At 45.2% G+C, this 71,593-nt stretch overlaps 2 protein-coding genes and 1 long non-coding RNA gene across 3 annotated transcripts; 2 read left to right on the top strand and 1 right to left on the bottom strand.

The window, feature by feature from the left end:
* Positions 1-22,767: 22,767 nt before the first annotated feature.
* On the bottom strand, positions 22,768-47,864 carry CCDC51 (coiled-coil domain containing 51). The gene is made up of 4 exons (XM_063291375.1): positions 47,814-47,864; positions 41,710-42,041; positions 40,407-40,571; positions 22,768-23,608 (listed from the first exon to the last, which is right to left on the bottom strand). The coding sequence occupies exons 2-4, from the start codon at positions 41,950-41,952 to the stop codon at positions 22,829-22,831; spliced, it is 1,188 nt and encodes a 395-aa protein (XP_063147445.1). The 5' UTR covers positions 41,953-42,041; positions 47,814-47,864; the 3' UTR covers positions 22,768-22,828.
* Positions 47,865-48,716: 852 nt separating this feature from the next.
* On the top strand, positions 48,717-51,639 carry LOC134492221 (uncharacterized). The gene is made up of 4 exons (XR_010067403.1): positions 48,717-48,889; positions 49,437-49,492; positions 49,799-49,886; positions 51,437-51,639. It is a non-coding gene; the product is annotated as an uncharacterized LOC134492221 (long non-coding RNA).
* A 9,186-nt stretch (positions 51,640-60,825) lies between these two features.
* On the top strand, positions 60,826-68,536 carry LOC134492385 (zinc finger protein OZF-like). Its single transcript, XM_063296554.1, has 3 exons — positions 60,826-60,899; positions 61,258-61,549; positions 63,746-68,536. Exons 1-3 carry the CDS (start codon positions 60,826-60,828, stop codon positions 64,775-64,777), a joined length of 1,398 nt encoding a protein of 465 aa, XP_063152624.1. The 3' UTR covers positions 64,778-68,536.
* The last annotated feature ends 3,057 nt before the right edge of the window (positions 68,537-71,593 follow it).

Raw genomic sequence — 71,593 nt, 5'->3', positions numbered from 1 at the left:
GGATGGCGGGTGGGTCTCGAAGGAGCCGATGGTCTTCATCCTTTATATGCTTGACTTGGCCAATGTCCTGAGTGGCTTGATGATGTGCATTGGCCAAGCGATAGACTTTATTTTCTCCTTCGGGTGTGTCCAATTCATCATATACGTGGTTATAGTAAGCAGTCTTGGCTGCCGCTACTGCTCTCTTGGCAGCCAATTTTTGCAACTTGCAGTGCCGGAGATCTTCATTGGTGCATGACTGAAACCACACTTTTAACACCTTCTTCTTCTCCTTTACAGCTATTTGCACTTCTTCATTCCACCACCAGTGTCCTGATTACCAGGAAACACACTGAGGCGAGGACTTGGTCTCTAATATTTATTAGTAGTACTTAACAAGAATCCTAACAAACTGAGAAAGCGTGGGAAAACCCAGCCATATAAACCCCAACGGTTAAGGCGGTCCCGATCTGTGTCTCTTTGAATGGCTGAACAGTTCCTCAGTGCTACGCATGCGCTTGACAGTCTGGGTGAGAGCCCCCTGCTCGCCATCCTTACTCATGACACCAGACTTGCTTATCGATGGCCCGTTTCCCTGGCTTCATCTTCCCAAGGACGGCTCTCACCACAGTATGGACTTGTCTGACCAATTTGTCCCACATGGCCGATGCTGGCTGGTCCATGTCCACACTGATGGGACCAAGGGCAGCCGCAAACTGAGCTTTGCACTCCAGTAAGCGCCACCATTTTGTCCACTCCACTCCAGTGATTCGGGGTCGCTTTCGGCCTAAGATGTTCAACTGGAGGTCCAAGATGAGAGGCCGGTGCTGGGGGGCGATTGATTCCGAAGGGATCACTTTTACATTGATCACCAATTTCAGGTCACGTAGTCTCATGAGCAGATAATCAATTTGAGTCCTGCACCCACCACTAGTGTAAGTGATGAGATGTGTAGGCCTTTTCTTGAAGAATGTGTTGGCCACCACCAGCTCGTGTGCTTCAGCACAGTCCAAGATCCGGATCCCATCATTGCTGCGAGTGCCAAACCCATTTCCACCATGGCACTGGCTATAACCATCTCTTGCCAATCCAACATGACCACTGAGGTCGCCTCCTAATACCAGATGTTCTTCAGGGCCAACAGTTCGCAGATGGGCATCCAGTCCTTCCCAAAATTCATTCTTCTCATTGTCGGGGCATCCAGTTTGAGGGGCATAGAACATGACGATTTGGAGGGTAGTTGCGCCGGACTTGATTTTGATGGTCATGAGTCGGTCGGATATTTGGTGGACATCAATGACATTGTCCCAATAGCTCTCACTGATCACTAGACCAACGCCATTCTGAGTGCTGGTTTCTCCATTATAATATAGTTTGTATTCTTCGCCGATCTCCCAAGCTTTCGCTCCTTTCCATTTCATCTCTTGGATACACGCGATGTCAATGCGGTGGGACTTCAGAGCTTCGGCCAATTCTCGGCTTCTCCTGGTCATCATTCCAATATTGATGGTCGCAATACGTAGATGGACTAGCTTCTTTAGCCCACCCCGCCCAGAGGCGGGTAGCCCTCGCAAATTTCCCACGTCGCTCAGGCGGGGGCAGCATGCGTCGCTTCTGGGGAACGCCCTAGCCTTCAGGTCCAAAATCTGACAGGACATAACCACTGATACGACTGAGGTACACTTCAACCGATGCGTCGCTCCATCTGTCATTGAAGGCATTTTATACCTGCTGCCCGGTGTTAATAAGAGGCCGCTCCTCTGGAGAACAGATGCCTTTTGCAGCCACTTCACTGAATGGCCACCAGTGTATGCTGTGTGCATTTGTCTGGCTGTTACCTAAAAATCTGAGCTCTTGATATAAGGAGAATTTTGCCTGGCCTCCAATATGTCCTTCTTCCTGATCCCCAGTGAAAGCACTGAGGGCGGCATGGCAGTTTTGCAGCCAAACACTCTTTCCAGGAACTGAACCCATGGTAATAGATTGCAGCGTAGAGAGATGTAAGAGTTTGGTGCAGGCAGACTATGTCAGCAAAAAAAATCAAGGTGGATATTCACAAATAAACATTCTATTCAAATTGCCAGCAAACAAGCTGATAGTACATGCACACACATCTGGATACCCTCTGGAAAAGCCTTTGACACAGCTTCATCGGATTTTGGGGGGGAGGCGACTGCCTCAACACACAGAGGTGGGATTTGCACCAACACACTTTAATTGCCCCATCTACTGTTTGGCACAGCCCTAGTAGATGTATGTATGCGTGTGTGCCTTGGTACAGTGTTTACTAAAGAAGAGACAATATGATGAAATTTTAGGCACACAAATGCTGGTAGAAAAGTACAAGGAAGTGTTCTGTTGCGAGGAAGGATGGTATGTGAAAAGAAACAAAAATGACTCTGTGTAAGAGCATATTTTGGCCCACTTTGTGAAACAGAAGTGATAGTTAAGTATGTCAGGAAAAAGATTAAAGGTAGTGGAGTTGGTTACTTAAGAAGAATATATGGTAAATGAAGAAGAGACAGGGTCAAGAATGACTAGGTGATGAACAAATGTGCATGGGATACAGAAGTGAGTGACCAGGATGAAAGAGTCCATTGGAGTCGGGCAGCTAACAAATTCAGTTAAATAAATAAGTACATTGGGATGGTTTGGCCATCAAGGGAAAATGAATGGATTCTGAAATGAATGAAGGGATTTTGAATGAAGGGATGGATGAATGGATTTTGAAATTGAATGAATGCAGAACAAATCTAGGAAGGAAGAGTGAATGGGTTGAGAAGAAGGAGAAGACTGAGAAAGTTATAGTTGGATTAAATTGAGGATATCCTCAAAAACAGAGAAAAAACAAAAGGCAACGTATGGTGTTGAGTATGGACATGATGAAAGCAAGGGCAATTTGCAAGGATCAAAAGGTATGGAAAGGTATATTGAATGCTGTTGGGGCAAACAAGAGATTTCCTTTCCTTTTCTCTTATTTCTTTCTTTAATTTCTTTTGATTATGTCTTTTTTTCTGGATTTGCATGAAGTTACTTACCCCAGAAGGGAATGAACTGATAGATATGTATGTATGTAAGTACATGAGCAGTAGAGTATATTGACTTGTTAGCAAACAGGTGGATTTTTTTCTACTTTAGCTGTCCCAATTAAAAAAACAGATCAGGCATGGCTGTCTTCCTTATATTCACTGCAGCAAAGAAGGTCCCAGTGGATTAACTTGTCTTTTCTGCAATATCCATATCTTGATTTAGTTCTCCTTTAACTCTCTTTGTTCCCAAGTTTATCTGTGCAAAAGTATACATGCAGATTTGCATATGTGCATGAATGGAGATAATATCCCACAATGTCCCTGCATGTTCTTTCAACGTAGTCTTGATTCACAAGAAAAGTCTTGTGAATCACCATTATGTGATTTTGTAAAGTTGCTCTCTCAGGCATGGAAATGGTAGCCATCAGCTGATGGCCAATAAGAAGGGCCCTGTTTTGGCTGCTGCAAAACAAGTTTGTGCAGGAAACTGAAAGGGACAAGTAGATTTCTCTCCACTCAAGAAGTACAAAAATAAACTGTAAGTTCAAGTTTACTTCTCATTATGAATTTTGGCTGCCTGGCATGGTTTGACCACTATGGGGGAAAGAAACTCTTTCTGCCTTCACTCAGCACTGGACTAATGCTTCCTGAGTTCTCCATCCTCACTGTTGCCATCCTCATTCTGCATCCTGGCAAAATAGAGTTGCATCCATTGATTGGCCTTGTCTATTAAGATGCATTTGCTCCCCCAAATCCTGGCAAAGAAGAGAATACCAGCTTATTCACTTTGATCATTGCATCCATCTTCTGTCCTCCAAATCATCTTTACATCAAAGCTTTTGAAAGAATCCACAACATTTCCAAAAGAGGGAACATATATTTGTTCTTCCTTTTTCAGCTCATCCCACCTTGAAATGTCAGACTTCTAGCCATCTTGAACTGGAGACCTCCAGGTACACTGGGGCTTCTACAAGTCCCAGAATTCCTAGCCAGCATGGCTGCAGAGAACTCCACACCCAAGAAAGCATTTGCAACATGTATTTAACCCTATATAAAAAGGCAGAGTGGTTCCAGATGCCTTAACCTCCATTGTAAGGTAAGCATCGTGAATATCCAAGCAGATCTGCAGTGACATAAATAAGAGAGCAACACTGGGCTGGAGGCTTTTGCCTTCTCCTGAATGAAAATGGCTAAATCACATTTTTAGAATGGTAGAATAAACCTCAGAAAGCTAGCTTTGCACAAACCATTTGGCCTTCGGAAGTTACTGCGTTTTTGTATCTACCATAGGATGGACTATTGAAAACCATAATGGAAACAGAGTAAATTTAACCTGTGGAATGGATTAATCGTTCTGTTGCAATTGAAGCATCCCAGCATTTTAATTATTGACTTTGAAAAAGTACATTCTGTAAAGTGACCCTTGAGTAGAAAATGACACACGCATTCCTACAGATGTCAGATGAAGAGACCAACTGTTTTTGAGGTGTACAGCTTCAGAGGAAAAACAAAGGGTTTTAGAATGAATGATGCTCTATGCCATTGTTTCTCAATCTCAGCAGCTTTAAGTTGTGTGGACTTCAACTCCCAGAATTCCCCCAGCCAGAAGGTCTTTCATTCTGTCTTTCACCATTTTAATCCAGATGCTCTCAACAGTGCTCTGGATAGGTGTGAATATTTTTAAACAGTGCAACTTCTCTTCTTTCCTATGGCTTCTGTTCCTTTTGAATAAACAACATTTTTCCTATGTTTTCTTCCTGTCACAAGAATAATTCTCCCAGATCTTTATATTTACAAAATTATATATTTCTTATATTCTGGGCATTAGTATATAGCAGTGTTTCTTGTTTCATGGCTGGCTGGGGAATTCTGGGAGTGGGAGTCCGCATATCATAAAGCCACCAAGGTGGAGAAACACTGGTGTAAAGGGAGAACAGTGAGGGGGACAGCAGCAGAGCTGGCTCATGCAGCATGATGACTTCGCTTCCATGCTCCTCAAATGTTCATCCACAACCCCATTTTTCAAGCAGCTTCTGAAGTTCCTGTGTAAGACCAAGTAATTATGAACATGTGGTTTAATTTTGTTCTAAATTCTATTCTAGAGAATAGATATATTTGTATCGATAGAGGGAATTGTCATAAGGGTTTGTTTTGTTTTTTTTAATTGTGTGTGTGTGTGTGTGTGTGTATCACTCCCAGACTGGGTGATGGTTAAGGCAAGCTTTGGAGGTGGGTGACCTGCAAGCTTGTCCTCCATGCTGAATTATCTTGACAGCTCCATGTTTCTTGTATGTTGAGTTAGGATGCACTGAAAATGAAAACAAGCAGTACCTTTAATCTTTTTTTTTTAGTTCTATAGGTTGAGTACTAAATATAAATACAAAAAAAGCTTCTTCCACCAATTATTCCTCAAGCCTTCTTCAGTTCCCGGTTTTAAGTCATTTGTATGTGATTAAAAAGAACAACAGTGGAATATGGCTCGATGTTCAGGCAGCATTACTAAGCAGAGTGAGCCCTTGCAAGTATTGTAAACAGTCGTTTTTAAGAAAAGTATTTTAAGGAAAGAGTTGCCTAGGGAAGGGACTGCCAGTGGCCCTTCTCACCCAGGGCACTCTTCATCCTTGGGCAGCCTTGGTGACCATGAATGGTTTTACATTTTTATTTATTTCTTTGAAATGACTATTAAAATAAGGCTGGCGCCGCAATTTAAATATCTCTCCCTGCAAAGAGCACTCTTGATGGTTTCAGTGATACGAATGTGCTATCTCCAGAGCAGGCCTGCCAGTTCCCAAGACAGAAAACAGGCTGTGGCTGATTGCTAAGAATAGATTCTCAAAAGTTTTCAATTATGCTTATCTTTATTTTTCTTCAGTAATGCCGTCCAAACGCAAACGAACTAACTCTGCTCAGCTCCAGATTTTTGCACTGCTCATAGATCTAACAAGCAGGGCCAATATTGGGGCAAAGCTCAGCAGCCTTTGTTTTTGTTATAAATACTAGGTTTCTGCACATGCACTGCACACACACCGAATGAGTGCATCTACTCTCTGCAAAAGGCAGACAGATCCTGAGTTGCACGTTGATGTACATTTTCACATTAAAACTTCCAAAGTATTTCTAACACAAGATTATTTTTAGTTTCCAGGATCATTACTATAATTTTTCTGTGGCTATTTTTTCAGACTGAGTCTTGCTGCTCGGTATTTTTAATCTTATTGGATGGCAACTTGCTTGGAATTCTTTTAGTAAAAATTGCAAACCAGAAATGTACAAATATATCAGTTCTGTACACAAAAGTGCAAAATAGCCCACAAAAATACCCAGAGCCCACCTGCCTAAAAGAAACAAAGCACCAACCCTGAACACTTGAAGAAACTTCCTTGCTTACAATAAAATCCTGTTTAGAAGAGGAGCATCTAACCTCAGTTAGATCAACTCTTTACTGTTGTTGCCCTTTCAATATCTTGGACTACAACTCCCATCATTCTCACACACCATGGCTAAACCTGGGACAGACTATGTCCAGTCATGTGTGATAAGGCATCTACAAGTGGTGGTTAGGCAAGTACTGTATTTAACAGTCTGATATCTACAGATGTACAGGTAGTCCTCGCTTAACAACCATTCGTTTAGTGATGGTTCGGACTTACAACAATGCTGAAAAAAAGGACTTACGACCGGTCCTCACACTTATGATCATTGCAGCGTCCCTGCAGCCACATGATCACAGCTTGGGCGCTTGGCAACTGATTCTCATTTATGATCATTGCAGTGTCATGTGGTCACGTGATTGCCATTTTCAAGCTTCCTGGCCAACTTCTGGCAAGTAAAATCAATGGGGAACCACGTGATTCACTTAACACTCACAGTGATTTGCTTAACGACCGCTGCAAAAAAGGTCATAAAATCAGGTTGGATTTGCTTAATGACCACTTCGCTTAGCAACCAAAATTCCGGTCCCAACTGTGGTCGTTAAGCGAGGACTACCTGTAGAAATCTTGTACTGGGTACAGAAATGGGAATGTGTTGAAGACTGCATGGTAGGCGGAGGTGAAGCAAGATGAACCTAGATCCAAAAATGGGTAATGGCACCTTTTGTATCTCTGACTCACCATTTTTTTTAACGATACCTTTCTTTCTCTTTCAAGCAACTTCCCTCTGTCTCTAAGAGAAACAATGGAGATGAGAAGATCCTAACAGAAGCCCAAGCCAATCTCTGTAAGCTCACAGCTGAAGGCCCCATCGCTTGCTCCAGCTCAAAACTACTGATCTGACATTCCTAAACGACTGGGAAATATAATTTCACGTCAGAGCTTCTAAAACTGGGACACCGGTGTATCACTACTTGACAAAACTCCCGTCTCATGTAAATCAAGGTGTGTCTGTGTGTTTCCCACAAATCATAGAAGCAACAAGCTGGAAGGACCTCACCATGCAGAAATGTCTTATCTAGTTCAGGATTTGTGACTCAGGATGCAGCTTCGGCAGTAAAACCCTGACCTCTGCCTGGGGCAGTCTGTTCCATTGCCAGATGGCTCTTAGGGTTAGGAAATTTCTTTGAATATTCGGCTAACAGCTTCTTCCCCAGCAATGTTTCTCTGTTGGTTTTGATCCTGCAATAAGAACATGTCTTCTGCCTACCATTTCAACATGACAGCCTTTTAGATACTTTAGACCAGTGTTTCTCAACCTTAGCAACTTGAAGATGTGTGGACTTCGACTCTCAGAATTTCCCAGCCAGCATGGCTGGCTGGGGAATTCTGGGAGTCCAAGTCCACATATCTTAAAGTTGTTCAGGTTAAAAAACACTGCTTTAGGCTGTTATCATATCCTCTCTTAATCCTCTTTTCTAACCTAAACTTAGTTCTTTCAAACATTTCTTATAGGCTTTAATTTCTACACACCCATCACCACATGGTCCTCCTGCTCTAAACACATCCTGAGTTGCCAATGTTTTTCTGATAATACAGAAAAAATTCTAAAATTGCATTAGCTTTGCTTTAGTAGCAGTATTACACTGCTGGTTCATATTCAGTTTGCAATCCTTTCGGAAACCTAAGTCTTCTTCATAGATACTACCACCAAGTAAATACTCTTGCAACTTTATTTGCTTGTTTCTGTTTTCCAGCAAGTGTTGGGAGAAGCCTTCCATCACTCCTGTGCTTCATGATAGTCCATTGTGCATACTGGTAAATTATTCAACAAGATTATAACCTAATGCAGACATGGCCTAAATATTATCTCGCCCCTACCCCCGCCACCCCACTTTTTCATTTTTTTCCTTTAAATTTTAATCATCCATCTTGGAAATTCAAAAGATTGCAACTATTTTGTTAACCAGCAAGGTTTTAGATTATCTTTTCTGACCCAGATAAATGGTGGTGGGCCCAAGAGTACCACCATCCCCTTGGGGCCTGCCAGATTCCCTGTCTCCTTTGAATTTATATTTTCTATTTTGTTTTTTTAATAAACAGAAAGAAGTGGGCTAGCTGTAAAGCAGTAGACTATCAGATGCTTGAATCTTGACATGAAAGAATGTCTCTCTCAGGCCCCAGGTGGGCTCCACAGAAATTCAGGAAATAAAAATGAATAGCAGCAGACTAGTGTTTTGCTGGGAAGTGTGTCCATCAATACAGGAAAAAAAAAGATTAAGGTAACTGGACAGCAGTAGACATAAAACAACCTCACCAGCTTGACTTCTGGTCAATTGATGTTTTGTGGGGAGGTTTTATGGGGAGGTTTTTTTGCCCCCCAATAGCAGCCATTATGCGAAAACACCAACAACAAGCTCTCAAAATTCCAGATCTGCATACTGCTCCAAAAAGATGCCCACCCTTGTTTTAGACAGTTAGATATTCCTTCTAACTTTGCATCATCCACAATTTTGATGAGCATCCTCACTCTACCGTCACCCAAGAGATTTATTAAAACGTGGAATGCCACAGGGCCTGCCCAGGGCTTTGGGATACTCCCCTCCCAGTTGAAGATGTGCCATTTTCCAAAACGTTCAGCAATCTTTCACCCTGGAGCAGGACAAAAAGCCAGAGAAAAAGACCATATTTCCCCAGGAGCCACGCCCTGCACACCCGGACACCAGCAGGAGCGAAAGTGCCAAGAATATTGCCCCATATCTCTTCTTGCTTCCCCCAGTCAGCAAACATTTCCGCCGAGGGCCGCAGACAGAAGGCACGATATCCGAAGAGGCATGAATTATCACCATCTACACACCAGAAAAAGCTCAGGGGCTTCCTGGTGGGAAGAGGCCAGCTGATTGCAGTATTGTGTGTACATTTCAACACTTCTTCGGCGCAGCCATTCCAATTCACTAAGCACAAATCCACACTCCCCACCCACCCCTTTGCACTCAACACCCCTCCAGGCCCCTCCGTCCCCTGAGGCTGCATTTAAGGAGCAGCTGTTACCATGAGACCAGGAGACAGCCACTAATGCGCAGCCCCCTCCACTCCTCTGCTCATTCACCTCCTGTCCTCAGAGGAACAAAGGCAGAAGTCTTAACGTCCCTTCCCTCCCCTCCCCTCCCAGGGCTCCTCTCAAAATGCAAAGATCAAAGGCAGTCCCTCCCCTCAGCCTTGGCAAGCTCATGCCTACAATTCAAGGTAAAAGCATCATGCATCATGTTTACAGGGTTACCAACCAAAAACCCTTCAGAGTTCCAAGGGGTCCAGGAGAAAAACAATTCTGATCAGGTGACCAACACCACAGCCTCTCCAGCCTGGTGCCTTCCAAATGCTGGAAATCGGAAGGCGGCATGAGAGTTTCAGAGACCCCTCCGGCTCCCAAGGTTAGCAAAGGGTCATCACCCCAATAGTGCTCTTGCCAATCATGCAGACTCAGATGTTGTCTGCAATGGAGTCTTGTCACCCACGGCATGGAGATACCACCCCGTGTGCTTTGGGCTTAGCCCTGAGCCCTTATGCCTCATTAATCATGGTTTACAGTTCAGCATGATATGGGGAACATCCTCAATGTAGCATAGTTTGGGAGAGCATGACGAAAAAGGATGATGTGTAAATGCAGCGGAGGGCTCATCTTCACATCAACCACAGCATAAAGACGTCTCGCTAGCTGCTTTTATCATTACTGCAATGTCGCCTCTGTCTTGACCCTAACTGTAATGGCAGCCTAAAGTTTTCTTCAGTAGTTTGGCTGCCAAAAGTGGAGTTTTCCCTTTTCACCCACCACAGACCTTGCCGTACGAACAATCTACGATGCCTCAGTATGGTGCTGGCGATGACATAGTCAGAGGCTGGGATCATCCCAGCTCCCTATTGGCCAACTGAGGCTGCTGCAGGCACGGCCCCTCCCTCTCATCACAGGGCACTGCACCCTGTGGCCATCTTGACTTGGGCTGCAAGTAAGACAGGACACCTGGTTTGCGCAGAGCAGTGATTCCCAACCTGGGCAACATTGAGAATGTGGGACTTCAACTCCCAGAATTCTTAGCAATGGCCATGCTGGCTGAGGAATTCTGGGAGCTGAAGTCCACCCATCTCACCATAGTCAGGATTGGGAAACATTGGGGCTGGCTGGGGAATTTTGGGAGTTGAAGTCCACACATCTTAAAGTTGACAAGGTTGAGAAACACTGAGTGAGATATTACACTTTTGTTGTTGTTGTTTTGGTACTTTCAAGTCAATTTTAACTTCTGACAACTAGAAATAGACAAATCCATGCAGCTTTATTTTCAGAATGGTTTTTCATTACCTTCTTCCTAAGGCTGAGAGAAAGTGATTGGCCCAAAGTCATACAGGTGATTTCATGCCTAAGGCAAGACTAGAACTCAGGTTTCCTTGGTCTTCGTCTAGCACCCTAACCACTAGACCAGTGTTTCTCAACCTTGGCAACTTTAAGATGTGTGGACTTCAACTTCCAGAATTCCCCAGCCAGCCAGAATTCCATGCTGGCTGGGGAATTCTGGGAGTTGAAGTCCACACATCCTAAAGTTACCACGGTCGAGAAACACTGCACTAGGCCAAACTAGTCTTTCACCAGCATTACACACAGGCTTAGCATTACATACATCACAGCATTACACACCAGCATTACACACAGGCTTCTTATTTCCACAGAAGTACTGGGCTTCTGAAAGAGCAGTATATCTTTTTTTAAAAACATGTGTTTAGCGGTGTTGTGAATACCCAGTAGACTTGTCTTTAACAGAAATGTACTGGCCTTCTGCCAGAAAAATAGCCACATTCTGCCAGGGGTTTCTTGCTGCTTCTGCCCAAATGAATGAGTTATAAATGTTCAGCTTGCTTCTGTGGACAAGGGTTTCACATGGCTATATTTTTTACTGTTTTTATATCCCTGGGAGAGTTAGTAGCACTTTGCTACTCCAGTGATTTTAAGAATGAAGAGAAAAAAAACCTAAAGAAAATCCCCCAAAAGAAACAAAACAAAAATATGCAGGGCATATATTTGCAGATCTGTATACTTACATAAATGTTCTGTTTCTGAGTAATTGCTGGTCGTTGCCGTTGGTTACCCACACCACAAACCCCCTTGAACACTTCTTGATTTGGGATATGTGGGAATGAGGTGAATACTTCTGCCTGTTTCCCATTTCCCCTTGGGATTTCCCTAAACTCAGACCTATCATTCTTCTGGAAGACCAATATTCCATGTAAAAATAATAAAAATCCTGGCAGACATGTCAGTGAGGATAGAAGGAGCATGAGATGAAGCAGAGGAGAACTCTGCCTGTGAACTCACTCATACTCTACATCCCATCTTCCTCTGCCCCAGTGGCCTGGCATATGGGATATTTTAAACATAGGAATATCACTCTTCAGGAAAACCAACATGCCCATGTAAAAATCCACAGCATCCAATAAGGCATTCATTGCTGATTTAGCTTCCTCTGCCTTTACATGTTCAGAGTCCCCAAATCCCACCCTACCAAATGTTATGGAGAGCAATTGGAAGTTCTTTTCCAGCTGCCAGGAAAGACTAGGGGAGAAAATCTGGGCATCTAGCAATTGTGGCCCTGAAACTGTCCTCCATCAAATCTGTAAGGACACCACCATTTGCCTCTGTGTTGCTAAGGCACATTACATCTGGACTGCGGGAACAAGACAATTTATGCAAATATACTTTTCTGCTGCTTCAAGGATGAAAGAAAAGGGCATCAACTTGGTCATGCGGAAGTTTCCCAAGGCAGACAACATGAGAAAATGTTTGACTGCGTGCCCGCACATTGTCCAGGTTAAGGGGACAAACCAGAGTCTCCTGGAATTCTGAAATGCCAGTAAAATCCAGATTTAGGATACAACATATTCCCCTATTTTGCCTCAATTTATCTATCTCTGCTGTGGCAACCCAGTACAGACCAGGGACAGAGCATAGTGACTGCAATTGGGACTGACAACTTGGTCATTAAGCGAAGCAGTCACTAAGTGGGAAATCATGTGACTGCAACTGTGCTTACAATTTTACTTCAGTTTTCCTTTGCTTCTTCCTACTTCCTTCCGCTGAAATGAGGTTCTTTGTCTTTCTCTTTGAGGACATCTTGGTATGAGGTAAATACACAAGTGAAAATAAGAGCAGAGAGATGCTGTGAAGGTCATAAATGCAAGGACTGGTCATTAAGTTGTTTTTAACACCATCATAATTTTGAATGGTCACTAAATGAGGCAGTTGCTAAGCAAGGACTACCTGTAGTTTGCATATACAGTAGATAGTTCTAGACTCAGTTCCTGTCTTCTCCATCTTGGAATGGGAAATTCTCTCATCCCTAACCCTTTTGATCCACTTCTGGATCAAAACACGGGGTTATAGCAGACCAAGGATTTGATTCAATATATAATTCTCACAGGCAGCCAACTGAAAGTCTTGACTATATAGTTTCAGATGGTTGATGGGAAAAAAGTAACTGAATATTCCTCTAAGCAAAGAAAATTCCCTACACTAAGGGAGGCAACAGATCAGGGAATGAATGTTAGTTGGATTTTCCCTGATCTTTTGCGTTCCAGAGTCTTTTTCCTTCTGAATAGAAGACAATTACTTTGTCCTATCTTCAGTACTGGGGAGATTTAATCACTAGCCCTACGTCTTAAACAAGTATTTAACTCTATTGCTTATTTTTATTTTGATTATTAGTTTGGATTCATTGCATCTTTGCTGCTATTTTAGCATTTTGCTTGTAAGTATAAATATTTTGCCGTGATTTATTATTGTTTTTATGGTTTTTTGTAGTCTTTGTAAGCTGTTGGGGGGGTACATAAATACCTTAATAAGTACACGTACAGTATAAGTACGCTCTTTCAATGATTTGGATGATGGTAGTTTGCTTGGCCTACTGCAATCTCAGTCCAATAAAAGATATTTTATTTACCTCTCTCTGAAAAACTCTTTAAGATCTTCTAATCTGGCTTTCTGTATTACATGAGACATGCATTATTTTTCACTGGTAGTTATAATAAGCCCATTACACTGTGTTTGGCTAAAACATCCAGCCTTGATTCCAAGGCCACAAGGCCTGGAAAATCCATCTTGGCAGCCTGCTGTTATTTCATTCTCACTGATGAAGAATGGGCCCTTATTTCTAGTTTGAGTCAGGCTTGTTTTAACTAGCCCTTTGCTCTTCCGGAATCTGTTAGGAATCACAAATGCCATAATTATGCTACCTCTTACAGTTCTGTTCAATCAACTGCAAAGGAACTGAAGCATTGGCTCATATACCCAGAAGATATCAACCTGCCCATACCCAGGATGAGAATGAGAGACCCTTCTCTAGGACCCACAGCTGAGGTTGACGAAAGGTAGAGCCTTCTTGGTCAGCAGAGTATCCAATACAAAAGTGTTATTTCCATTTAGGGTCAATGGACAAAGTTTTACGTCTTGCCCCAGGGGAACATAAGAATAACTCCTCTGGATTAGACTGTAGATCCAACATTTTATTTCTCACAGCAGCCAACCAATTGTCACTGGGGTCCTCCCAAACAGGAGATGGAAACAGATTCCTCTCCTGCCACTGTATGTATGCTACTGGCATTCAAAGGCATGCTGCCTCCACAGAGCCCAAGACTAATAGCCTTGATAGACTGTCCTCCCTGAATTTATCCAACCTCTTTTTAAAAACCATCCAAGTTAGTGGCCATCAACACATCTTGCGCTACTGAATTCCACTGATTAATTAGGTGCTGTGAAGTAGTGATTTCATTTGGCTGTTTTAAATCTTCTTTCGGTCAGCTTATTTGGATCACCCTTGTTCCTAGTGCCTTCAGCAAGGGAGAAAAACTTCTCCATGACATTCACAACTTTATACATCTTGATCATGTCCCTCTTCTGTCACCATCTTTCTAAACCAAAGAGTCCCAAATGTTCTAGCTTTTTCTGCTAGGGATGGTGTTGGGCCCATTTATTTTGGTTGTTCACATTTGCTCTTTTTCTAATTCTATCATTCTGTTTTCAAATGCAGCAACCAAGACTATCCTGCAGATAAAAATGTGTCATAGATTTGTATATGCATTACAATATTGGCAGTTTCATTTTTAATCCTTTTCTTAATGATCTGTGGCATGAAATTTGCCTTTCCCATCTATTGCATGCCAGCTTGACACCTTCATTCAGATCTCTACTATAACCCCAAAATCTTTTTCATGGTTAGTTAGACAGTTCAGACACCATTTCTATAAATGTGAAGTTAGGCATTTTTGCCTCAATGTACATCAGGTTACACTTACTTAAATTGAACCAGACTTGCCATATAGTTAATTGTTCACCCAAGGCCAGAAACCGGGTGATTGTGAGTTCTAGTCCCGCCTCAGGCACAAAGTCAGCTGGGTGACCTTCAGCCAGTCACTTTCTCTCAGCCCTAGGAAGGAGGTAATGGCAAACCACTTCTGAAAAACCTTGCCAAGAAAATGGCAGGGATTTGTCCAGGCAGTCTCCGAGAATTGGACATGAGGGAGGAGGGAGGAGGGAGGAAGAGAAAGAGAAAGAGAAAGAGAAAGAGAAAGAGAAGGAGAAGGAGAAGGATGAGTTGTTTATACAATGCTGTTCAGACTGAGCACATGGCTTGATTCTGATGAAGGCTTCAGTGAAACATTTGGAGGTTTGCAGCAGGACCCATGTCTGTTCCCATTAGGTACGCTTCTGAACCTAGACAAGGGAAAGGCATTCAGGCTTTTTTCTTGCTTTCCATCCTTTCAGACAGAAAGGGATCCAAGTTATACATGCTGATGTCACAGCAAAGGACTTCTCCCTGCCACGGTCACGGAAACATTTTCTCTGCTTCAGACCCTGAAACTCAAGCAGAATTTCTCCCACCCAGATCCCAAACTGGTAACCAGGAGACAAGCCAAAAACACACTTTCTGCCTCGCTCTGATCCATTCAGGACTTCTAAACACTAATCCTCTGTGTACTTCTCCTCTGGAGCCAATCCTCGCCTGCAGCCCATTCAGCCTGGTACAGAGTTTTCTTGCAAGCTTCATTTAAAGAAGAGGGAGGGGAAGGGAGGGGAAAAAACATTAAAAAGAAAGGTTGGAAAAAAGTAGTCTTTTCTTCCTGTCCCAATCTTGGTCTGGAGTGGAGAACTGTGTTTGTATGTTTGGTATCTTTGGAGCAGCGTAAAGACAGGGCTTTCACTGAGCGCGGATGCCTGTCTGTCACAGCTTGGAGCATTCATTTACAAACAGTATAAGCCATTCACAAGTTGCCAGGCCTGGAGGCCGAGGGCAGCTTCACCCCAGAGAAAGCTGCAAGAGGCTGGGAAAAGGAGCAGAGCGGGGAGAGCAGACAGGAAGGAGGAGGAGGAGTGACAGCTGAGGAGGGCAGGGCAATATAGTGGTTAGAGCTCTGGACTAAGTAGTCAGGCATGAAACATTCCTGCCTGGCAGGGTTGTTGTGAAGATCAAATGGGAGGAAAGAAACTTGTCAGCCTTCCTGTTGAATTTGATATGAGGTGGGTCAGAGTAAAAACGTAACAGTTAAGAGAAAGGTAGCGGTGGGGGGCACACTTCACTTCACTTCATTTGTATGCCAACCAGTCCTGAAGGCTCGGGATAAATAATCTCATCGCAAAATAATCTCATCGCAAAATAAAATAACCTCCAAAGGAAGAGGTGAAAGAAAGAACAACCCCCAATACGCGTTAAAAATATCAAAATGTAAAAACCAGGAATTACAAAAGAAATGCACCCACAATCCCGCCTTCAGTTATAGCACACCCACCTCCTGTGCAAGATGGAACAGGTGGGTCTTCGCAGCTTTACAAAAGCCAAGAAGGGATGAAGCTGGCTGAATCTCCCAGAGAAAGAGTTCCAAAGAGTGGGGTGGTTATTGAAAAAGCCCCTGTCAGGTCGCAATCTTGTAAAGACAAAACCTGGAGGGAGTTGACTCTATTTAATCAGATGGGACAGGCAGGTCCTCAGATGACCAGGTCCAGAGTCATCTAGGGCAGCGTTTCTCAACCTTGGCCACTTTAAGACGTGTGGACTTCAATTCCCAGAATTCAGAATTCTGGGAGTTGAAGTCCACACGTCTTAAATTCTGGGGGGAGTTGAAGTCCACACGTCCTTCTGGGGGGCAGATGGGTGGTGGCAAAATTTGAAAAATAAAATAAATAAATAAATAAATAAATAAGTAAATTAGATTGGCTGAGATTGAGAAACCCTGATATAATGGATTAGAGTTGCAGGAAAGCAGTTTCTGATTGACTGCTGGGAGAAAAAAAAATTTCGTAACAGTTTAAGTAATTTGATAGTGGAACCAAGTGCCCAGAATGATGGCGGGTTCCCCTTCACCGTATGTAGTCAAATGGAGGCTAGACAACTATTTGTCAGGGATGTTTTAATCTGGATTCCTGCACTGAGAAGGGCATTGTAGTTCATGGTCTAAATGGACCTTTCCGGTTCTACGATTCTATGATTTTAGTATTCTAAGCAAATAAATACAGTAGCAATGCAGTACAGGCTGCCCTGCTGGTGGACCTTTAAAAGCAGAAACTTTCTACAGCGTGGCCACAACCACAATCATAAAGTCTGCAACCTTCCCCAGTTCCATGCTCCCAGATGTGCTGGACTATGGTTCCTGTCACACCCAGACTGTGTGGCTACTGGAGAGAGCTTATGGGAACTGTAGTTCAATACATTTGAAGGGTTTCAGGCACATATATAGACAGAGCTGCAGTTAAAGGCCTTATTTAAAAGTTGAGAAACTTGATTAGAAGGAAAAATTAGAAGAAAAGAGTATGTAAGAGAAGAAAGCCATCTGCTCAAAAATCAGAGTTAGGCTTCATTTGACCAAGCTCTAGGGCAGGAACCTGTTTTAAGTATTAGAGATTAACTCTTAAACAAGTAAGGCTCTTGTGATCCCAACATTTTAGGGATAATAAAGATAATTTATTCTGGCATTGGGGTTGGTTAGAGTACAGTCCACTTCATTGAGTTTGTGTGCATACAGGTAGTCCTCACTTAACAATAATTTGTTCAGTGACGGTTTGGACTTATAACAGTGTTGAAAAAAACGACTTATGACAGGTTCTCACATATATGACCACTGCAGTGTCCCCGTGGTCATATGATCATGATTTGGACACTTGGCAACCGGCTCACATTTATGACTGTCGCAGTGCAGGTGATCGCCATTTTCAACCTTCCCGTCTGGCTTCTGGCAAGCAACATCAATGGGGAAACGTGTGATTTGCTTAATGACCATGTGGCTCGCTTAACGACTGCCGCAAAAATGTCATAAAATCAGGTTGTATTGCTTAATGACCGCTTCACTTAGCAACAGAAATTCCCGGCCCAATTGTGGTCGTTAAGCGAGGACTACCTGTATGTGTGGCTGTGTCTGCACACGCATATCTGCAGCCCAGTTGTTTGGGGAACCATCAGAAATGAATTTGGAGGAAAAAGAAGTGTGAAAGGTACAGTGGGTGATAATTACATTTTAAAAAGAAATTGCCCTGGGTGTACGGTTCTACTCTATACATTACCCAGGGAACTTAAATAGAGGGCAAGACCGAGTCATGATGGTGACTCCAATCTGGTTTGCTTCCAAGTGGTTCGATGTTCATCCACCAGAGTTAACGAGGCTCAACCTAGTGAAAAAAGGACACTTGCCTCCAGTTGTAAGGCAGGACTTGATAATATTTGGGGGGTGCCTAAAACTGCTCTGCACAACTCCTGTGGCCCAACTCCTGAGAGAGCAGGACTTAACTTCAACAAGTTCAGCAAGAGCTGCAGGTCTCTTCAATGGCCTCTGCTTGCCCAGAAGAACCTTGAAACGGCAGCACCACCATTCAGATCGCTGTTGCCTGTTCTGGGCTGGATGGAAAAAGTGTGATCTCCTCTCAGCAATGCGCAGGTTCCGTGCCATTGATTCCCCCTGCTGGTTCACAAGATGAATCTGGGACGGTGGTGGAGCTTCTCGGATTGGCCTCTGCGAGGAGGCAAAGTGAGGATTGCGGAACGCCTTCCAGGGCCAGGCAGCTTTCCAAAAGACGCAAAAGCTCCCCCAGCTTGTTCTCCAAAATTAAACACAGAAATTAGTCAGTTCCCTCATTATAAGCACCTGGGAACCAGAGAACCCTTTAATCGCCTCTTTAGGGTTTTTTTGTTGTGTTGTTGTTGTTGCAAAGCTGCTGGGCAAAAGAAAAGTCACATCCATCCAAGACCCACTAGGAATTCTTTGCAGGGTCTTGTTTTAGCTGGCAGATCAGAACGAGGTCTCTGTTTAAAAAAAACAAAACAGAGCAGGGGCCTTTGGAGAGCGTTCTTTGAAATTGGCCGATATTGATCCATCACCAGGCAACCATGACTTAGAGGCCTGAAAAAACAGCCCAGTAACCCTCTCCTCAACGACACACACACGCACAAACGATGCCAGTCAGTTTTATGGGCAATTGTTCCCAGTCTCTTCAAAGGCTGGAGCGTTGCAAAGACTGAAAAGAACAGCCTCTTAAATTAATCATGAGAACCCTTGAGGGGGTAACACGTTTCTTTCTAGGAAGTGTCCTTTTGCAGGCCCATCTACTTTGCAGCAGCAACTCTGAAGTTTTAAAAAGGGTTCTTTGTAACTTGCATTTGCTGGTGGTTTTGACCCAAGGGTTTTCCTGAAACCACCCGGTTTTTTTTCCAGTGCGAGACGTGAAAAGCATTTGTTGAGGAGGAAGAGGGATAATTAAAGGAGCTGGATTGCTAATTTTTGTTTTTAAAAGTATTTCCAGTTGAAGGGAGAAGAGCTGCTAAATAACTCACTGAAAACTCATCCAGCCTCCCTGGTGTGGAAAACTGGAAGAAGCCTCCCCTTTTGAATGTCTACCTCTCGTACTGCCGTTAAATGTGGAGAAGCCCGTATAAAAGGAAATAAAATGCTGACCTTAGAAGGACTTCAGGAATTAAGTGTTCCACAAGGATGTAGCCATCGTCTTCATGGGTGCTCAGGACGATGCACATCTACATTGCCGAGACCAAGCCCATCCCATCGGTTACAGCTCATGCACTGTTCCTCCCCAAGCCTTTTCAGCCAGCCTTCCCTGTAGGCCAGTGTTTCTCAACCGTGGCGACTTTAAGACGGGTGGACTGCAACTCCCAGGATTCCCCAGCCAGCCATGCTGGCTGGGGAATCCTGGGAGTTGCAGTCCACCCGTCTTAAAGTTGCCAAAGTTGAGAAACACTGCTGTAGTCTAATGTGGTTCGAAGTGATAATCCAACTGCTTTTGGCATTTAGAAGAGAGAAGGAGCTATGACTGTGTCCTCTTCAGCTGCTATGGACTTCTTCAAAATACTTCTAAGCAGAAAGCTTGTTGCCGCAATAGAGAGAATGGCCTCCCAGAACATGCAAGTAGTGCCTTTCTTCTTTCACTGAAAACTCTTGTGACAACCCTTATTTTTCACGATGTCTTTACATCGGCTCCCCAGTTCCTGTGCGTGATGGCAGAGATGCCCACGTTTGGATCTGGAGAGCTAGCAAGGGAAACTTTCACCAAGTGGCTGCCTATTGACAAAACGACCGCCACAGTAGGCTTAGCCACACAACAAAATTCCCATTTACCGGAACAGCAACTCCCAATCTCTCCTGTAGACACCTCAGTCTGCTTCCAATTATCCCAGTTTGTCTTTGCTTTTTTTCTGAGCCAGTGAGAAGATTTCCAAGCAAAGAATTGGAAGAGAGCATCCACCATTTTTCCCCCCTAACAATGCCTGTGGCAGGGATGGGCAATCTGCAAGCTTTGACAACATGAGATCCTTGAGTCTTCTTTTTGTAGCTCTGGAGCCCAGGTCCCCATAATACCAACAGCATAGTTGCCTTCCATTTTGAAGTACAGGTAATCCTCACTTAACAACCATTTGTTTAGTGATGGTTTGGACTTAAAACACTGCTGGAAAAACCGACTTGTGACCAGTCCTAACACTTATGACTGTCACAGCACCCCGACAGTCATGGGATCACAATTTGGGCACTTGGCAACCAGTTCGCATTTATGACAGTCGCAGCGTCCCATGGTCACATGATCACTATTTCCAACCTTCTTGGCTGGCTTCTGGCAAGCAAAATCAATGGGGAACTGCGTGATTCACTTAATGACCATATGGTTCACTTAATGGTCACAGTAATTCACTTAGCAACTGCCACAAAAAAGGTCATAAAATTGGGTCAGATTTGCTTAACAACCAAAATTCTGGTCCCAATTGTGGTCATTAAGTGAGGACTACCTATAAGGAATTCAGGAAGAGGGTGGTATAAACCCTAAAACAACATGTCTTGGTTAAAAACCAAAGAAAACCCTCCAAACTTCTCTGAACCCCTCCTTTCCACATATGTGATGAGGCTCTACCCACTCTGCTTCCCAAAAGGTGTATGTAGCTTTTGGCCAAGAAAAGATTAGTTATCTCTGCTCTGGGGTCCATGAGTTGCTCAGAGGCAATCCAATCAAGACAGACAATGCAAGAGGCAGCATTTTTGTTTGCAGCACACACATTTCCTGCATCTCTTAAAAATTAAAACACATTTTAAAAATTGTAACAAGGAGCTGTCCTTCCACATTCAGGAATGGATTGGCAATGGAATTCACCTTCCTGGGAATCCAGATTAAATGTTTATTCTCCTGGATATGCATTAAAGCAGGTGAGAAAAGCCTTGCAAATTCTCACCAGGCCTAGAAAAGCCTCATCAAAATTTGCAGCAGGTGGGGTAGGATCACAATTCCGTGCCCCCTTTCCTAGTTTCAGCTTAGAATTCCCCAAAGCAGAATAAACGTGAAAAAGCCAAGGCAATGAGCGCATCATGATCAAAATACTGGATTTGAGCCAGGGGCATCCAAGGGCAAGTCCGAAAAGTTAAAAGGGCAGCCACAAGGCATATAAAAAAAAGGGGTGGGACAGTTGTGCTGCCGTCTTGCCTTTTTTGACCTACTGCCTGTGACTGAGTATTTTGTAGCAAAGCTAGCTACGGAAACTGGCTTGGACTACATACACTGCCTTACCCTCAGCTGGACTTACACTGTTGTGTGAAAATAAAGAGGACCTCAACTCTACCCTGCACAAAGCAGGCACAAAAAGGGGCTGAGATGCAAAATCAGACCTGTTGGAATGGGGAAAGGTGAAAGAGAGGAACCATTTTTCCAATGATGTAACTAATTACAATACAGGTAGTCCTTGACTTACAACCACAATTGGGACTGGAACTTCTGTGGTAAGTGAAGCAGTTGTTAAGTGAGTCACACCTGATTTTACAACCTTTTTTGCCACAGTTGTTAAGCAAATCCAGCTTCCCCCATTGACTGCTTGTCTGAAGCTGGCTGGGAAGGCATGGCGATCACGTGACCCTGGAACATTGCAACCGTCGTGTGAGCCTGTTGCCAAGTACCTGAATTATGATCATGTGACCACAGGGATGCTGCGACAGTCTTAAGTGTGAGGACCAGTCACAAGCCACTTTTAAGCACTGCTGTAATTTCGAATGGTCACTAAACAAATGGTCATAAGTCGAGGACTACCTGCAAAAGAAAGATGTTGGCACAAACTTGAGATTAACTCTTCACCTTCCTGCCCTTATGCACCTCAGTGTCTTCTACCGTTCCTTCATGCAGCTGGTCACTGAATTTACAGTAATTAAAGCACAAGCTTCTATCACCACTTCTACTGGAAACCCTTCACTCCCGATGAGGCTGCAAGAGAATAACTGAGATCTTCAAGGAAGCTTGCCAAGGCTGGGCTGAAAATTGCCTAGTGCTAGGCTAAGGCCTGAAGGCAGGGATATGGCACTGCATGAGTGTTCCTGTTGACACCCTCTTCCATTTGTTCCTGCGTGATTTCATGCTAAAAGTATGTCTCTCCAACCGCGGGTGCAGCCAAGAAGCATGTGAAGGCAAGGAGATTCTGTGGCCTTCCAACTAGAAGGACCATATGCATGCCAAGACGCCCTTGAAAAGAAAGAGAACATGCAGCACAATCCCAAATTAAATCTCCAACTGACGATAAGGGTTAACTTCAGAAAGGGTCCGCATAAAATTTCAGATGGAGCCTGAAACATCGGAAGCCCTGCCTGTCGGTCCTCTCAAACCACAGGAAAGACAACTTGATCAGCAGAATGGCCTCTCCCACCCATCACGAGCTGGAGGGCACCACGGCTTTCCATCAGATTCCAAAGGCAGTGAGCCCCAAGAACAGATCATTTCTGCCTCCATAAAAGAGGAACCTGCAAAAGACCCACGTCGCAGAGCGCCTTTGTGCTGACACCTGCCTCCAGCCAGCAGGTGATTCTGCACAATGACTGTGAGGAAGCATTCGTGTTTAAGAAACACCATTTTATTATTCTTTAAGACTTTGGGGAGGGGGGCTGAACCGCCAGCTAGTTTCCCTTGAATAGTATATAGAGCATGGGAAATGCGACAGCCAGTATGGTACACGTGAAGGCTGTGCTGTAGATGGAGTTCTTCCTCATTTGGGCTTCCAACCTCCTCTCGGTGTTGCACAGCTCAAGGACCAGCTCTTCTGCCTCTAAAGCCTGGCTCTTCGCCTCTGGAGGAGGGCCAAGCAAGTCCCTTTCCCCAGGTAGGGGCCGGGGCACAAATTTAATGTTCTGCACTTCGCTGGCCATCTGCCCTAAGTTTTTTTCCAAATTACTAAGCTGCTCTTGCAAGCTTCCCAGGAATGACCTAATCTGTTTAGAGTAGACCAGCTGCTCCTTAACAGAAACTAACAGAGGGTCTATTTTTAGTGATGTGCTCAGGCCGTCTTTGGTCAAGGAAGCCCCTTCGCCTTCCTGCGATGTCACCGTTGCAAGTTGCAGGATGTTCCTCAGACGGGCCACGAGGTCACTGAGGTCCTGCTGTTGGGTGTTATAGGCAGTGGCTTGCTCTCGGATGGCTTCCTGGAGGCTCACAGGTCCCTTCTGGGCTTCGAAAACTAAGGCTTTTAATTCCTGCAGCCTCACTCGGTTGATATAAGTGGAACCCAAGACCCCAATCACAGCCCCCACCACGGAGCCAATGATGGACCAGTTCTTCGTCTTCTCAGCTCTCGTTCTCTCTTTTTCATGGCTTTCCCGCACAGCCGCAGAGAAGAGAGAGAAGGCTTCCCGCTCAGATTCCTCGGCTGTTAGGTAGGTGATCCGGTATCTTTTCTCTTCCTGTAAGAAAGCCAACGGGTCTTATTAAAAACCATCCGCACCACCACGAGCCAGCAGCATGTTAAAAGCTTGAAGAAACATAATCGCTTCCACAAAGAAACCCAGAGCATCAGACAAGATGGAACGAGGTCAGCCCCGTTTTACCACTCCCTGCTCACAAGTGCCTTTTTCAGGTATTTGCTGTGCAGATATTTGGAGGTGGGAATGAAATGCTTCACCTGCTGATTTCTGCAGCTCAAGCTGCTAAAAAACCCAGGAGTGGGACTGTTTGTTTGTCTGCCAATAAGGCACACTGATGTGCCTGCAGCTTTGCTGTCAGCATCATCAGCATGGGATCCTCGCTTAGTACTTTAAAGGAAATGCATACTGTGGTTTTACAGGTAGTCCTCGACTTACAACGGCAGCTGGGCCTGGATTTTCCATCGCTAAGCGATGCAGTTGTTGGGGAGGGTGCAGAGGGTGCGGCACGGGTCAGGGACGGTGCGCAGGGAAGCATGAATGGCCAGCACAGTGCAAGCGCAGATGGCTAGGAGTGGGTGGGCAGGTGGGGAAGACACTGAGGGGATGCTGGAACGGCCAGAACTCCAAGGACTGGTCATAACCACCATTTGTTCAGTGCCGTTATAACTTTGAATGGGCTCTGAATGAATGGTTGTAGGTCAAGAACTACCTGTCTGATAATTTGGAATTTAGCACTACAAATATAGGCCTGTTGAATGTAAGGGTGGGGGGGGAAAGGAGGCCACTGACTATTGGACAGACAATACTGTTTATGGCTTTGAAGAAAATGTCCAGAAATGATTGGGAGGCAGGGCAAAACACAGGATCAAATGAATGAACAGGAATCAGATTAGGAACTCTTGCCAGAAATGTTCTACAAGCAGACCAGGTTCACATGTTTTGTTAACTGCAGGATATTGAGGTTTTTTGAATAAATCAGAAGTGACTACATTCACACCCTCTCCTAAACTGCAACAGATCATATGGCATGAATTCAGACATAAACCTGATCTGATTGTAGGGTTCATCAAACGTTCTTCTTCAAGAAACATTCATTTGATGTGCATGCTGTAAAGCTTGGGGGTCCGACTGCAACCTGAGAACACCCCAGTCAAGATCTCTCTCTGCAGTTTCACCAAGGATTGCCTACCTTATTAACACAGAAGAGCCCAATTTGCTCCTCAGCACGATTTGCTCAAGAGTAAATTTCACAAACTCCAGTGGGATTTAGTCCTAGTAATTAATAGAATGCAGATTAGAGCCCTACATGGAACGGGAGATGCCAGATGTTCAAGCTGGCTTTAGAAAAGGCAGAGGAACACAAGACATTATTGCTGATGCACACTGGATAATTGGGAAAGACAAAGAATACCCCCCCAAAGTCACTTCATTGATTATAGAAAGGCCTTTGATTCTGTTGATCATGTCAAGTTGTGGAATGTGTTTTTAAAAATGGGAATCCCTGAACATCTCATTATCCTCAAGAAAAACCTATACACAGGTCAGGGAGTCACAGTACAGACAGAAATTGCAAAACAGACCAGCTCCAGATTGGCCAAGCTGTATTTTATTTCCTTTTATTTATTCAACCTATGTGGAGAATATATACTGAGGAAAGTTGGATTGAAGAAGATGATCACGGTTTTAAAACTGAAGGAAAAAACATCAATAACCTGGTAATTCTACTCTGATAGCTGAAAATGCAATTAATCTGCAAGTTCAAGTAATGGAAGTCAAGGCGCATGGTGAAAAAAAGGGATGAGATTAAATAAAGACCAAACTAATGACAGTTGAAAAGAGGAAGACCTTCAGTGCCATGGATTGATACAGTTACAGCAACAATGGATGCAAACATTGGAACAGTCAGGCGTATGGCGCAAGACCAAACAGCATTTCGTTCTGTTATACGTAGGGTGTCGTAAACGACTTGATGCCAACTAAAAACAACAACGACGACAGTTGGTACAGCAACCAGCCTTAGAACTGACAATTAAGACACTGAAATGATGGGTAGCATCTGCCTTTTAGGATCAACCGTCAACAGTAAAAGAACCAACAGTCAAAAGTATGCCACAGTTGGTAGAGCAGCCATGAAGGCCCTGAAAAAGATATTCAAATACTGGGATGTGCCAAAGATCAGAACAGTGCAGGCCATGGTTTTTCCTGTGAAACTCTTAGACATGAAAGTTGGAAAGATAAAAAGAGTATCAGTGTTTCTGAACTTCGGTGTTGGAGAAGACTCAAGAGAATACCATGGTTAGTTAAGAAAACACTCAAATGGACCATTGAAGAAATGAAGCCGGAGTTGTCACTCAAGGCACATATAACCAGGCTCAAATGATCATACCTGGTACACATGAGGCAAAGACCTCACTCTCTGGAGAAGTCTATAATGCTGGGAAAGATGGAAGGAAAAAGAAGGGGATGACCATCAGCAAATGGATGGGCTCTATTACAGCCGTGATGGGTACACCATTGGAAGACCTCAGGGACAAGACTGGGGACAGATCAACCTGGAGAAACTCTATGTGGTCACCAAGGGTCGACACTGACTTGATGACACATAATCAGTCAATCAATCAATAGAAGATCAGCTAGCAAAGGCTCCTAATCACAGTAGCCAAGCTGAGTATCGGTGAGAATGCTCTCCATTGCAGTTGCTGTGAAGAGGAGAGGGCAAGGACTATGTCCTCATGTTTGTGGGCTTCCCAGGCTACATCTGATTGGTGCTTATGGGAAGAAAACACTGAACAAGAAGCACCTTTGCGTGGATCTAGACGGGGCTTCTTACATTCTGATTAAGCCCACCACTGCCACCTTGTTCAGATAACGACCAGATAGACATACTCCCTTTTCTCCAGATACCGCTCTGGAGGAAAATGGACTTCACTGTATGACAATCAGCATGAGCCTATTTTATCTCTCAAAGGCTTTTATTACAAATAACCTCCATCTCATTCCCACCACTGAAACAGGTTGAAATCTCATTTCCTTTCAGCCTGCAATATTTTAAGCTTCTCCGGACAAGGATCTGCCTCCTAAACTTGACTCAGCATGCATGCTCTAAAGCAAGTTTTGTAGATACTTGACTATTTGTGGCAAATGCTTCATTTGAATACCAATGAAGTTTTCATTTGCGGCACTGAAGTTCTGAAGGAGGTTTTAAGGGGGCAGATTAATTGGCTCTTGTTTGATGTCTTTTAAAGAAGTACTTTATAACAATTCTAACATTACTAGCAAGTAATGGGAAACATAAAAACCCACAAAGCCATCAGATTAAATCTGCTATGTAATATAAGCACAAGGGCAGAGGACAGCTTGGGACTCCTTACAAAGGTGCCTGGGGAAGGAATAAGGCTGTGCCTGGCCTTGTCCCTGTGATGGCTAATTTATCTCATCTTGCAGATTTCAATAGTTGCCACTAAAAACAAAGCCTTAACTGCGTAATTCTGCTCTGAGTTCCCCTTTCTTGGTCACAGAAGTGTGTAACAAAGAAAGAAAAACCAGGTTTTAGATTCCACGCAATTGGTTTTTCAGTGTTGGGTTTAGTCCATGATGGCAGCGTTTGCTTTGGGAAACAGCAAGGATCCTTCTGCTTTATAAGATGGTTGTTCCTGCTATACTTTCCCTTTGGAACAGACTGCTTGTGCAAACACAGCTGGGATGCTGGGAAGAAACTCCATCTGCTTGGCTAGAGAGCAGTGTCGGCCAGGCTATAGGAGCACAGCTCCCTTCCTTGTTTCTCATGACCAGTCTCTCCCATGGGACTAAGGCACAGCCCTGTGCTTTTTTTAACTCATCATGAAGCACACTTTGGAGGGAAGCAAAGGGAAGATGGAAACAGCTTCAGCAATGGATGCAAAGAGCAGAAAAAACAGGCTGCAATTCTAAGGGTGCAAAGGCTCCAGTTTACAATGGGATTGGTGGGACACTGCTTTCCCAGGCTGTTTGTGAGGTCACATGACTGGATCACGTGGTCAGGTGCCACTGGGGAAGTGGGCAGATCAGAGGGTTGACGATGCCATAGCTAAGCCCCGTTCATGATGTGTAGCACCATCTCAGCCATGTGGTGCCCAACAGTGGAGCTCATTTCAAGGAAGTGCGTGGGGAAAAAGCATCTGAAAACAAGAAAGTGGATCTGATACCCAAAGGGGTGGGGGATTGCAGCCAGAGTGAATAGGCACATTAATTTAGAAAACAATCTGCACCCTCCAAGCCTTAGGTTCAGCTCCTCCAAGCCCAACAATTCATTGCCAAATTATATTTTTGCAATGGGACAAAAGGGGAAGAATATTAAACACGTGGGAAATAATCATACAAATTGCATGCAACACATTTTAAGTGATGTCAAAGTAAGTTTGTATCCTTGCACTATTCAATTTTCAGAACACGGCTCACGGCATGCCCCCCCAAATCTGTGCATTCCCGATTCAGATGCGGAGGTGAATGTGCAGCCTAATTCTACCCATATTTCTCAGAACTACATCCTTTTTACTCAATAGGATTTGCTTTTAAATAACAATGTATAGGATTGCTCCCCTAATATGGAAAAAAACCTGTAGCAAAGTTGTTCTTGGGAAAGGATTTTTTCTTTTACATTGTGGAAAGACCTCTTCAGAGAATGTAACATTCTCCTTTGGAATTTATTAATACAAGATATGACGATGGCCCTGGGCTTAGACAGCTGGAACAGAGCATGCTGTATTTTGAACGAATCAAGTCTCAGTGGCACCACGTATGCTTTGGACGCAAAAAGCCTGAAGTTCAATTTTCATGATGTCGAGGTAGAGCAGGAAAGACGTATTTTAAACCTTGAAGAACTGCTATTAGACACTGCAGAACAGTGTTTCTCTCAACCTTGGCGGCTTGAAGATGTGTGGACTTCAACTCCCAGAATTCCCCAGCCAGCCATGCTGGCTGGGGAATTCTGGGAGTTGAAGTCCACACATCTTCAAGCCGCCAAGGTTGAGAAACACTGCTGTAGAACGTCTTTCTCTAATTCCCTCCAGATGGCCATGTTGGCTGAGGACTGTGGGAATTACAGTCCCAATATGTCAGAGGAGCACCAAGTTGGGGAAGACTAACATTGTGAGCTCAAGAGACTGATTTAGCATAAAGCAGGCACAGTCAGTTTTTTTAGCCATGGTGCCTGAAATCACTCTATACAGGGCTGGCCTTAGGCTAAAGCTGGGCAAGCACTAGTGTAGGTAATGCTAATGCTGCCCCTCCCTCCAAATAATCCTAAAAATGCAGATCTTCACATCAGCTGGCATGGCGCCATCAGTCAATGAGGCCTAGACAGCATTGACCCTACAGATTGGCTAGTGGGCTACAAGAGGTATTTTGGTAATGCAACTGAAAAATCTGGGCCTCGTTTTCATGGCCTGGATGGGAGTTAAGGATGGAAATGGCTGTGCTTTGTCTTAGAGAAGCTTGGCACACCTGATTTCCATCCTTATTTTAACATTTTTGCCATGATGCCATTGAATTCTGAAGACATGATTCTGGGGTGCTTTGAGGACTCCAGATGGGGAGCTAGGAGGGCCTCATGCCAGCTGCAGGTTATTCACCCTTGGCATATTTATGTTTAAGTAGAACGTACGTCCCATCGTGCCCAACAAGACTCACTTCGTTCCAACGAGCATGCTTAGAATTCCAGCTGGAGAAGTGAGTACACTTAGGAATACAACTGGAGAAAAAGAGGAGCCCTCGTGGTTTGATCATGGGCTTCCCTGGAACATCTGGCTAGCTGCTACACGGGAGAGGATTCTGGACTAGATAAGAATCCTGCTTGACTGAGTGGAGCTCCAAGTAAGAACACTATTACAGCCTGTGAAACTAGTCAATATTCTTCTCAGGAAAGTATTACATTTCTTGATCATCAATACAGCATATTTATACTGAAACCTGTGGCGTAATCCGATATATATAGCAAGTCCTAGCCATCCATCAAGTATGATGTAAAAAGCAGGTAACCCTGGAATTATGTGCACATAATACAAGTAGTCCTCGCTTAACGGATGTTCATTTAATGATGGTCCAAAGTTATGACAGCCTCAGAAAAAGTGCTTTACGACCTGTACTCACATTTATGACCATCGCAAGACGTAGCACCACCCCTGCAGTTGTCATGATCACCGTTGCAATGCTTGTGACATCGCAACGGCTCGCATGACAATACAAGGAAATGGGTCCCTGGCTGATTAAGGCAAAGGCAACTATGAAACACAAAAGAAAGCAACAGGTGCAGGAAACTAAGTAACAACCGAGACCGGCGGCGTGGAAGACAGCGATACAAAGTTGCCAACCAGCAATTGACTAAACAACAAGAGAGGCGCGCCCGAGCTGTCAAAGGATTAAGAGCCTGATCGCCCAGCAATGAATCATTACCATTCAGGAAGGCGATCAAGGCGACGCCCGGGGCGCAGGGGGGCTGAACGACCTCTCACCTGACAGGGACGAAACCGGTGGGACTCGTAGGACGCACCTGGAATAAGGTGGGGTGGAGCACTGACCGGCGCGGGCTACTTAAATCCCGTTCCGGCACGCTCCCCTCACTCTCAGCTTTTTAAAGGCATGCACTCTGTTCCTCAATAAAGCCAGAACCTAAGCCTATGCTAGCGTCTGTGTCTTTACTGGATCACAGGCAGAGCCTGACATAAAGCTGAGAGTCTCAAAAACGAACCTCGCCAGTCTCCACCAGGAAATTTTTTTTTACTGCGGGAGAAAACACCGGTGATGACAGAACCGGGGACGGCCATGGAGTCGGCGCTTCACACCAGAGGCGCGAAGGACGCAATGCAAGAGGGGGAGACGACCCGACAGCTGCTAGAGTCGGCGAACCCGAGATGGGACACGGGCTCCCTCCCTGCCCACATCGCACCCCCGTTCCAGACCTGGAGCTCCAGCCCGGACTGGAGAGCCCCGACGGAAGACGAAGTCGGGGGCCAGCAACTCTTCACGTGGGACGGTGGAGCAGGACCCTGGACAGGGACATCCTACACCACCTGGAGACTCCACTACCCCAAACGCCTGAGCAAGGAGTCACAGGACTGCCGATCAGGCAGCAACCAGCAGCACTGAGGACGGACGACCCTGTCACACCAGACAGGGTGAGAGCCCTGGAAGCCAAGGTACGAGCCCTGGAACACATGCTCCAGTCCATGGCATCGGTGGTGAGCGAGCTCACAAAGACTGCTGCTGCACAGGGGGCAAGAGGGGATCGGGGCACCCTACCCAGCCCATCGACAACCACGAGAGGAAGGGGCCAAGCACGGGACTCTTTCGCAGGGCTTCGTGGTCCCAGCCCGGTGGGAGTCATCCCTAACCACCCACAGGTGGGGGTCTCGCAAATTGGGGGATTCGCCAAGGACTTCCCCGTGAAATTTGACGGAGACCCCACGAACCTGTCATTCTTCCTGACGAACGCCAGGAACTACATGGCCCAGTATGGACATTGCTTCGAGACGGAAGCGTCCAAAATCTCGGCAGTGGCCACGAAACTCAAAGGCAGGGCTGTAGACTGGTACGTCCAGATGTCAGAGTCCAGAGCCCCTTCCCTGGCCACTTTTCACAACTTCCTAGCCATGCTCAAACAATACTTCGAAGACCCCCTGGCAAAGGAAAGGGCCAAGAGTACCCTTAAAGGACTTCGCCAAGGGACAAAAGCGGTGGCAGACTACGCTCTCAAGTTCAAAGTCCTAGCGGGTAAAATCCCGGAATGGTCTGAGGCCACCTTGATCGACATGTTCAAGGATGGCCTCAACTGTGAGGTGCTACAATGGGCACTCTATAGGGACGACCCAGACTCCCTACACGGGTGGATTTGTCTGGCCGGAAAGGCTGAGCACGCCCAGCGCACCTTCATGCTAGCAACCACGAATGACAGAACCCCTCCCAGCGGGAGAGGACCAGTCCCACAGTCGGGCCCGACCTGGGACGCAGAGCGACAACGGCGGTTTGCCCGCGGGCAATGTGCCAGGTGTGGGAAGACAGGCCACCGGGCAGCTGAATGCTTCAAGGACCGGACGACGGATCGCCCGCCCAGACCAACACCGAAGGTGCCGCGCAAGCCACCCAACCCTCCCAGACGGCTGACAGGAGCGCTAGCGACCCCGGACGAGGAAGTGGACACCTACCTCGCAGGGGACGTGGTCGATGCCCAGGAGCAGCCGGCGGGAAACACCTCCCACCTGCCCTAAGCAGCGCCGCCGGGCAGGTGGTAAAGAAGGGGTGCGACAACCCCAGGATGAGTGAAGATTGCTCCATCCTGGCAGGGAAAATCGAACTGACTTACGGCTCTAGAGCCATCGCGGTCGAAGCTCTGGTGGACTCTGGGTGCTCCAGAAACCTAATCCACCCAGACATTGTCACCGCACTAAAACTGCCCTGCTCCCCCCTCCCTAAACCGCTGGTGTTCCAACAACTCGACAGCTCTACAGCGGGGGAGGGGGGGGACCGGCCACCCAGGGTACAAGAAAGGTCACCCTGAAAATGGGCACCCACAGGGAGTCCATAGACTTTGTGGTAACCCCGGTGGGGAAGCCCATAGTGGTGCTGGGGATCCCCTGGCTTGCACGCCACAACCCCTGCATAAATTGGAGGACCCACTCTATAACGTTCGAGGACGGGGCCTACCAAGCACCAACAAAGGAGAAATCCTCCGCTCTGACTGTGGGGAGGGCAGAGATCGTTGACCAACCCCCCCCCCCCCGAAAGACTGCCGGAGCAATACTCAGACTTCACAGACGTCTTCGGGGAAGAGGAGGCGGACCAATTACCCCCCCATCGCAAGACGGACTGTGCAATCGAACTGCTCCCGGACGTCCCATTACCCAAGCCCAAAATCTACCCCATGACCCAGAGGGAATTGGCGGCACTGCAAGAATTTTTGGACAAGAACCTCTCCAGGGGCTTCATCGAACTGGCAAACTCGCCGGTTGGAGCGCCCATCCTATTCCGAGAAAAGAAGGACGGCACCCTGAGACTATGCACAGATTACCGCGGATTAAATTCCGCCTCCCTATCCAACAAATACCCCCTTCCCCTCGTAAAAGACATGCTGGCACACTTGTCAAAGGGAAGGGTGTTTTCCAAACTCGACCTCCGCGAAGCGTACTACCGAATTCGCATCAGGGAGGGGGACGAGTGGAAAACGGCGTTCAACTGTCCCTTGGGCTCCTTCCAGTACAAGGTACTGCCTTTCGGTCTTGCAGGGGCCCCAGGGGTCTTCATGCAACTCATCAACGAGGTGCTGCACGAACATCTGTTCAAGGGCGTACTAGTTTACCTAGACGATGTCCTAATCTACACAAGGACTCAGAGGGAACACGAGAGATTAGTGAGACAAGTTCTCACTAAGCTCCGGAAAGCCAAACTCTACGCTAAGCTGTCCAAGTGCGAATTCCACAAGTCGTGCTTGGACTACTTAGGGTACAGAAACTCTGACAAAGGCATAGAGATGGACCCCGCGAAGGTTCAGGCAGTTTTGAGCTGGGAACGCCCACGCACCAGGCGCCAGCTTCAAAGCTTCCTTGGGTTCGCGAACTTCTATAGGTCCTTCGCGAGGGGGTTCGCGGAAGTTGCCCTGCCCTTAACCGATTTACTAAAGACCAAAGGCGTCGGGGAGATGCGCAAGGTCAAAAACCCAAGGGCCGTGCTTAATTGGACTCCCGACTGTCAAACCGCTTTTGACAGGCTAAAAGCGCTGTTCACAGCGGAGCCAATCCTGTCCCACCCGGACCCCGAACGGCCTTTTGTGGTGCAGGCGGACGCCTCTGACTTCTCAATTGGGGCCATCCTACTGCAAAAGGATTCCGCTGGAATCCTGAAGTCATGTGCCTATCTCTCTAGGAAATTTTCAGAGACAGAGAGGCGCTGGCACGTGTGGGAAAAGGAAGCCTTTGCAGTTAAAGCAGCACTGGAGGCTTGGCGTCACCTTTTGGAAGGGGCGACTTGCCCGTTTGAGGTCTGGACAGACCACCACAATCTCGAGGCGCTCCGTACGCCCCGGCGCCTCAGTCCCAAACAGATATGCTGGGCTCAGTTCTTCAGCCGGTTCAAATTCCAGCTGAAGTTCATCCCAGGAAAAAAGAATTTCCTGGCAGACGCACTCTCCCGACTACCCCAGGATGTGGAGCCTATCTCCGACATCGTCGGGACTGTGCTCTCTGACTCCCAGCTGGGTCTGGCAGCTGTCACCCGGGGACGCGCTCAGGGACAGCCTGCCCCCCCCTTGCAAGCGACTCTGGCGCAACCCTCCCCAAGGCGCAGGCAACCTCAGATGTCAGGTGGGCTACGGGCAGATTTTATAACAGCAATAAAATCTGACCCCTGGCTCCTCGCCAACCCTAACAAAGTAACTATGGAACAGGACCTCGCATGGGCGGAGGGAAGGTTATATGTCCCTGACTCACAAAGACTGATGATCCTTAGCAGATCGCATGACAGCAAACAGGCTGGTCACTTCGGGTTCCTGAAAACCTACACCTAACTCGGCGACAGTTTTGGTGGCCCTCGATGAGGAAGGACGTCAAAATGTATGTGGCGTCCTGCCCAGTGTGTGTGATGGCCAAGCGACCAGCTGGTAAACCCCAGGGGCTGCTGCAACCCATGGCTACACCCTCCCGCCCTTGGGATGAAATCTCAATGGATTTCATTGTGGACTTACCGCCTAGCCAAAAGAAAACAGTCATTTGGGTAGTCAAAGACTACTTCTCAAAACAAGCCCATTTCATCCCCTGCACCTCGATCCCGTCAGCACAACAGCTGGCGAAACTTTTCCTGGTACACGTGTACCGCCTCCACGGGTGCCCCTCCCACTTGGTGACCGATAGGGGCACACAATTTACTTCGAGGTTTTGGCGGGCTTTTTTGAAACTGATAGGTACCCAGCAAGCCCTGTCAACCTCCTGGCATCCCCAGACAGACGGATCTACAGAGATCCTTAATGCCACACTGGAGCAATTCCTCCGCTCCTGTATAAACTACCACCAGGACGACTGGGTGGACCTACTCCCATTTGCAGAGGTCGCATACAACAACGCGATACATCAAAGCACAGGACAAACCCCCTTTGGGGTGGTGTCGGGTCGGGAGTTCGTCCCCATCCCTGAGCTACCCCAGCCCCCATCCCCAGCAGTGGCCGCCTGTGATTGGGGTGCGAAACTCGCAGATTCCTGGCCGGTCATCAAGGACGCGCTTAAAGAGGCGCAAACCGCATACAAACTGCAAGCGGACAAACACTGGCACCAACAACCAACGTTTTGGGTAGGGGACCTGATCTACCTATCCACCAGATTCATCAAATCACCGCAACCGTCTAAGAAACTGGCCCCCAAATTTATTGGGCCATTCCAGGTGACACAAATCGTGAACCCAGTCATGGTGCGCTTGGACCTGCCCCATAATTTAAAGTGGCTGCACCCGGTGTTCCACTGCAGCTTACTTAAGCCAGCAAGTGACCCCTCCCGGTGGCACCCACGCACGCCCCCCCCCCCGCCAGTGATGATAGATGGACAGCAACACTTCGAGGTCAAGGAGGTACTAGACTCCCGCAAGCTGCGGGGCTCCCTCCAATACCTAGTCAAATGGAAACACTTCCCACACCCTGAGTGGGTTGCTGCCCACAACATCCAGGCTCCCGACCTGATCCGCAACTTCCATACCGCCTATCCCTCCAAACCCTCAGTGATTTCCTAAAGGGGGGCAGTATGTCATGATCACCGTTGTGATGCTTGTGACATCGCAACGGCTCACATGACAATACAGGGAAATGGGTCCCTGGCGGATTAAGGCAAAGGCAACTATGAAACACAAAAGAAAGCAACAGGTGCAGGAAACTAAGTAACAACCGAGACCGGCAGCGCGGAAGACAGCGATACGAAGTTGCCAACAAGCAATTGACTAAACAACAAGAGAGGCGCGCCCGAGCTGTCAAAGGATTAAGAGCCTGATCACCCGGCAATGAATCATTACTGTTCAGGAAGGCGATCGAGGCGACGCCTGGGGCGCAGGGGGGCTGAACGACCTCTCACCTGACAGGGACGAAACCGGTGGGACTCGTAGGATGCACCTGGAATAAGGTGGGGTGGAGCGCTGACCGGCGCGGGCTACTTAAATCCCGTTCCGGCACGCTCCCCTCACTCTCAGCTTTTTAAAGGCATACACTCTGTTCCTCAATAAAGCCAGAACCTAAGCCTACGCTAGCGTCTGTGTCTTTACTGGATCGCAGGCAGAGCCTGACAGCAGTCATGTGATTGCAATTTAGGCACTTGGCAGCTGGCTGACATTTACTACCAGTTGCAGCGTCCTGCGGTCACATGATCTCAATTTGCAACCTTTTTTGCCAGTTTCCAGCAAAAAACGTCCATTGGGAAAGCTGGATTCGTTTAACGACCCAATTCACTTAATGACCATGGTGATTCGCTAAACAACCATGTAAATAATGGTCATAAAATAGGGTCTGGTCATGTGGTAACTCACTTAACAACTGCATCGCTTAAGAACCAGTTTACCAGTCCCTATTGTGGTTGTTAAGTGAGGATTACTTGTAGAAGGAAAAGAAGCTAATAGGGTTGCATTCTTTTACCCTGCTGTAGAGCAAAAATGGATGAAATGTTTTGTTCCAACTCTTTCCCCTCCCACTCCACCCCTCATTTACTTCCACATCAACAAAATTAAACATGCATATTTTGGGAACTGAGGGAATGTTAGACCTCCTCAAAAGTACTTCCAAAAGGAAAGCTGTGTTCTAGATGGATGGCAAGTTGGCAAACAGCAAGGCATGGGAACTACACCAAAAACAAGAAAAGGAACGTATTGCTAAAAATATTAGGAATACATCAGGAGGAGGAGAGCAGCCAGGGAAATGGTCAGATTGCTAGTTGACAAAGGGTTTGCTAAAAAGAGAAAGATTGCAGAGAAGTTTCATGGCATTTTTGTTTTGGAAAGATATCCATGCCTGAATGGCTTTTCTCAGGAAGGAATCTGAAAGATTAAGTCAAGCAGAAGTGACTAGCCATGGAATGCAAAAGCAAATTTACCAACTGGATTTTGATGGAACCCATTAAAGAGTTCTTGAAGTATTTAAACATGTGAAATCACTGATCATCTAGAAAAAAATCAGCAATTGTCATTAAAATTAGGTTTCTCTAAAAATGCATTGAAAAGTTGTGGATGTAATGCTCAGTTTTAAGAAGACAGCCAGATCACTGTTGGCTCGTTACCCTAACATCTGACAAATAAATTAGTAATTATTACTTCTTCAAAGAGCATATAATCAAATTATGGAGGTTAAAGCAATAATGGCAATTTGTCATGATGGCTACTGTGTTAATTCCAGAAACAGAGGTGCGTTATTCTTTTGAATACCAGACGTTGGAGAACAGCAACACAAAAAGGTCTGTTGTTCCTATGTCCTGCTTATTATTATGGTCTTACCATACCAGCCAGCCAGATGCCTGTCCAGATGTCTCTGACTGGTTGGTCTGAGAAACAGGATACTGGACTAGATGGATCTTTCATTTCATCCAGTCTATTTATGATCTTAAGCTAAGCCTCAGCAGCCTTTTATCACTGTTTGAGAGTAATAAATGGCCTGTAGAGAGGGATATCTTGAGAAATGAAGGACAACAAAAAATAGTTGTCTATGATTTTATCTACTCTTTATTATTCATTTGATTTTTATCAATATAACACTGCTTTATTGTAGTATATTTTATTATTTTATATCACATTTTTAACAGATCTGTACACTGTCTTGGTAACAGAGGTTGGGCAATTCAGAAAGATAATATAATAACTAAACAATACAAGGTTAACTAACTGAATTCACTTATTGAAAGATGTGGCTTGCTGGCTACTGGCATTAAAAAGAATTAGACCAGATTATCTAGCCTAGATAAGGCTATGATGGTGAAGGGAGCCTTCAGATGTAGAAGCAACAGAACATTAAAATCCATCTTTCATAAAAGGGATTCTCTTTGAGATTGCCCTCAACTGGCTGAACGCATCTTACAGAATACTGGTTACAGGGAAAACTCAGCTAGATGGGATGGAGATTATGCCTTCATCAAGGATTTGAAGATCAGGTCAAGCAAATGTTTCACACAACCCCTTCTACCCTCACATAAAGGAAACACATTATGATACCCTGGAATGCTGGACTGCTATTGACTCAAGGTCCACATTCCACAATGGGGGTGTCCAAGACCTGATATGGAAGGAAGATCCAGGTCTTTAAGGGGTAAAATTAGTGTCTTAAGCCTCTGTAAGGCTTAATGTGTCTCTTAACATTTCTCAGCCCTAATTCTCAATTTTTAAAAAAAGCCACTAGGACAAAAAAGAGATGCTACAGATAGTCCTCAACTTACAACCACAATTGGGACTGGAAAACTCATTGTTAAGCGGTGTGGTCATTAATTCACAACCACACCCAATTTTACAACCTTTTTGCCACTGTTGTTAAGCAAATCCAGCTTCCCCATTGAATTTGTTTGTCAGAGGCCAGCTGGGGAGGTCGTGAATGGCGATCATGTGACCCCAGGACGCTGCAACCATCATAAATACATGCCAGTTGCCAAGCATCCGAATCACGATCATGAGACCATGGGGATGCTGCAATGGTCATAAGTGCAAGGACAGGTCATAAGTCACTGTTTTCAGCGCCATCGTAACTTTGAATGGTCTCTAAACAAATGGTCATAAGTCGAGGACTACCTGTAGTGAACTGTACATGACAGTAGTTTTTGCACTCCTGCTCTAGAATCTAAGGAAGGCTGCATATGTTTTTTGCTCTAAGACCAGTGACAAGAGCTTTGCACAACGCTATTGCACATTACATGGGTGAGATCCATGTAATGGATCTCGTTAATATAACTCGCTGGAGCCTACATTTCATCTGCCCTTTGGAAACCAGTCATGAGGACAGAGAAGCCACCCCAAAACCCTCTACGCAAGTCATGCAAATGTGCATTCCTTCATATTCTAGGGAAGGCAAGAAGTACGAATGAGGTTCAGTCTGGCTTAGCTTTTCAAGATCGACCAAAATCAGCTAAGTGCTGCCACCTACCTGGCCAAAGCCTCCTTTATGTAGACCCTAATTACTAGTTACTTCATGGACCCGTCCATGGATTTCTCTCGGCAACAACACAGAAGCGGTCCTCCAATGCCTTCTTCCAGAAGGCTTTTTCAGATTTCCAGTCTGGCCTACAGACCAGGGATTTCCTTGTACTGTAGTCTCCCAGCACAGCGCTAATTAGGTCTGACTCCACTTACAGGTTCCAACCAAGGCTAGCTTGGAGCTGTCACTAAAGGATCTTTATAGACCAAGATCCTCTGTAGACTAAGCTTCGGGATTGCATGTTCTATGTCCTTTACCAATTTCTACTCTTGTAGACTGCACTTGTACTATGGGAAAGAAACCACAGAAAGCTTTGGCATACCGTATGCTCCAGCTTCCAGGATTGCCAATTGTACAGAATGGTTGCTTGCTTACCACTGTATCATGAAGCTGTTCCAGCCAGCCTCTACAACTCGTGGCCTTTGCTCCAGTAGGACTAGAGGTCTTTTTCTGTGGGCCAATATTTTACCTCCCCAGTGACCCATGCTCGCTTTCTTGCTTCCACACCACCAATGATCCCTGTATCCAATACTCCGGGCCTTTGCCACACAAATAATAATAAATACAAATACCAATAACCTCTTCCAAACATTCACTCATATAGAAACAGATGGGATTGCTTGTTTGGCTACAAAGCTACAGAGAACCATGCTCTGGTCTCAATGGTTGCCCAAAGACTAAGAGATGTGGGGAGAGGGGGTTATTTCCCTCTCCTCCTCAGAAATTCACCCCTACAACAGAAAATCAGCTTGGTCCCCATCTATGTATTAATTAAGATACAGCTAGAGGGAGCTTCCAGAAAGAGAGAATTACACTTTAATTCAGTGTTTTTCAACCTTGGCAACTTTAAGATGTGTGGACTTCAACTCCCAGAATCCCTCAGCCAACATGCTGGGAATTCTGGGAGTTGAAGTCCACATATCTTAAAGTTGTTAGGGTTGAGAAACACTGCCCTATTTCACTTGATCCTCCTTCCAGCAGTTTTGGCATCAAATCATCCCTGTGAACCCATGGGGCACTCCAGGCGTCATTGCAAGTTTGCCATTGTTCCCAAATTAATTGTCATTTAATTCTCCCCATCTGGATTCAAATGGCATGAGGAACTGTGGTTGTAGTCAGGAACCTTACTACAAGCTGTGGTTCCAGGCTGTCATGAAAGTGGAGAGCTTTAAATATAAACATGGGTCTGCAGCGAGCTGGATAACACACCTCAGCATACTTAACCTTTCATGAGCTGCCTTAAGAAATACCAGATTGAAAGAAAAGTGCAATCACTCAAAATAATCAATAAAGAAAATGCCTTGCCAGAATAAATTTAGCAAATCCAATCATCCAAATGTGATATGTAGCTAGTTGAAAATGCTCTCTGCGTATAAAAAGTCAGCATATTGTTAGCATTTTTGCTGATTAATCGAACGCTTCACTTCTTTAAACAAAAGCTCCAGTGCGATAGGATTTGGCTAAGCTCCCTCCTGATTAAAAGAAACACTTCCATGACTAGTCAACAAAACGGTGACAGCTTTTTAATTGGAAGTTTTATTTTCCATTTTCATGTTTTGACATAAGCCAACTTGAAGCAGTTCCAAAAGAGAGCGAATGAAAGCCCAAACGTAAATAAAATCCAAAAAGGGAAAGCAGACTGGTTCAGGGGCCTCCAACATTTTGGGCTATTCTTACCTGCAATAACTTGTGCTCCAAAGTTGCCAGTTCCAGGTACTGAGCATCCTCACGTGAAACTCTGTCCAAACGGTCCCGAATTTCTTTCAGTTTGAGCTGCTGGGCCTCCCAAGTTTCACGGGTTTCTCGTACAATCCCTCGCGCAAACATAAACTGTTTTTCGGCCTGAAGACATTGGGTGGAAAAGGAAGAGTTGACTGTGTATTTATCCGAAAGCTTAACTAAGGGACATCTGAACAGCAAAAATTCTTATTAGCTCTAGATGGCAGCAAAGAGTGTTTTGAATCCTTCCTTCCATCTAGTGGTTGTGTGGATCTTTGCAGCCCAGATCCACAGCCCTGACCTAATCCACTGGAATGCTAATACTAGCTTGCTCTAACTAGCATATTTTGGCCATGCTGGTTGTGAATTCTGGCAACTGCAATGCCAATACATCCAGAAGGCACCAGACTAAGAAAAACAAGCTTATGCTAACAATAAAAAACACCCATACTGCAGAAAGGATGGGACACAAATGATCAGGGAAATATATTTGTGAATAATATTTTCACCCGTTTTTTCCTCTGAAAACCACAGACAAGAGTCAATTCCAGGTGGTCCTCATTTAGTGACCATTCAGCGACCATTTGAACTTGCAATGGTGCTGAACGAGCAGTAGTTAGGATTGGACCTTGTACTTATGGCCATTGCAGTGTCCCTGAAGTCATGCGATTGTGATCTGGGTGCTCGGCAACCAGATTGCGATTACAATGTTGCAGCGTCCCACGGTCACACGATTGCCATTTGTGACCTTCTCTGCTGGCTTCCCACAAGCAAAGTCAATGGGAAAGCCAGCAGGAAGTTGGAAGTCGCGTTCACGTAAGGTCCTCGCTTAACAACCTGCACAGTCCTAATTTAACAACAGCAACCAAGACTACCAGAACTGCTGTCGCTCAGCAGTGCAGTCACATGGTTTTTCAACTTATGACCGCATCACTTAACATGGAGTTTCCAGTTCCAATTACCGTCATTAAATGCGGACTACTTGTAAAACAGTAAAATAAAAATATTACAGGAAAAAAATGAGAAAAAGAAAAACAGTAGCAATTGAAAGAATCCGATAAAACACTCAACCTAAAGTCTTCCTCAAAGGAACAGTCTTCACAGTGTAGTGAAAGGCTGTTAAAACTGTAACAACTAAGCCTTCTCCTTGACTTTGGGACGCAAAATAGAGCCTCCCCTAAAGAAATGAAATAAGCAGGCCCTCCCACCAAAGGCAGTCTTCGAAGAAATGAAATCCAAATGGATCAGTTATCCCGATTACCTCTGCCACTTTTCCCTGGGCTTCTCGGACTTCATTAATGCCAACAAATTCCTCGTATTTGTCCCACCACCTTTGTGTAGCTGCAGAGATTCGCTGCGTGGAGCGTCTTCCCCAATCCTTTCCCGCTCCAGAGAGGCGGCAAAGAAAAACTTTAGCGGTGTCCATTGTGTTGGCTGCTTCGGACTTTTTGGAGGCCGGAGAGCAGTACGTCCTCGTAAGAGATAACAAATGGGGACGTTGCATTTTGTGATACTCTGACAGCAAGTGAACCAGCAAGTCTGGGCCCCTCACTGAACCTGAACACACGGGGCCACCATTGTGAAAAAAAATACCTGCAAGGACACAGAAGTGAAGGCCACAAGAATACCATGTCAGAAACCCATCAAATAAACTCATCTACAAAGATTGAAAAGAAAACCATCAGCAGGTTGAAATGAGTGTTCAAATTAATCTCTACATCTGGAGTCACCCATACAGTGGCATGACATGTTAATGCAGGCACTGTGCCCAAATTGTCACACTTTGGTTCACACCAGCTTCTTCTTCCTTCTCTATAGAACTGAATGGATCATTTCCTCCATTCATATGTATTGAAGTAGAAGATTTATCCTACAAAAACTGTTTTGAGGAGGTGGAATCCCATCCTCACCAAGCCCCCTGGAGGGGTGGGCTACTCCCAGATAAAGGTGGGATATAAACTGTAAAAATAAAAAAATGAGGTAAAAAAGTTTTTCCTGGGGGGGGGGGACACAGTGCCCCATGCCCCGTGTTCTCCATTTCCAGCTTCCACCCTGCATTCTCTCTCCCCCTCTCTCAAATGGAGAAACTCAACACATATTTTTTCTAGATGAGAAGTAGGAAGAAACACTGAAGATGTTGAAGACCCTTAGCTTTCTTAACTTAAAATGTGTCCAATAGAAAGCGAATTGATTTCTCAACCAGGGTTCTGTGGAGCCCACGGGTTCCGTGAGAGGCCACAAGGGGTTCCTGGGAGATCAGGATTTATTTAAATACTTATTTCAAATCCGGGGAACTTCACATTAAAGAGGTAAGTTATATTTAGTTTAAGAACACTGTTAATGCACACATATAGGCCTACACATGAAACGAGTATAATAATTTTGTAACTTTGGGGCTGTACTTGAGCCTGAATGTGCAGGGGTTCAGGCCGGAAAAATATTTCAAGAGTTCCTCCAGGGTCAAAAGGTTGAGAAAGGCTCATCTATACAAACAGGCAGACAGGTCCATATCAGCTGTGCTTGGATTCTCATTTTCCATGCAATACATTTGTTTACATCCGTTTCTATTTTAGTCTGCAAATTTAGCAAAAAGATCCCCCCAAACTTGAAAAAATGTATTTATATTTCTGGAAGCATTTCTAGTGTGGACCTTTTTATATGTACCTATCCCAGTATTTTCCCTAAAATATTCAGTTTTTGGTGCTTACTTGTCACATATACAATGCTTTTCGGTGCACACATTTTCTTTGTGTGCACGTTTCTATGCAGAGTTTTTGAACTACACCCCAAATTTTTAAAAGTGTGGAAAACTGTAAGTTTGAAGGAGATGGCTTCTTCAAACTTAAAGTTACTTCCAAATAAACTGGTCTTGAACCTTGAAGAATGTCAACCAGCTGCTAATCTTCCCTTTTGAAGCAAGGATTCGGGGCAGGGGTGACAGCAATTCAGTGCTGGCAGCTCTTGGATGGTGTGAGTTTTTACTTAAGACTTTCTAATGTGGCTACTAGACTCACACATGCAACTTAATCTCTGAGTGGGTTTTGACCATGAGATCGATTTCAGATTAGCTGCCTGGAAGGGAAAAAGGACATGATGATCCAGTGGTTCCATTCCTGCTTTACTAACTGATTCCAGATGGTGCAAGAAATCCTTGTTTCAGATTATGTTACTTTGCTATGGACTTCTAAAGGCTTCATTTGCTTCCCCTGCTTTTTAATGTCTACATGAAACCAACATCAAAGGGTGATTACTGCAAAAAAAATGGAGATGAGAGAAATATACTGATTAATGTGCATAGAGAAAAAACGTTGCAAAGAAAGAAGTCAAAAAGAGCAACAAATGTGTAAGATTAAAACAGGCAGGGAAAATGTAGGGCAATTTTGATAAAAATAATTTTAAAAATGGTTTGGAAGTGTGTGAAGGGGACAAAACAAGGAGCCTCTAGCAGAATGACTGGAATTTAAAATAAAAGTGATGAAATGATTTGGGATGAAAGTAAAGTATGAGAACGCTGGAAGGAGGGTTTTAAAGATTTGCATGGAAATGATAGTTAAGCTGAAATGAATGAATACCCCTTTTCTGTACCTTGTATAATGTTGTTATCCTGAAGGCTGTCCCTAAACAAGTTATGGATATTGGGTGTGGATGTATCTAGAAAACCAGTCATAATAATTAGCCTAGATATTTGGAGTCAAAAGTCATCAATATGACTGTGACAGCATATCGTCACCCAGGCCGGTCTACCATCCTGTTGTGTACTTATCCAAACACAGACACTGTTCTATCTTAGCTGACATAAGCTGAGACAAATAGAGATAAACCCATTTTCTCCCCCATAGTAGCTTTTTCATAGGAAAATTCTTTCCACAGCTTTGTGTTGTGCTCCACGTTCCTGGACCTGGAGGCTCTGCTCAGTCACTCATGCCCTGGTCACCTCCTGGATAGACTACTGCAACGCACTCTACATGGAGCTGCCCTTAAAGAGTATTCAGAAGCTTCACTTGTTACAAAATGTGGCGGCGCAGGCAGTTACGTGTGCCTCTAGAACAGCGCATGTTACACCTCTGTTCCGTGAGCTGCGTTGGATGCAGTTTGCTTCTGGGTCCAATTCAAGGTGCTGGTTTTGACCTTTAAAGTCCTTCATGGCATGGGGATGGATTATCTGAGGGCCTCTTCCCAATTACAACTGCCTGTACATCTGTCCAGCAGAAGGGGTATGCTATGGGTCCCATCCCCAAAGGAGTTGCATCTGGCAGGGCCCAAGAGACAGGCCTTTTCTGCTGTGGCCCCTGCCCTGTGGAACATTATTCCCCCAGAGGTGAGACTGGCCCCATCCCTGACACCCTTCAGGAAGTTCCTTAAAACATGGTTGTGTCATCAGGCTTGGGGATCTCAAGGAAGTTATGAATTAATGACATGGCTGTACTGTCTATAATAACAACTCTCTCTGCTACTCCATTACTGGCAATCCTGATTGGTGTTCTTCTTTGTAGAATAGTTTTTAATTGTTAGTGTTTTTAATTGTTACTTTTTATGAGGTGTTTTTACTGTATTGTATGCTACCCAGAATCACATTCTGTGAGATGGGCAACTACATAAATATTATTTTTTTAAAAAATCCCTTCTCACTCCGGTGGGTTGCATGTGTCTTCCTCAGCCTCGGGTCCTCTGCCAGAGGCCTGGGAGTTTGAGGGTTCTGCGCAGGATCTCAGCTGTTCCTAGCACTGCACTCTTCCGGACAGAGAGCTCTGATGTTGCTCCTGAGACCTGTTGGAGCCTCTCTCCCAGCTTGGGGGTCACAGCCCTAAGGGCTCCCACCACCACTGGGACCACTTTGGCCTTCACTTTCCACATCCTCTCTAGTTCCTCCTTCAGGCCCTGGTCTTTCTCCAGCTTCTCATGCTCCTTCTTCCTGATGGTGCTGTCACAATTTTTTTAAAAATATATCCTTCTCAGCCCTATGGGTGGTGAGTGTCTTCCTCAGCCTCGGGTCCTCTGCCAGAGGCCTGGGAGTTTGAGGGTTCTGCGCAGTACCTCAGCTGTTCCTAGCACTGCACTCTTCTGGACAGAGAGCTCTGATGTTGCTCCTGGGACCTGTTGGAGCCTCTCTCCCAGCTTGGGAGTCACAGCCCTAAGGGCTCCCACCATCACTGGGACCACTTTGGCCTTCAATCTCCACATCCTCTCTAGTTCCTCCTTCAGGCCCTGGTCCTTCTCCAGCTTCTCATGCTCCTTCTTCCTGATGGTGCTGTCACTTGGCACTGCAACAAACTATACATGGACAAGACTAGAGAACCTGGAATTGATGGAGTGCTACTACAACAGCAGACCTAATGAGAGAGGATATAGGAAACGCATGAGAGAGCTATGGACGGACAGAAGACCTGCATCCACGCTGACTGAGAAACAGCTAGTCACCCAAGGCTTCAACACAGTGAAGAGGAAGCTGCTCTCTCAGCTTGAGACAGACCAACTACACATTATATCCCAGACTCAAGAAGACCCAGAAGAACAACTGGAGGTGCAGCCAACACCTGAAGCAAGAACTCATTGCCACCCCCTCCATTACACAGCACAGCAGCTGATATAAGGCATATATATATATGAATGAAAAGTGGGGGCTGGCAAGGGGGAAGAGAAAATGGAGATTAAAGACAGACTTCTGGAAAAAAGGAGGAGCAATGGCTGGTAGATCAAAATGGATTCCAGGCAGCCCTGAGTGTTGAAAGCTTGCTGGTTCAAGGAGAAACCATGAGAAGACTCTTGAAGTAGAACTGGGTGGCAACCTGAAAACCACTGAAAAAAGAAGAGGAGCACTAAAGGGGCATCTTCCTGGCACATACGGCTTCCTTAGGAAGCTGAGGAGACTAAAGGAATGTTGCCCACGAGAGGTTGCCAGCCAGCATAATTAACCCCTTACTTAACGAAGTAGGAGGTAGGAACAGAGTATAGACTGCTACCTTTAGTCCACACTGTGGGCTGAAGATATACCCAGCAGAGAGTGTGTGAAGTCTACACATCTTAAAGTTGCCAAGTTTGAAAAAAATGTATGAATGAACACACAAATGAAGCTGGTGTTTTATGGCTTTGTGGCCCCTTTGCTATTGCTTATCAGAAAGGGAATGAGAGCAGAGAAAGTGCACATGCTGCAATGCAGTGTTTCTCAACCGTGGCAGCTTGAAGTTGTGTTTCAGAATTCTGGGAGTTGAAGTCCACACATCTTCAAGCTACCACAGTTGAGAAACACTGTTGTAATGAATTCCGTACCGAAATGCTGAAATGCTTTACATGAGCAATGAGCTAAACATAAAAAGGCCACCCACAGAATATGAGGGCAATAGGATCTCTCTCTCATATTCCCCAGTTTTTAATAAGTGTACCAATCCTTTTTAATGCCCAGGTTTATACCTTTAGAAGCACTGCTAGCTCCAACCCTTATTTAAATGTCCAAGTTACAGCTATGGCATCAAGCAATTTTCTCGAGTTCATCCCAGAATACCAGTTATGGTATGAGTTTGATGGCCACTGCATGTAAGACTGCTTTTAATTATCTTAGGAACTTCCAGGGCTCCAGAGTATGGCAACAAGATTGTTGACTGGGCTGTAAAATACTTTTATAGTTTAAAAAATGCTCCTATGATTTCTAAGTTGTTTCCAGACAACCTTCAGAATGCTGTTTTCAGTCCATCTTTCCCAAAATCAGCACCAAGCTGGGTTACAATTCTCACTCATCCCCACCAGCAGCGCCAACACAGATGTGCGCTATTGCAATTCAATATTTTCAAAAGCAGTATACAGTATTGAGGAAGGCTCTGTCAGTCTCCATATGAAAACCCTCTCATTTTCCTACAGTAAGATCATCTTCAGAGGTCCCTTCCCCACCTGTCCCTGCTGATTTTTAAATATAGCCTTTAATTTGCCGCCTTTGTTTTTAATCCCTGTCACTGTCGTTTCTATTTATTCTGGAGAGAAATCTGCTGTTTGAATTATATAATAAAATATATAATATATTGTTAAAACCGGTTCCTGCATTGTAACTATTTTTGTTCGGACGGCCCTCGGAAAACTTGCAAATGAACCTATAGGTTGCACACTTTAAGAGAAGTGGAAATCATATTGCGATTTCAGGGGAATTAAGCATCCTTGACTGACCCACTGGACCTCAAAAATTAGAGCTGCCCGCAAGCAGGAACTTATTCTTTTCCATCTCACCTCCCCTCGGCTGCTCTGCTGCCCTCCGTTCCCAAAGCCTCCCCGCATGCATCCCCGCCCACTTTTCCCGGAATCGCAGCAACCCCGAATCCCACTCCTCCCTGCCCCGAAAGAACCCCCTTCCTTCCTTCCTTCCTTCCTTCCTTCACTCACTACGGTACTCTCACTCCAGTCCGCCGCACGCTTCCTTCCTCGATTTCACATGCCGCCGAGCCGGAAGCGGTCCAAAGTCGCGGCGGAAACAAAGCACGACTCTCTGCGGGCGTATTGCAGTGAAGAGCATTCAGAGAGAAGTTAGGATCAAAAGTGAAACTCTTCCATAGCCGCGGACGTTGTCTATGACGACGGGGTGGTGTCATTCTAACTTTAGTAAGTCTATGGTGAAAACCCTCCGGCATTAGATTAGAGGGAATTACTCATTCAGCCGGGTGGGAGCCGCTTGTCATAAACGCTTTAAAAACAATGCTGAACAGCTATCCCTAACTGGTCATTTCCAACAATCTGATTTTCCACATTACTTTATTTATTTATACACACACACACACCCTACCCATACCATTTGTGTGAGTGTGAGTGTGAGAGAATTTATATATATGGTGTATGTGTGTACACACACACACACGTGGTGTGTGTATGTATGTATATATATGTATATATATATATGTATATGTGTGTGTGTATATACATACTATATGTATATGTATATGTGTAGAGTAGAGCGTGTGTGTACATATACATATATATGGTGTGTGTGTGTAAGGGGTGTGCGTGTATATATACATAGGAGGAGAGAGAATATTTATATATATGTGTGTACATACATACTATATATATATACATATGTACATACATACTACTATATATATATATATATATATATATATAGTATGTATGTACACACACACATATACATACACACACGTACATACCACATACATCCCCCAAATATGCTTGTTACAGAGGAAGATCCCCTCGAAAAATCGTGATAATTTGCCCGGAAGCGAACGTTTGCGTCGCTCTAACTCCTTTGTTTCCCTATATCTAGGGTTAATTTTCCCTTCGTGCCTATGGCTGCGCCGGCTCGGGTACGGGCGGAAGTTGTTCTTTGAGCTCCGTTCCAGGGCGGTGGGCTTCTGGGCTGTCCATCAGGGGCTTTTCTTGCGCGACTAGCGGAAGGTAGGAAGACGCGCCTTCGCCTGCGAGTGGGAGCGCCATGTCGGGACGCGAAGGTACTACTCGCCTCGTGGTGGCTGGGTTATAATGGCGGGAAGGAAGGAGAACGGGTGGGAGGATTGCGGGGTCCCTGATGGCAGAAGGGGAGGGGTCTCCCGGGGGGAGGGGGAAGAGGCATTGGGGGTGCTAATATTTTGGAGAGGGGAAGAGAACGTGCAGAAATCCTGTTACGGCAGCGGTGCATGCGCGTGGAAGAAGGGTTCAGTTCAGCCCTCTCTATAACATGGCTCCCTCCTGATTTCTTTGACTCCAAGCCCCATCATGCCTGGCTGAGAGGGTTGTGCTGGATGGGCGGGATAGGAGTGTCTAGTCCGACCCATCTGGAGAAGCTGACATGCGGAAGGTCCGTTTGTGTGGGGGTGTAAGATTATTTTTTAAACCTTCTGACAGTTTGTTTTAGCGCAGTTCCTCAAGTATGCTGGGACTCCAAATCCCAGGATTTCCAGCTCCTGAATTATTCTGGGAATCCCAGCATTGATGGAGGACCCCAGATTGGGAGAGGCTGCGCTGTGGTCTAATTTCCTGTCATCTCTTTTGCTGTAGGTGGAAAGAAGAAGCCTTTGAAGCAACCCAAGAAGCAGTTGAAGGAATTAGATGAGGTGGGAATAAGTGAGACGGAGGGGAGGAAGAGAGTTGGGGCTGTGGGTGAAATGGCTGTTAAGCAAAAGTGGTCATTAAGTGAATCATGTGGTTCCCCATTGATTTTGAGAGGATGGCTAACGCTTGGTGTTCACCTGAGGGTAAGGTGCTTCCAAAAAGGTTGATTTCCTTGCTAGCATTGGAACGATCCATTAGGTGTAACGTCACCTGTCCCACCAGAATCCTTGGCAATTGTTTTGCGAACAGCTGCTGGCTTGGGCTACCACGCTGTATTTTTAATTTTAGTTGGTAAATGTTTTAAATAGGAAGATAAAGCTTTCAAGGAGAAACAGAAGGAGGAGCAGAAGAAACTGGAAGAGTTGAAGGCAAAAGCTGCTGGCAAGGGCCCACTTGGTAAGTCACTTTCTCTTAAATTTCCTGCAGATGAGGGATCCTCCCTAGCAGTATAGCTTACAGAAGAGTTCAGGGTTGGGATAAGAAAATAGGATTTGTAATGACATTAGTGGTGAATCACAAGACACCACACCAGCCTCTGCTTTAAAAAAAGAATGCTTCTATTAACCGCTTTTTTATTTTGAAGGAATTGTGAAAAGCCCACTTTGTGACTTTTCCAGATTCAGATGTGAGACACACACACACACACATATATATATATATATTTAAAATATATATATAGAGAGAGCCGGTTCGGTCTAGTGGTTAAGGCTCTGGGCTAGAAACCAGGAATCTGTGAGTTCTAGTCCCGCCTCAGGCATGAAAGCCGGCTGGGTGACCTCGGGCCAGTCACTCCCTCTCAGCCCAACCCACCTCACAGGGTTGCTGTTGTGGGGGAAATAGGAGGAGGAAGGAGTATGAGGTATGTTCACCGCCTTGAGTTATTTATAAAAATAATAAAGGCGGGATAGAAAATAAAAATTTTAAAAAATGAAACAAAGCTTTTTGCAAAAAATTAAATGGCTTAAATCTCACGAAACTAATATATTGAAACCTGATATATTGTGGATCTTGCTATTGTTTTCCTTCATGTGCTTCATATGGTACAGCATAGTATGCTGAATATATATGATGATTTATTGAATGCCATATTGCATGACCCATATCAACGCCTCTGCCTTTACTGCAGCTCCCTCAACTATTATGATGCTGCTCCTAACCCTAGTACACTTTGGGAGATGGACTAGTGTCCTGTTTTGAAGAGAGGAAAGTTTTATTTTTTACATTCTCATTCAAGGTGGCTTTAAAACTTCTAATTATGTGTTGAATTGAGGTACACAGAGCTGTATTCAGATTTTCAAGTCATTGAATTGTCTCAGCGACCTTCTTGAACAGGAATATAGTGGAGTATACATGTACATTCCACTGGAGCGGAGATGAAGATAATCCTTTTGCCAATGTCTCTTTTTTCAGTAGAATTTCAATATTGGTTTTTTCTTGAATTTTAGCTGGCAGACCCTTCCCAAATTATGCAAGCTTCTTAACGTATGTGTAAAACTAAGTTTCATTCTAGTCAATGGAACGTATAAGTACTGTAAAAATGAAGAGGATAACGCATCTTTTCCTACCCTTGCCTTTCATATGTATTGGGCTATGGAGCCCGCCTTGTTGCCAATCAGTATGATGTAGTCTAACACATCTAGATAGCACCAGGCTAGGACAGTGTAATAACGTTTTTTTTCATATGTTTGCTATACTCTTTGGTTGGATGATTGGAATTGATTGGATGATAAAGCTGAGTGATATAGAAATATTTCTAATTGCATTCTGATAAAAATGTGTTACCTTTTAAAGAACTTTCTAGGTTCATTTTTTTAAGCATTCAAGGCATTAAACCTGGATCATCTTTAAGAAATAAGATGTCAGGTTTTGCTTCTAGTGCTGTCTATCTGACTGAAACGAGTGGTGATCTCTCTCTGTCTCTCTTCCCTCCCCCCCTCTTTTTGCAGCTGGAGTTGGGATTAAAAAATCTGGGAAGAAGTAGAGAGTTCTCTGGGACCGTGTGGCAACAGAAAGAGAATGATTTCCCTCCCCTTTGATGCTTAGCAGTAGGAAGAATTTCCAGGCTAATGTTGTGGGAAACATTAATATAAGCACCTTTGTACATTTTGTTCAAACAAAATAAACTGTTGGTTTGTTTAATGACTGTTCACTCTTTCAGCCATGGTTTCTTTTTCTGGTTTCTGGTATTCTGAAAATGCAGCGTATGAGAAGGTACCCTCCAGCCAAGGGGGTGATGGGAACTGCATATTTGGAGGTGCTAAATTGAGGGGAGGCTGTTGTACTTTCTTGTTTAGAGGAAGGTTCCCCATGTCTTAAGACTGTTTGAAATAGATGTATTAATCACACTGTACTGATTGTGTTTGCTAGCAAGCACTGCGTGGGGTTATCATGTTAAAGGGAATGGCTGGTGATGTTTGGATACCTAGGTCATAATTCTTGAAATCCTGCATGGCTGTAAATTGGGATCTTGCTCAAAAGGCATTCCACTGGAGCCAGATAATAAACCTAGAAACACCCTGCATGCGTGTCAGTACACTGCATGGGTCTCAGAGTTTGTGGGGTGCAGGCAACAGTATGTTGGCTTGCAAACTAATCTCTAGATTAGCGATGCTGGTTTGCATAGAACAGCATGAGCATGGATGGGGTAAAATGGATTTGGTTGACTGGCATTGTTCTTACCTTTAGCAGAGAATGTTGCATATGGAACAGGTATGACTAAGGCTAGTAACCTACTCTACACCTAATTTATTTAGTAAAATGATACAGTATGGAAAGCCATGATGGGTGGCTGAAATCACTGTTTATGGGCCCATCTGGTAATGACCATGGCATGTGGAAGAGAGTGATTTGGAGTGCAAGAACAGTACATATTAAGGAGTATCGATGAATGAATGAAGTGAAAGAACTAAAGTAAAACGATGACAAAAGGAAGGGATGTAATAGATCCGAATGAAGGTAGGTTCCAGTTTTGGGGCATGAAGTTGATGAATGAATGAATGGAAGTGAAGATGTAGGTTTAATTATGAATGACTGGGCTAAATTGTCAGTAAGTATGAATTTATGTCATCTACATTGATGTAGATGCATGTGGAAGTAGGAATCCCTAGGTTGGTGATATATGGGAATAGAATACCCAGGAGTAGTTTTAGCAAAAATTGTGCAACATACTTAATGAATGCAGTCCAAAAAAAAAATCCTCAAAAAAGAGGCGAGAAGTTTAAAGAATACATGCAGTTTATGAAATGGTGTATGTACAAGGTGGAAGCCCAGGTGGCCTCAAGGATAGAAAGAGATGGAGAAGCATGAATGGTGTTAGTATAAATCACATATTTCCTGTGGGATTGTCATATTGTCTTTTTCTTATTATTCAGACTCCATTTCTTTGCTTAACATTGTTTACCTCAAAAGGGAATAGCATGTTGGGTATATATGTATAAACAAACTCATCTCACAGTCTCTGAGTAAGATACCTTGTAAAAAAACAGTGGGAGGCAGTATTGCCATAGTGATAATTGGTGCTTGCATTTTGCATCTGTTCTTTTAACATGAGCCACCATTTAATCCACTTCAGGTTCGGCCAGCTATTGGTGAAGGCTCAGGAGCATATACATTCATAGAAAAAAGCAAATGGTTTGGGGTTTGGGGGTGGGGGGCGATAGCAATTGAAAAACAAATGCAGTTCTAGTGGGGAGAGTATCTCCCAAACAGGAACACCTTCTCTGGAAAAGGAATGTCATACTAGAAAGTGTATTATTTTGCAATTGACTTTTTGTTCTGATTAAGATTGCTTTTGCCCAACACACATAACATACTGAATTTATCCACTTTCTGACTCTGAAAAGTAACAATTTTTTCTAGGTTTTCTAGGCTAGGTTCAAACAACACTGTAAGTCTCACAAAAACTAACCAAGGCTAAAGCTTTTTGCAAATGGAGTCTCAGATCTTCCGCTGATCTAGTTAAATGTGTTGTTCAAGCTTAGCTTTGTCTTGTTACAGGTAGTCCTCACTTTACAACCATTTGTTCAGTGATGGTTTGGACTTACGACAGTGCCGAAAAACCAACTTGTGGCCGGTCCTCACGCTTATGACTGTCACAGCGCTCCCATAGTGACATCACAATTTGGGTGCTTGGCAACCAGTTCGCATTTATGACCGTCGCAGTGTCCCACAGTTATGTGGTTGCCATTTTCAACCTTCCTAGCCAACTTCTGGCAAGCAAAATCAATGGGGAACCACATGATTCACTTAACAACCACATTTGCGTAATGGCTGCCACCAAAAAGGTCATAAAATTGGGTTGGATTTGCTTAGTGACCACTTCGTGTAGCAATCAAAATTCTGGTCCCAGTTGTGGTTGTTAAACAAGGATTACCTTTCTTTCCGTTCCTTTCGGGTTTCTCCTAATTTCCTCTTTGCCATCAGCCACAGATTTTACATGGGCCTTTGGGTTGGAGAATAAACTTGAACAAAGCAGACCAGCAAAGTTTGAGGAATAGTAAAAGATGCAGTTAATGATTATTTACAGGGAGGAGAAATCTGGCCTAGATGTTGTTACGATGGACACCATCCTTGACCATTTGCCTTTGCTGGCTGGTGCTTATGGGAGTTGGACTCCAACCACTTCTGGGGAGCCCTGTAAACAGAGCTTTGCAAGCAACTGCTCACAGAAAAATATAGTGGTCCAATCCTGAACATGCCCAATTGCAATATTCTTCAGTTGCCCACTACTCTCAGCAAAAGCTGTTGTATACATCATTTATTCCACTGACCATTTCAGGATGTTGATTTATTAAGGTATTATATTGAGATACTCCATTTCTGAATAGAATCCCAGTTAAACTACTTTCTCAGTTTAATATTCCGAAGATTTGACACCATTTGCCATTGTTCACCCTCCTTAAACAACTTAAGTTACACACTCTCCTGTCCTGTCCCATTAAGTATTTGAAGAATGAATTGGAAAAGGATGTGGTATCAGGGCCAAGTTAGCTGGGAAATAAATGCATCTTTGCATTTTTTTTTCAAAAGCAGATAAAATAGTATTAGGCGGGAGAACTGAGAAGCGAAATCAGGAAAGTTGATTTCTTATCTCTCCCACTTACTTTCCATCTTTAAACTTTTTTTCTTCACTCTCCTGCTGGCCTTTATCTGATGCTGACCTTGTTCACTTTCCCTTGACTGGTGTGGGAAAATTCTTCAGCTCTCAGACCACACCATCTTGCTGGGTGAGCTGCTGCCTAGGCACAGACAACTGCCTTTGTCACAGTCACAGCACTTTGCCCATTGTTCTGTTGGGTTGTTGTGGTTAGAGAGAGGTGATGAAGAACAAGATAGGGATTTGTCAGCACCCAAGCTGTTCTTCAAGATTGCCACCACTGTCACCAATTTTTTCTCTGCACTGCCACCAATCTTTCATTGATGCACAACCCATATGTTGCTTCTCTTCAACACCACTGCTGACTGCATCAATCCTGGTCAATCCAGACCTTTAGAATGTTCAGCTGTTTCAATTCTGATATGAACAAAACCCTAATACAATTAAAGTTTTAAAAGTATGTTCCATAGTGGGAAAAGAATAAGGTAAGTATTATATTTCTCCTGTCCAGCTTTGCACGTAGGTAACTCCACATCATCTCAATTTTGGGGGGGGGGGAAACAAGTGAAACAAGTGGTGCTGATAAGAGATTCAGCCTATCATGGACTGATAGACTACTAGAACCAAACAATATATTTAGCCTAAGCCTAGTGAACTTAATCAGAATGGCTTGAACCTGAACCCTGTGCAGTTAGAGACCAAAATCTAGAGGGAAGAATCTTGGATTAGGACTTGCGTGCTGAAGGAGTAAGTAAAGGAGTAGACCGGGGACCTATTAAAACACTGAGTAAAAACTAAGGAAAAGCATATCTCTAAGTCTATGGGCTCTTAAAGTCTATATAGCGGTGTTTCTCAGCCTTGGCAACTTGAAGATGCGTGGACTTCAACTTCCTTCAAGTTGCCAAGGTTGAGAAACACTGCTATATACTAATGCCCAGAACATAAGAAATATGTAATTTTGTAAATATAACTGAGATCTGGAAGAATTATTCTTGTGACAGGAAGAAATCATAGGGAAAATATTGTTTATTCAAGAGGAACAGAAGCCATAGAAAAAAGAGAAGTTGCACTGTTTAAAAATATCCACACCTATCCAGAACACAGTTGAGAGCATCTGGATTAAAATAGTGAAAGAATAAGAGGAAAGGTGTTGTTTTGAGCGACACACATAACAAACAGGCAGGGCTTCAATTACACCATTGTGACTGCCATCTTGACCCTGCAAGGGGATCACAGCCTATAACTAAGACAATCATAATAATATTATAACAATACACTTTCCAGAAATTGCAGAAGAATAGAGTGACAGGAACTGTTAAGAGATACAGGTAGTCCTTGCTTAGTGACAATTCATGACAGTGACAGTTCAGATTTACGACGATGCTGGAAAAAACCAACTTATGGCCAGTCCTCACACTTAAGACCATTGCAATGTCCCTGCAGTCACATTATCGCGATTTGGGCACTTGGCAACTGGTTCACATTTATGACCATCGCAGCGTCCCATGGTCACAGGATCACCATTTTTGACCTCAGCCAGTTTCTGGCAAGCAAAATCAATAGGGAACCGTGTGATTCGCTAATGACCACATGGTTTGCTTAACACCCACATTGATTCGCTTAACAACTGCTGCAAAAAAGGTAATGAAATGGGGTAAGATTCGCTTAATGACCATTCCACTTAGCAACCAAAATTCTAGTCCCAATTGTGGTCGCTAAGTAAGGATTACCAATATATTAAATTCAAGACTAGACAACTCTTTTTATCAGTTTCCTGGGCCATATCCACTTCAGGGAGACTTGGGGTAGATTGCTGATCCCTCGGACCTTATACTTCTGACAAGGGGACTGAGCTGCTAAGAATGACTCAGAAGAGCCACAATGGGTTCCTGTAATGCAAAACTTTCCCATCAGGGCCCCGATCTGAACAGAAAGCCCTTCTTCACAAAGTACACAGTTAAACCATTGGATCTGCTCCTGCAGAGTGCTGAAGTCTGGATAGCTTTAAATGGGGATTAAACAAATGCACAGAAGCAAGGCTATCAGTGGCTACCCATCCCAGTATACATCCTGCTGACTCAGAGGCTGGAGGCTTCTGAATACCAGTTGCTGGGCAAGATGTATGGGAGGATACCTGCGACTCCTGTCCTGCTGATTGGCTTCCTGCAGATATCTGATTGGCCATGGTGGGAACAGAACGATGGATGAAATAGGCCTCTGATCTGATTATATGTTTTTATGAAGCAACCATTTGGAAAAGTTAACAGAGTAGGTCTCTCTTTCTCCATCATTGTCAGGAAGAGAGGAAGATCAGATAAAAGACCCTCCGGATGGCCTGTGATAGCTTTGTTTCTACACTCTCTCTACAGCCTAGGGTCACATTTTAGAAAGCTTGTTTGTGGGAGCATGTAAAGAGGGCTCCCGTTCTGTTGAAAGCAGCTGGAAAGTATTTTTGAGTGAGGGCAGATAATATAATAATGATATATTTCCAATTACTTGGGTAATTGGAAATGTTGTTTCCTCAGGTAGAGCAAACTGCACAGAAAAAATACTGGGCCATGGAAAGCACATTGCAGAGGCTCTGAAAATTCGATGGGATGCTAACCACCAGTCTTGATAGCAGGCATTTTTGGCAGAAGAACAATGTCAAAGCGTGAGAAGAGGGATGCCCCAGACTTGGCCAGCAAAAGCTGTTTGGGGCATCAGGAAATGCAAGGACCTTGTCACGTACCAGGCACTTGGGCAGAAGAGAAACCAAACATCTGCATTGAATGTGGAAAGATGTTCAGCCAGAACTCAAGCCTTTTCAACCACCGGTGGACGCATTCTGATGACAAACCCTGAAAGAATTGTACTTTCAGACTTGCAAAATTGAGGTCAGCCTTACCAGGTGGACCAGACAGGAAACATGACCAGATGAGCTAATTCTACTTTATTGTAAAGCTACATTAACAGAAACTTGCAAGTCGGAAAGTACAAATCTCCCACCGTCTCCTTTACAGCCCGAGAAACTAGGGAGGGTCCCTTCTGAGCCTCTTGCCCCGCCCATTATCCAGCTGTGGGCTATGCTGTCTCTTACCTGACCGTTCCCTTGGCAGCGTCTCTTCGCCTCATCTCCCAAGGCCTTTCCCACATACCATTACACTTCCCCCCTCCCCTGCCCTTACTCTCCCTAGAACTAGGGAGGGTCCCTTCTGAGACACTTTCCCTATCCCCATTCCTTCTATGAGCTGAGGTACCTCTTGTCTGACCCTTGTCCAGGCTGCAGCTCCTCTACCTGTCTCCCAAGATCATTCTCACAGCCCATTACAGTGTGACAGAAGGTTACTGACAAATCAAACCTCACCCAGCACCAGTGGATCCACACAGCAAGCCCTACAAATGCACTGACTGGTGAGTCAACATCAGCCAGAGCTCATGTAAAAACACCATCTGCAGCATCTTCAGAGGCAGAAGCTGGCCAAGGGTAGGGTTACCAGATATCTGAATGGGCAAAGGAGGACACAGGCAATTAGAAAGGAGGACAAATGGGGGAAAGGAGAACACACTAATTGTTTAACTTTCTTAGCACCCACAACAAAAATTACAGTGAAGAACGGCAACAAAAGCTTGTTAGATACTCAAAAAGCGGGACAATGTTTGATTTTAAGGATATATCCTCCTTTTGCCGGAGGTCTGGTAACCCTACCCAAGGGGCTACAGGTATGTACGCCACGGCTGATGGGAAAATCAAGTCCAAGCGGAGAACAGAGGTGCTGAATGACTTCACCGCATGCTGGAAAATTTTCAGCCAGAACACTGACCGCAAACACATGCACATCCACACTGGGGAAAAACCCAGTTATTGTGTTAAAATAATTGTCTTTCAAATCCACAAATATCCTTTGCTGTTTAGGGCTGTCCTATGTGGTATTTCGTATGGGAAATACTCCGAGTCTCCAGGTGAGAAGTCTGGTCTGTAAGAGGGATAAATGAAGACTAGCCACTAGGGGGCACTGCGCAGGGAGGCTGGACTCATTTTATACATAAAGCAGGTCAGTTCTTGGTGTTTGGTGAACTGCATGGCTCAGCCTGAAAGGAGGCTGCTTTTTAATAGCACCTACATTTTTGGTGCACTTTTTTGCTTGTGCATATTTTAAAGTGGAGCAGAATGAAAAAGTGGAACGTACTGTAGTTGTTGCATTTACATGGAAGTACTGAAAATCTCAGAAGGAAGATTTCTCTTATGTGGAGAAATTACTTTTAACCTTCTTATACTCATCAGCAGACAGCACGTTTACATGACACAGTCATGTATGATGTCTCCATGGGTGAATGATTTACACCACAATCCAGACCAAGCAACATACTGAGACCAATTCTGGCTTGCTGGTTCAGCATTTTGGCCAAAATTCAGGGGTGTCCACAAGGTATGGCCAAAGACAGACAGTTTCAATCACACTGTTGGATCTACCATCTTGACTTTTTTGACCATATCCTGCAACACCTTGCCAGTATTCCAGCCTGCATCGGGAGGGTAATTTAAAAAAAAGGAACTGCGGAGACCCTGCAGTTAGAGCATTTCCATTCTGTGGCTGCTCTAGTTTCTCATCTCTGGCTAGAAGCCAGGAAAGAAGGGTTGCTTTCAGATTAACCCACCTACCCAGGTCCTGAGGATATAAGTCGTCATTGAATGGAGGAGACTGGTTTCTTTTCCAATTCAGCACAAACTCCTGAAAGACTGAAATAAGGAACTTTGAGTTCACATGGAATCAAGTGGGCAGTTAAAATACATTAATAGGTACTTGGTTCCTTTGATTGAGGATTATGTGCCATCAAGTTGGCATTGACTCTTAGGAACCCACTGATAGGTTTTCTCAGGATGATCCGTCCCCAACCTGGCCATTCAGGTCTTCCAATGGGACACCCATCACCGCTGTAATGAAGTCCATCCTTGCGGCTGGTTGTCCTGTTCTTCTTTCTTTCTAATCTTATTCCTTAAAACATGCAATAAACACATTTACTGGTACTGCAGTTAGCCCTCATTCAGTAGGTTGTATACAAGTGGAGGATTCATGCTGGGATCAAACTCCAAGATACTTGAGTTGCTTCTCTCCACTCACAGTCCAGAAGGATTTGGTGGAGCTGGTACCAGACAAGGCTGGCCTCTGCTCTCTGCTGCAGCAATGGCATCTCTTCCCTGATTGTTATGCCAAAGATGACATTCAATGGGATTTTGTCCACCATCATATTATATTTAATAATGTAGTTTAAAGGGACAAAGTAGGACAGGAGAAATGCCGAACTTCCTATCACCTCCACAGTCTGCTTCTTCAGATGCCCTAATTTAAGCTTGGATATAAATGTGGGAGGAAGAAGTTCGAAGGAAGATGTGGCGGTGTGGGTCACGTTCAGCAAGCCCACACCTTGCTGACTCTATAAATTACAGGGCTTCAGATGTCCACCCAACTGGGAAGGAGGTGAGTATATCTTTCACAGGACTGTGACTGCCAATTACGGTACTCAAGGTGCATTGCTGGAGCTAGAAAGCCATGTGAGTTGTTACTAGCAAAGGTGGAAAGGAGGGTTAAGAGAGCAGATAGAAAAGGAGAAAGAAAAGGCACATTTAAAAGCAGGAGGGGAAATCCCTTTTCCGGTAGAGCAAGGGGAGAGAAAAAATGTGTATTATTTCATATAATTCAGTTTTTAAAAGTTTTATATCCCGCTTCCTGCCTAGGTCTCAAGGCAGTTCATAAAAGCAACAGCAAAAACCCAACCCAATAAATCCACTAAGTAGCATGATCTGAAGGGATGTTCTGGGGAAAAAGTGACTTCTTCCTATGATGGCCACTTAAACAGTGGCTGCCATTCTCCCAGAAGGCCCTTTAAAATAAATTATCAAAACACAAATGGCTTGACCATGGAATATGAAAAGAGGGAATTACAATCTTACGGCTTTTTAAAAAGCCTGTAACATTTACTGGCAGCCATTTATTCATTCAGTCATTCAGCAAATACATTGTTAACACGCTTTACTACTGAAAAAGCACTGGCTAAAATAATTTAAACCATTAAAATGCAAATAACTTAATGAATAAAACTACAATTAATGGTAATCAGTCAGAAGACCAAGAACCAGTTAAAGATCTATCAAATAAAACTGGGAAAAAAAGAGGGAGATGGGGAAGTCAAGTCACCCATCCCATCCCTAAAAGCTAGAGTTGAAACTAAACAATGTTTACACTGAGAAGGTTTACAAAAATGGTAACCACCGTGCACAAAGGCTTCCGTACTCAAATCTGTGATGCTGCATCCACACATTGGTTAATTATACAGTATGTATTCAGTTCATCCATTTGGGGGGAATCCCAAAAACTGAATCATGCCCTCTCTCCAGGGTCTGCATTCACATGGGCAAGAACGCGGTGGGTTGTGCAAGCGCAAAAAGGAACTTTCAGGACCCGCACCTCCCTCCGTCCGCTCAAATACTCTCACAACTGAAAGGCCCTTGGCACGAGACCTCCCAGCTTCAAAAGGCACTCTGCACAAGCTCAGAGGCGCTCAAGCCCTCGCCATGCCACTGAGGCAGGGAGTTCCCACCAGGCCGCGGCGAGATCCCCCGTCATCCAGCAGGGGGCTCTGGCATTTGCTTCGGGAGGCTTCTGGCTTTGTTTGAACGGGTCCGCTCGGCAGCGTTGAGTTTCCTGGGTCAGAGGTAGCTCTCGCTGCAAGCAGCCGCCTCCTTCGGCTCTTCCATTGTAGGCGCGGCGGAGAGTTGCGCGCGCGGGGCTGCTCCCGCGCCCTTCCCCGGAGCCCCGCGGCGCTTGGTGGCGATGTAGGCAGGCGCGCGGACGTTTTGCACCTCGACTTCGCGGCACAAAACGGCTCCGCGGCTTCCCCGCCACCACCAACCCATCGGCGCCCTCCGCGGGACGCGGCGCCCGCCGCTGCCGCCTTTATGAGCTCGGGCGTCCGAGAGCACAAGGTAGGCTCCCCGCCAAGCCCCCGGCGTGGAGTCGGGTGGAGAGCGGCGCGTCGGGTTGCCGGTGCTTGCCTCGCCGCCCTGGGCGGGATCAGCTACCCTCCGTGGGGAGGGAGGGAAGGACGAGCAAGCGAGGAGGGAGGGAGAGTGTCTCTGAGCATACACAGAATACCTTTCTTTTCCGGAGTGTGTTCCGTCTCCCTTCTCCCACCCCGGGCAAAATGCAAACTGTCGCTTGTAGATAATTTATTAGCACCTTTTTCTACCGTTGAAAGGTGAAAGGTCCCCTGTGCAAGCACCGAGTCATGTCTGACCCTTTGGGGGGACGCCGCTTTATTCTTACTGTTTCCTCAATGACAGCAGGTGTGAGTGGAAGTCTTTGTGTTCTGGCTGTCTTCGTTCATTAATAAAAACGCCCCTTGCCTGTGTAGTGAGTAAATGAAAGGGCCCTGGTTATGTTTGGAATAGGGTTCTTGCAGGATGTGATACCCAGCCCTGAGTTCAGGGCTTGCTTGCTTGAGAAAGAAATGAAGTAGTGTTTATAAATGATGGCTCCTAGTGGAAGATCCATCTCTGGTGGGATCTCATTTTATTAGCCCCTTTTTCTACCGTTGAAAGGTGAAAGGTCCCCTGTGCAAGCACCGAGTCATGTCTGACCCTTTGGGGGGACGCCACTTTCACGACATTTTCTTGGCACACTCTAGTGGGGTGGTTTGCCATTGCCCTCCCCGGTTGTCACCTTCCCCAGCAAGCTGGGTGCTCATTTGACCGACCTCCGAAGGATGGAGGGCTGAGTCGACCTAAGCCAGCTACCGGAGAGAGAATCCAGCTTCCACTGGGATCAAACTTGGGTCTTGGGGAGAGTTTCGGTTGCAATACTGCCGCCTACCCCTCTGAGCCACACGTTAGGGGACATTTCTACCGTTAGGGGACATTAAAGACTGTCCAGCCTAAACTTAGCAAATATGTCGGGCTTCATAAGTACAGTAAATTGATTCTTTGCAGAGATCAGCAGCTGGTCCAGCCTCCAGTGTCTGCAGCACCCATTCTCTCCCCTTGTCCCTTCATAGGGAATGCAGGATTTTAAATTTGAATATTATTTTGTGTGTAAAAAAGAAAGAAAAAAAGTGAAAAAAACCCAACAAAACCTTCCCACTATCATACTAAACGAAACTTGTACACAAATATATCATGCAATTGGTAACTTTTAGAGAGTTAGCATAATGAAATAATGGGAGATAAATCATATAAATTAGCATATGCATTCCAAATTTCTAAATAGCCTCCCAGGCAGTTTTTCCAGTGATAAAGTACTTGACTGACTATAGAAAGAGAGGTAAAGTCCAATAGAAGAGAATATCTGTAGCTCAGGGTTGAACCGTGGAATTCTTGGTACTCTCTGAGCTTGGTTGTTTGTTTGCGGACGTTTCACTACCCAACTAGATAACTTTATCATGCCTGGTGATGTTACCTAGTTGGGTAATGAAATGTCTGTCAGCAAACAACCAAGCTCAGAAAGCATCAAGAACTCCAGAAATTAGTACTTCAGATCATTCTTTAATTGATGGAGAAGGGTTATCCTTTGAACCTTGTAGCATAGATTTTTCTGCATAGAGTTGGAGTGTGTCCTTTTGAAAAAGTAATGTGTCATGCAGGTCAGTAGATCAGCCTTTCTCAGCTTTTGGACCCTGGAGGAACCCTTGAATTATTTTTCAGGCCTCGGGGAACCCCTGCACATTCAGGCTCAAATATATAGGCCAGAAGTTCCAAAATTATAATATTCGTTTCATGTGTAGGCCTGTATGTATGCATGAACAGCGTTCTTAAACTGAAAATAAAGAATGAAACGTACCTCTTTAATGTGAAGTTGCCTGAATTTGAAATAATTTTTTAAATCGTGATCTCCCAGGGGACCCCTAGTAACCTCTTCAGGAACCCTCGTTGAGAAATCCTGCTGTAGATAGAAGCTCTTCTTGGGCCTTTAATGAAAGAGTGGGGGAACTGGTGGAAAATGATAAAAACAATGGAAGTCAGAAGAAAATCTTCTAGAAATGCAGCCTTCCCAAATATAAGAACAACATCGAACTGCGAATGCTGTGGGCTTATATTTGGATAGTGGGGCAGGCTTAAAGTGTTGATGTTTTTCCTGTTGTGCAAATTGTCCAACTTTAAATGAACAACATATTGTCTCCTTGCCAGGTGAGAGGAAGTAACAGGATGAGCCATATGGAAGAGAACTTTAGACCTGAGGACGCTCGATCTCAGCTGGTGACCAAAAGAAAACTCCTAAAGATGCTAAGCTTAAGCCCTGGACACAGCCAAGCCCGTGGATCCGAAACAAGGGAGAAGAAGATACCATCAGTGACATGGCCAGTGAAACCGGTACATACCATCAAGAAACGCAAAGCCTTCTTGGTACATCGGGGTACCCAGACAGAAGAGATCCCCGATATCTGCATTGAATGTGGGAAGGTCTTCATCCAGAACTCCAGCCTGATCAGCCCGTGGCCGGTCCAGAGCGACGACAAACCACACAAGTGTTCCGAATGCGGGAAAAGCTTTACTGTCCGTTCCAGCCTCAACAGACACCAGAGAATCCACACTGGGGAAAAACCGTACATATGCCTCGATTGCGGTAAGCGATTCAACGATAAGTCCAACCTCACTCAGCACCAGCGGATCCACACGGGCGAGAAGCCCTACGAGTGCATCGACTGTGGCAAGAGTTACAGCCGCAGCTCTCACAAGAAGAAGCACTTGAAGGACCCCGCGGAGGAGCCGCAGGACGTTTGCGCCCAGGTGGACGGGGCCAACGCCAGTGCCGTCGACGAGAAGCCCAAAGTGAAGCCGAAAGCAGAAGTGCTGAACACGTGCACCGAGTGCCTGCGGAGCTTCGGCCACAACGCCGACCTGATCAAGCACATGCGCATCCACACGGGGGAGAAGCCCTACAAGTGCGGCATCTGCGAGAAGAGCTTCAACGTCAGTTCGAATCTCTTTCGGCACCAGAGGATCCACACCGGGGAGAAGCCGTACGTGTGCTCCGAGTGTGGGAATTGCTTCACTGACAAATCGACCCTAGTCCAGCACCATCGGATCCACACCGGGGAGAAACCTTACGCCTGCCGGTTCTGTGGCAAATGTTTCAGCCACAGCTCCCACCATAAAAGACATGAGAAGATCCACAACCGAGAGAATCCCTTGTTCGCCTACCCGATCCCGTTGTTTTAACAGGCTGCTCCTGTTGGGAGGGGAGTATAGAGAACCGCGCCTCGGGGAACTTCCTTTTTTTTTTTATTCTTGAAGAGTGCAGGACCCGTTTCGGCTGATTCCGGTCATCTGGTTTTCGGCTGCCCCAGAAAGTTCACTTTTGATTGAATATAACTTCGCAATGTCTAAGCACGCGGTAAGCTCTAGATGGTACAGAGCAGCCTTCTCCTCCCTGGAATGCTCTCAGGATGCTGAACTACAGTTTCAGTGGTTGTACGGTCTGGGAATGTACGAGACCAGCGTTTCTCAACCTTGGCAGCTTTAAGACTGTGGACTTCAACTCCCAGAATTCCAGGAGCTGAAGTCCACACGTCTTAAAGTTGCCAAGGTTGAGAAACGCTGTATGAGACTGTAGTTCAGTCCCTCTAAAGCACACCGATTTGGAGAAAGCTGCTGTGTAAGTTAGAACGAACACTCAAAATGTGATGATTTTTGATAGGAATGTTCGTAATTCCAGGTAGGTTTTCAGAATATTGATACCCAGTTATTTTTCAAATGGGTCCTTCACAGGAATATTGGGGATACTTGGAAATACTGTATATATCACTTCCGTTTTTTGTATGGAAATCTGTCAAATTATTTATTGATAATCTCCTAATTGTATTTAATGATGAGTGAACCTTCTGGTGATTCCATTGTTTTGATTCCCTGGACCTCCCTTCGTTTCTAGCTCAACTGACTACCTACACAAGCCTTCCCCGAAGCCCAGGGATCTCCAGGTATGTGGGGAAATGGCTCCTGTCCCTCCCCCAGTTGGGGAAGAATGGGAGTTGTAATCACATACAGCTGGGCAGACTGGACTGGGAGAAGCTGGATTGCATGGACCAGGCCGCGAGTGGAGTGAGATGAGAAGGCTACCAATCTCTATGCAAAGACTCGGTGGAGTGATAGAGAATCTGCTCTTAGGCAAGTTGTAAAATTGCCTCAATAGCCCCTTGGCTTTAGGGGGGAATGGTGTGTCCCGGCTATTGAACCCCTCTCCACCGCCATCTGCTGAATTAGGAGGCCCAAGTTCAAGAACCTACATTTTGATGGACTGAGATTAATCCATTTTTCAGATGTCTTGTTGGTTAGCTGAGTGGGTTGAGTTCTCTTGAGGCCTCTCTAAAAATTATATTTCCCAGACCTTGGAACTATTGTTCTTTGCTGCTCTTTGGCAGCATTTGGCAATTAGGAACGGACATCCAGCGGCTGAAAATCAGTGTAATTCTCTAACAACAGGAAGACAAATTGTGCGTTGGCACTTTAAGAGACTGAGTGGCTGTTGTACTGGGGCTTCCCCAGGCCAGAGACTCCATCAGATGCTCACCCAGGAGACTGTATATATATGTCTGTCTGTCTGTGTGTGTGTGTCACATGTACACACAGACCGGTTGAAAACCAAACTAAGCAAGGTGGGATCTGGAAGTAATACAACACACCTGGATTAGCGGACCACTGAACATATGAATGCAATCTTTAATGAAATGGAGGATATTGTACTTTTTGTAGTGAGCAGGTCACGTATAACATTTATTCCACCCTGAAGAATCTTACCAAATTTCTTAGTGGATTCTTATTCCTGTTTTCTGATGCTTTTTTTTCTTTTTTTCTTTCAAAGTATCGCAGCCTTCAGGACAAAAACGGAGCGTTCAGAAGAGCTGCAGTCACCTTACCCCTTAATTTCTCTGTGTGTTCCCATTTGTTAAGTCCAGTTTATGTTCAGATACATGTTCTCACCAGTTCTGATCCAGCTAGCAGTCCCTGCTACTCAGATTGGCGAAAATACTGTTCGAATCTTGGCACTTTGCAGGTGGAGTTGCTCCTTCTGCGCCTCAAATTCTTGTTGGTGTTAAAAAAAAAGAAAGAGAAAAATGGAGAGAAAGAAAAGGTCCACCAGAAATATGCCATGATCTTCTAACTGGAGAGTTGTGTTGATTAATTCCTGAAAAGGCAAATGATGTTGAGCTTTAGAAGTCAGGTGGGGCTGTAAATCTAGGTCTAACAGAAGTAGCCAGAAAATGAAAAAAAGTAACACGGTGGGGAAGGTTTGGAATTAGCTGTCCATAGAAGAATGGTTTTTGCTATAGCGAAATAATTTTTGTGGCTAGCTTTTATCCTTTCCGTAGGCATCCTTTACGAAGATGTTTGTCGTTTAGTAGAGTGTCTGATAGGAAACCTAACCCCTGGCTTATTGTAGCAGTTGATTCTACAGGTTAATTATGGCTTTTTAGTTATTACTGATGATTCTGAGAAGGAAAGGGCTGTGGGTTTCGGAGTTCTACAGATAGAGGGGGAAAAGAACAAAAAAACAAAGCATTACAGCTGGGATCCATTTGTTTCTGTTGTGTGCATTTTTGTGTTCAAGAGGGCGACACCTTCGTTAACACACAGGCATTTAGAATGTTTCCACGTTACTTGTATGAATTTTGTTCTTGCTTTGGCGCTTTTTTTTTTTTCCTTTTTTAAATTGGCATGGTACAACCTGACTTCAAATGTTTCTGCTGCTTTTTCTGCCAGCGTAATCTCTGAAAAGTCACCACAGCACTGCCCGCAATCTAACATTCGTCATGCTGCTCAATGGAGCACTTGGTTCAAACCTTTCCCAAAGTATGTTTGCAACAGCATAGAATGCCTTGGGTGCCCAGAGCGCCATTTCCGTTTGTGTTTGCCTTCTGGGATAACCAAGGCCATGAACCTTTGCATCCCCAGAAGCTCATTTGAAATAATAATGGGGTTTTCTGGGTCAGTAACTATGAACGGTTCCATGCAGGCCTCCTGAGGATCAGTTTCACAGAGGTTGATCGTGGCGTAGTTAGCTTTTTTAAAAGGGTATGCGTCGGCGGTTGGGAACTTTTCTCCTTCCAGATTTGGTCGGCCTACAGTTCCTAGAGGTCCCTGCTGCTCTGTCTAGAAGATATGTCCCTGTTCCCGGTAGATCAGTCAAGGCCTATTTCAGTAGTTAGGAGAAATAGAGGGGAAGCCAGATTCAGTGCTAGCAGTGCTAGCTAAATACTAGCTGCTGAAGAGGTGGTTATGTACCACCAGGGGTTACTAATGAAGTCCTTGTAGTTTCTAGATGGGTCATGAAGGAAAAGTCCTGCATTACATCACCTTTCCCACTGACTAGGCTGGTTTAAAAAGGTGGGAAGATAGTCCAGCATTCTCAGCAGACCTTAGGCTGCTAGACTCAGAGAGTCTCCAATCCGAATCAGCAAGGTAATTGCCGAATGTCTCTTCCCACCTGCCTGCCCGCTTATTCCCAAAATGTTAGGTATACTTGGTACTCTAAGCTTCATTATGGAACTTAAATGGAAGGCAACTATGATGTGTTTCCAGTCCATATGTTTCCCAGCACACTGAGCCTTTCCCACAGTCTGCCTATCTGTTTCCCAGTGCAAGATTTCACATTAATTTCAGGTATAGATACAGCTCCATGCACCAGATGGCTTCCCCTCTAATGAATTAAACAGGGAGGCTCATCTTACAGGATCTCACAAGTAAACAGTGGGGGACCTGGGGCTCTGGACTGGTGGGTGTTGAACCCTTTTCCCCACTGTGCACATGCGTGATTCACATTTTTTTCTTTTTTAAAAAAAAGGTAATGTATGATTTTAAGGCAATCTTGCTGTTAAAGTGAATGGAGATTTATAATAATTTAATCAGCATAGTATCTAAGCATTTCCCTGGTGAATGAAATCTTAATTAAAAAATAAAATAAAATCCAGCTTATTATGTTCAGCTTGCCTTTTTCTACTTTTCTGTTCTAAATTCCACAACCAAGCATGCTTCTAGGGCTTGCTGGCTGGGGAATTCTGGGAGTTGAAGTCCACACATCTTAAAGTGGCTGAGATTGAGAAACACTGTCCTAGGGACTCATCTCTGGGATAATTAGCCATGCATACATAACCTTCATGCTTTCCCTTTTGGATTGAGCAACATTATACAAAGGGCAGAAAGGATGTACAGTAGTCCCTTTATGGCCCATCACAAGAGGCTTTCACAACTGCTTTCTTATAACCCAGAGAAGTTGTATACAAGGGTACCAGCATCAGTCACAGTTGTGCCATGTGCAGCATTTCCTCTCAATGGAAATAACAAGGCCAGTCAGTTTTGCATATTTTGGCCAGGATTCCCCAAGTGCAACTGAAGAATGCATAGCTTATTCTATGATTACCAGGATCTTGAACCTAGACGGTGACTTGCAAGCCAACATACTGGTGTTTGCATCACACCAATTCTAAAGTGCATGCAATATGCTGACTCTTTGTAGGTCCTTCCTGTAGAAGGAATTACCTTGAGGGACAGGAGGAAGAGCTGGTACCAAGCCAATGGTCAGATAAAAGAATTCTGAATCTGGGGCAGAACTGTAACCTGACAATCTTGGACAAGTCCCTCCCTAAAGAGAGGGAGGGAGGGGAAGCCTTTTCAGACTTGCAAGATTCTGTTACAGGTAGTCATTGTTTAGCAACTGCTTCATTTAGTGACCATTTGCAGTTATGACTGATGAAAAAGTAACTGCAACCAATCCTCGCATTTACGACCTTCGCAGGTCTGTAAAGCAAAGGAAAGCTGAAGTAGGATCACAAGCACAGTCGTGGCTTCACTTAGCAGCCATTTCACTTAATGGCCAAGTTGCCAGTCCCAATTGTGGTTGCTAAACCAGGACTACCTGTACTATAACTTTATAATAAAAGTAGTATTAGCCCGCATGACTTTGGTTTCCTAGTCTGGTTTACCTTGAAGGGCTGACATCCTCAGGATGGCACTTAAATAGGAATGCCACTTATGGCTTCTGGAGTGATCACCTTAAATATTGCTAGAGGAGACTCTGCATCATCTTTTCTCTGGGTGGGTATTGCCAGGTTGCACCTGGAGAGCTTGCTTTCTGCTTCCCACTGGGTTACTATGAGAAATAGGGTAAAATTGCTCCCCCTACTCAAGTTTCTTGCTAAATCCTTGGCTTCCTTCCCGATACCCTGTGGCATAAGGTGGAAGTCCTACAGACTTCAATAAGTGTGTGTGCATCCAGACTTGGCAGTCATTGAGTATGATAGAAACCCCACCTCTTGCTGCAGCAAGAGGATTAAGCCCTGATTGTTACAAGGTGACACAACCCTAGTCAGATCTCACTTTTCCCCATAATGGAGATGGCTGGAAATTGAGAATTTCCTCCTTCAGCAACAAAGCTGGCTTGCTGGGAACACCGGCTCCAAGACCCTGGGCGTGCTTCGAAGCAGCCCTGGCCAGCATGAGTGAAGCTGGCTCGCATGGAGCCTGTGGCCTGTTGGGGCTCCCAGGTCCTACATCCTTTTGTGCCCCAGGAAATCAGGAACAAAGTTTTAGGAGGTGAAGAGGTTTTGATCTCCACCAAGAGCCAAGCCCTGCGAAAGCACAGGAGTCTGCTCAACGCCAGGTCAGTCAACAACAAAGCCCTCCCATATGTGATTTGATCACTGAGGAGGGGGCAGACCTGGCGTGTATCACCGAGACCTAGCTGGGCCCCGAAGGGGAGGTACCCCTTTTGGAAATGTGCTCAGCCATGTTTACAGTATGGCACCAGCCGAGACTCCAGGGCCGAGTGGGGAGGGGTGGCTGTTGTCATCTAAGAGCCTCTTGTGGCCTTCAGGGGCCCTGCTCCACAAGTGGCTGGTTGTGAGACCCTGTTTTTCAAGTTGGGTTCCCGAGAAAGTTGGGGGTGTTGCTACTGTACCAGCCTCCCTGCTGTGTAGCAACCTCCCTGCCTGAGCTGCTGGAGGCCATCTCGGGGTTGGCAGTGGAGTTCCCCAGACTCATGGTTTTGGGGGACTTCAACCTGCCATCCCTGGGGCGGGCCTTGGAGACAGCTTGGGAGTTCATGGCCACCATGGTGACCATGGGCCTGTCCCAGATTGTTCGGGATCTGACTCAAGACAGTGGCCTCACTCCAGACTTGGTTTCCTTGTTGGAGCAGTGGCAATGTGATCTGAGGAGAGGGTTACAGCTGTCCCCATTGTCATGTTCAGACCCGCCCTGGTGGCCCTGAGATTCTCTTATGCCGCCCTCCTCCACAGGGAGGCAGGACCCATTCAATTGGTCCGCCCCCAGTGACTGATGGACCGGGTGAGGTTTCAGAGGGAACTGGGGGCTATACCTGAGGATCTACTGCACGGTCCAGCAGAGGCCCTGGAGGCTGCTTGGAATAGGGAGGCGGCCGGGGCCTTGGACAGGATCGCGCCTGTGTAGCCTCTCTTGTCCCATCCAACTTGACACTCCCCATGGTTTACGGAGGAGCTGAGGGTTTGGAAGAGGGTTAAGAGACGTCTAGAAAGCTGCTGGAAGAAGACGAATGAATCCGACCGAACACAGGTTAGAGCCACTATTAAGGCCTACCTTGTGGCAATAAGGCGGTTCGAAACCGCGCGGCGGGGTGAGCTCCCGTTGCTAGTCCCAGCTCCTGCTCACCTAGCAGTTCGAAAACATGCAAATGTGAGTAGATCAATAGGTACCGCTTCGGCGGGAAGGTAACGGCGTTCCGAGTCGTCATGCTGGCCACATGACCCGGAAGTGTCCTATGGACAACGCCGGCTCCAAGGCTTAGAAACGGAGATGAGCACCGCCCCCTAGAGTCGGATTCGACTGGACTTTACGTCAAGGGAAACCTTTACCTTTACCTGTGGCAATAAGAGCGGCAAAACGTCAATACTTCTCTGCTCTTATTGCATGTGCAGAATGCCACCCAATGGCCCTGTTTAAAATTACTCGATCTCTTTTGGGGAAGGTGGGCCCAGCAACCCACCTACAGGGCCGTGCAGAGGA

This window comes from Candoia aspera, chromosome 2 (genome assembly GCF_035149785.1).
Source record: "Candoia aspera isolate rCanAsp1 chromosome 2, rCanAsp1.hap2, whole genome shotgun sequence".
Classification (NCBI taxonomy): Eukaryota; Metazoa; Chordata; class Lepidosauria; order Squamata; family Boidae; genus Candoia; species Candoia aspera.
The sequence above is the reverse complement of the archived record's forward strand: the minus strand, read 5'-3'. Positions and strand labels throughout refer to the sequence as shown.

What these genes read in the sequence shown, in the direction of transcription:
- CCDC51 (XM_063291375.1), bottom strand. Translation starts at nt 41,952, where the DNA reads ATGCAACGTCCCCATTTGTTATCTCTTACGAGGACGTACTGCTCTCCG. An exon ending in CCCAGGGAAAAGTGGCAGAG is followed by an intron (nt 40,572 to 41,709) that starts GTAATCGGGATA and finishes CAATGTCTTCAG; the next exon opens with GCCGAAAAACAGTTTATGTT. An exon ending in TGGAGCACAAGTTATTGCAG is followed by an intron (nt 23,609 to 40,406) that starts GTAAGAATAGCC and finishes GCTTTCTTACAG; the next exon opens with GAAGAGAAAAGATACCGGAT.
- LOC134492385 (XM_063296554.1), top strand. Translation starts at nt 60,826, where the DNA reads ATGGTAACCACCGTGCACAAAGGCTTCCGTACTCAAATCTGTGATGCT. An exon ending in ACACATTGGTTAATTATACA is followed by an intron (nt 60,900 to 61,257) that starts GTATGTATTCAG and finishes TCCGCTCGGCAG; the next exon opens with CGTTGAGTTTCCTGGGTCAG. An exon ending in CGGGCGTCCGAGAGCACAAG is followed by an intron (nt 61,550 to 63,745) that starts GTAGGCTCCCCG and finishes TCTCCTTGCCAG; the next exon opens with GTGAGAGGAAGTAACAGGAT.